Genomic DNA, 60,948 nt, shown 5'->3' on the forward strand with positions numbered 1-60,948 from the left:
TTTCTACCGCTTGCGCTGCGCTATTAGATGGATTCAGCTTCAACTGTCTCACACAAATTAATAGCATAGAAAACCGTTATGGTCGTATCCTGGACTTTGTCTTTTTGAATGAGACTGCACTTGCCGACTGTCAGATCCGCGAACCTGCCGAATCCATCTCTGTGATTGATGCAAATCATCCACCAGTAGAAGTTATTATCAGTCTGCCGAAACCTGTTATTTTTGAGGATATCCCGAATGATCTTAGATTTGACTTTCACCGAGCTGATTTCTTGGGACTTGCATCAGCACTCCTTCATACTGATTGGCATTCACTTGAGCATACGGAAGATATTGACTCCGCCGTTGAATATTTCACTGCCGTGATTAATACTCTCATGGCTGATTATGTTCCTTTGCATAGGCCAGCTCGTAAGCCACCGTGGGGTAATGCACATCTACGATATCTTAAACGGCTTAGATCTAAGGTACTTCGATTGTATTGCCGTACACGCTGCCGTTTCGCCAAATATCATTTTGCGCAAGCGTGTAATGATTTTTTTTTTCGAGAGTTGTCCTACTGGAGCTGTAGAGCTAGGTTCTCGGAAGGGCTCCCCGTCAGAATCACATACTACAATTTGCAGACGAGACAGGCAATGTCGCCCACTAAAACACTGCATTAGACCAATTGTAGCGGGCCGTGATTCTGAATGTGATATTCATTGTACGGTTCAGGTATGTGCGGACGTAGGGACTCGCGATCGCATGTATCATCGCGAAGGGTTCGAGCATTTGTACGTTAACGTGTTCGATCGCGTATGCTAACGTGTACGTAACTTCGCGTGTATAAATTCAATTTTATAACCGTGTGCCTTTCGCATATTCGCATGTGTTCTTGGATAATCGCACGCGGACCGTGAGTCTAATACTTTATTTTTTGTTGATAAGATGCTAAAAGAGTGTGAGATCTTCCATAGCACTAGAGTGCCCGGTGATGTCGCCATGGAACGTGTTGTCTAGTGGATATGAGCTTTATTTTTTTGATTGGTCCTACTGAATGTATGGACCTAAAATATTAAGACAGAGTGTAACGGTTTCCGGACGTGACCGATTCATGACCACTCGAAAACGGACGTTTGTGTTTGAGACAGCGTTTGAAACTTCGTGAGTGCTAAAACGTTCTCCTTACTACCGGGGTGTTATTAAGTTTGCGCGATCGCGAACGTAGGTGTGCGTTGTTAATCGCGAAGGGCTTAAGCGTTCGTACGTTGACGTGTTTGTCACGTATGCTCGCATTCATGTGACTTCGCGTGTACAAGACTGGATTTTGTAACCGTGGCATTTCCTATATACGCGTGCGTTCTTCGATGGTCACGCGGACCTTCATTCTGATAGTTAGTTTTTGGTGTACAATTCACATTCTGACAGAAAGTAAGTTACCCCATATCACTAGAGTCCTCGGTCATGTCGCCATGTAACGTGGTGTCCAGTGGATATGAGAGCTTTCTTTTTTAATTGATCAAATTGAAGGCAAGGACCTAGTCTGCTGATATCAAGGATAGAAACATCCGGAAGTGACCGGTTCATGATCGTGCGAGTGCGGGAGTTTTTAGGTTCACGCTTGAGACTGCGTTTGAAAATTTATAGGAGCTGAAACATTCACTTTATCACCGGGATGTTATCATGTTTATGAGATCGCGGGTGTAGGTGCCGGGGATGGTCGCGAAGGGCTCAAGCATTTGTACATTAACGTGTTTGTCACGTGTATGTGACTTCGCGTGTATAATTTTGATTTTATAATGATTTAGCATGGACCGTGAATCTGATGCTTAATTTTTAGTGTATGGTACAGATGGTAGTCCGTTTCCCTATGGAGAAACTTGAGTTCCAGGTCATGTCACCATGGAACGTGTTTAGTGAATATGAGCGTCACTTTTTTGATTGGTTCAACTGAAGGCATTAGTCCAGACTGGTAAAACTTTCGGACGTGACCGTTACATGATCGCGCGAGTGGTGGGTTAATGTTTGAGACCGCATTTGAAAGTTTAAAGATGCCACGTTTACTCGACTACCGGGGAGTCTTCATGTAGGCGAAATCGCGGGCGCAAGTATACGTGGATTATTGCAATTGCATGGTCGCGCCCGTTGTATATTATAATCGCGAAGGCCACGAGCGTCCGTACCTATATGAGTATAGATAGCGTATAGTAGAGATATACGTATAAAAGGATCATAACATGCCGAACAAAGAAAAAAGATACAAAGAGCTTGATTAGAAGTGTATAAATTGAACAATACTATTCTGGTATACATAAGTAATGGAAAAGCAAACTAATAGATGTATAACAGAAACAGACTAATGAAGTAGAATAGAAAAACACATGTAACATGCAATCAAACTCGTCTAAATGCAGCAAATGTTGTATATTTATCATTAACGACAATTGCATGCTGTTAGACTTTCATCATGCTATGCTGGCCGGGAATGGATGACTCACGTGCGTCGGTAAATTTATTTTATCCTAATTTATCGAACCCGACTTTCCCGAATGAATAGAACCAAATGCTCAGATTGATCACCAGAAGTATCAGCCACTATTCTATCATACACGTCAGTTCTGCATCCATTCCCACATACATAGATAGACATACGACTAGCGCATAACATTTGTACACTAGTACGAAAATCTACGATTATCACAAAGCTACAACTAATAGGTTGCTACCTTTTCTACATTATTAAATTAATTTAATTATTAAATAAATTTAATTAGTATATGCATGAAGACGAAGTCGACCGATAAATGGACACACGATGACTCCCTCCGTGAGCTTCGTCCACGAATACAACCAATAGAACAATATTTGCAAACATGGCACACAGCAAAAGTCAATCTACATCGATCCGCCAGGCCACGACTCCGCGCATAGACCAGTGGTTTAATGTTGGTATGCGCAGGTGCAGAGTATGAAAAAACATAACACAAAAAAAGGCGCATAAGCCCTCTCGGTCTCCTCGATGCACCACTATCGAGGCGTAATGCAATACCCATCTTAAAGCAATTAATGCTTGATGATGTTTGCAATACCGTCAAACCCCTAAACCTTGGGGAGGGAGATTTGATTTCACACATATTGCTCCAAAAATTCTTGCTATTGAATTTCAGTTCCAGAGTTACAGATTGATTAGCGCGGTCACTATATAAGAATTTCTCATATACCTATATTATCATAAGATTGATTTCTGGCCTCATCTAGAAAGGTTTTGCGATTACTCTGAAAATCGTCAACCTAGTCCAGGACAATGTTTTTTTATTTAAATAGGTATTCTGGATTTTAAGAGGGTGCGTGACCTTTACATATCGCACCACCATCCCCTAATCCCCCCGCCCATCTAACTTCCTACAGATCCATAACTCTGTCATTCCCATCGCCTTCACCCAATAGGCATACCAAAATAAGTTAGCAAGAATACTATCGAATTAACGCTGATTAAGCTAATTAAGTATGATATATTTTATTGCTTCAAATTTTTCAGCGTGGACACGTAGCTCATCAAGCTCGTGGATGGCGAGACATTTTATGTAGGTGTTCTATTAATGTAATAGACATTTCCATAATTATATTGAACATAACAAGCCATGGAATCATAGTTTAGAGAAATAAGAAAGACACAATTGCGCCACTAGGTGGATTACTACAGGTTTTTATATTTCAATTTATTAAAACTAGGAAACTGCACATTGCAATTGTTTTTTTAATGCAACTAAAATAATTTTACAGCTATCTTAAAGCTAGGGCTACATATTGATATACAAGAGGGGATAATACAGTAAAGACCGTTTTTATCGGCTTCCTGGTGAATTTTAGGCTGACCAAACGGGGACATTGACAAAAACGGGCCATATATTTTTCATTCTTTTTAATAAACCGAAGCTAATGAAATATTATTTCCCAGTCCCTTTTGGCATTTCTAAGATACGAAAAATATGCTCAAGAAAGGATTTACTCGAATTTGACTAGGTTCGTCTGCTAGAGCCCATCAATCGGATTTTTTATGCGACTAACAAAATAGGGTCAAAAAGCTGGTACAATCGGAGGCAGCCAAAATGGGAGGCTGATACTATCATGTTTTCATTGTATAATTTTATTAGAATTACTAGGAGCTATTCGTTCGCTAGTTTGGCATTTTTTAACAAGGAAGATTATTGGAGCAATTATGTTACTAAAAGGAACAGTTTTACAACATTCTTAAAACCAGCAATACCGTTCGATATATTAGAGAGGATGATTAAATTTGGTTAATATTAAGGAGATCAAGTAGATATTAGAGTTTTGTTAACTCTTTCGTCAGAGATGTTATGTGTTACCTTGAAGTCAAATCAAACCGTCGATAGTGTACGATACAAGCGGAAAAGGGAAACTTCTGAGAATGAAAAGAAAAATAATAGAGACAATTAAATCTGTATATTGTTAGTTTTTAAGAAGGTGTATGCGTGGGACATATAGAGGGAGTCGCGACTTGCCAGTACATTTCTAATCGGGACATTGGGTGATCTTCCTCGAGCCCAAAGGGAATCCATTAGTTGAGACATGGTCAAAAGTACTCGGCGCATGGCCAGATATGTTCAATATCGTGATAGTCGTCGCCACAAGCGCAAATACCGCTATTTGCGAGCCAAAACACGTCGGAGATGAGTCTTCAGTAATTAACTATCTCTTAGGTGGCAGGTTCTTAAACAGCCATGAAGACACCCGAACCAATGAGAATGAACCATACCAGTCAAAGGCCACAAGCCCAGCGCCATCCCAGTAGTGAAATTGTATGTACAGTAATGTTTCGATTATACCACGGTCGGTCTGTATTTTAGCGTGATATATTTGAAGCGTGATATATTCAAAACAAACCAAAAAATTACATTCAAGTATTAACCGATGTATTTCTATAAACAAAAAGTAGTAAAAAGGTCAAGTTAGTCAAAAGCATAGATAATAGTAGGGTAATGAGCCTATTTTTGCCATGCTTATATAATCACACTACCCATTTGAAGCCGTTGCACAGTGGCGTAACTGTATCAAATCCATGGCCAAAATTATTTCACATGTTTTTAAGCTTTTTTATACGATAGCAAGTGAAGAAAAATAGTTTTTCATGGTTCTAGATAATTAATGACCAAAATATAATATGAAACCTCCTTGCAGTGTGATGCAGTGCCGAATATAAACGAATTACACAAGCCTTACTATTTTTCAAAGTAAACGTGTTTTCAGAGTATTCTATCAGTTTGAGGAAACCTCGCATTGAGATTTAGTCTGTTTCAACTTTTGTTTCAAGTTCGTATGTTTATTTATTCAGGTTTTTGTAAATTCGGTAATAGAACTCTATCCAAGTGATTATCGTATTCAATCTGGATTATTCAGTATTCACGTTAGCAACTGCAATCCGAAGAAAATGAACTGGAAATGAGAGGATTGCAAAATTTGTTTGATGCTTTGTTTACTTTCCCAAAGCAAGTTGTGTACGCTACGTTTTATGTACCAAGGTTAGTGTAAGTTATATTTCACACTCTTCTATTTCGCTAACGTGGTCTCAAGCTCAAGTTGGTTAATGGACGAACAATCTTAATTTTTAATTTACTAAATTCACATCGCAATCTAACAAAAAATAAAATGGGGGACTCAATCAAATTATTCTTGTCATATAAGCTCTTTTAAGGACATTATACATGCGAGCCACACAATAGCTCCTACGCCACACACACCCCTCTCCCCTGCCTAGCCATGTATCTGACATGAGCAAATATAAAAATACGTTTTTCAACACACTAACCTTGCTGGTGTGCCACGAAACTACTACTTAAGGAAGCTAGAATATTTTCCTATGCAATCCATCCGAGTTTTTGACGAAATGCCATCTGTAGCTCCTGTTTTGTGCGAAAATATAACCCCTCTTCACTTGGGGTTCCTTTCGAAACACTCTTTTTCTCGTTTTCATTGCACTTTTTCAAATGCACTTTTTTCACACACCACTGCAAAACCACTCGCGAAAATTTAATCGTTTACTAACAAAACTTCAAATTTTCTGCCAATGTACAGATGACCAAAGGAAAATGTTCGGAAACTTTCATTTGTGCGTTTGAATTTTCACTTCAGATTTCAGTTTTTCCTAATGTAAACAAGTGAGTCGGTGCCTAGCAACGTGGCTTCCACATATCTTCACCTTAAATAGTCACAATATAGACTTTTTAAAATTTTATTTTTTTATATTTAAGAAAAAAACACGACATTTTCAAACAGCTGTAAAAAACCGAATGGGAATAATTTAGAATGTTTTCTTAGTGGAACTATGAGAGGGCACTCCAAATAATCTTCTCCTTTTAACGGATTTACCCGTCATTACCCGACAAGGTACATTTTTTACTAACGAATATGTTGAAAATTGGAAAAAGTGAGCACATTTATAAAGCCTACCCAAAAATGAAAAAGAAAAGCAAAAAAATGGATCCCAATTGATTGTAGTTACTGGAGTTTGCTATGAAAAGTACGATTTCGTATTAAATATTGACTTTGGGTAATTAGATTTTGAGCAATCTGAAAAATCGTGGGATAATGGCTTTCAAGCTAATAAAATGTGTAAAAAAGTGACTGATTTCAAATTATTGCATACAAAAATTATCAAAAGAAAACGCTTTTATTTGTAAGCACAACGTTAGAGTATTTTTCGAAGAACAATTTAAGCTGAAAACATAAACAAATAAACAAAAACAGTATTTTTTCTATTTTGGTCAGGATTTGATGCCTCTGTGCGTTGGTTAGAGTAGCGTCTGCCATCTTTGTTCAACGCATTGGGTAAAACGGTATGGCATCAGTGGATAATTTTTCCCCACACAGCTTCATCTTACGTAGCGCATACCGTTTCTTAAAATAGTTGAACCAGCCAAAACTAAACTTGAAGGAATATGCCACATTAAGGTTCTGGACAAATATCTTGACTATTGAAATCAGTGTATTCGAAGAGACTACGATTCAGTTCTCGTTGTTTCAACATCCATAAAAATAATCCCATCACCAATTGTTGACAACCTTTTCAAAAGCAAAGTATTCACATCGATTCAAGAGAAAATGCATATCTTGGCATATTTACCATATCTTGCGTATTTTGTTTTTCTCATTATTTTGTTAGATTTTCTTGAGGATAACTAACAATTTAAAAAAGAAGTCAATACACTTTTACACTAAACGGTCCCTCCAGACGGTCCCTTAAGGACACGGCAAATAAGTTACGAAGAATTTAAAACTAAAATTAAAATCGGTCGAAAGATATTTCGGCAATCCTAGTCATTGCAAAAACGTCTTGGTAAAACATGATTTCGAGATTATTCACGTTTAAAGTTTCGCGCCACGCCCTCTCTTCACTTAACAGAACAAGATGAACAGCGCCATAACTTTGCTTCTACTTATACCTCTATAAAAATTTCAGATACTTTCTTAAGAATCTATACTTTAAGATAAAAGAATAAAAAAGTTCGACTTTTTGACCGACCTCATCATATATAAACCCTTAACGAAATAGTCCGAAACCTAATAATAAAATCCTAAAAGTGCCAGGACACAACATGTGGCTTAATTGGATCAAAACTTAGTGTGCCTTGTCTGTTTTTCAAAAAGCGTGATATAATCGAAATAAAACCGTGATATAATCGAAGGTGATATAAACGAGTATTGATATAAACGCATAGTGATATAATCGAAACATTACTGTATAAGTTGTATGTATTAGTGCTACTTACAGATTTCATTTCTGTCTCATTCCCGCTCTTAAAACTCACGTTGATACCTACGAAATCGCAGCTTACCGTTGCTTATCACTTACAGCATTTCGACACCGTCAATCGATCGTCTCACAAAATCAAAATCTCTGTCGTCGAATCAGCCATTTCCTAAACTCGTATACGTTTATGTTCTACTGGCGCCAACTATCGGAAGTGAAAAAGACATGAATAACATTATACATGTTCCCTAATTTTACAATCAACAAAGGCTGTCACTAATGCAGAAACACCCTTCGACACCAATTTGGCCTTACCAAACCTTAACGCGGGCGGCGGCGTTAACACTGCCGAATAGGGCTAGAGAACATTTTGAGGCATATTTATGTTGCCTTGTGACGATGATTTTGGCGGATTGACTTTATCATGTTTGACTGGTGATTATCTAAGAGAGTTGCTTAGGAATGGAAAGTAAGAATTCATACCAATCCGACCCATAATAAAACCTCAACAGCATGATAGCCACCATTGCCGGCCGCTCCCAACTCCGTCGTTCACGGGGAAGGAGGAAGAATACGGTAGACGGGAAGTGTTGAATCAACACTTCCCGTCTACCGTATTCTTTATCCTTCCCCAACAACACTGTTGATGCTCCATCTACTTGACAGAAGGACGATGATTCATCAGACTCTTCCATAGATGTCGCAGAATTGGATGTTTAGTAGACGATCACGCGAAACAGAAAAGATCTTATTCAGCTTTTATTGTTATTAATTCTGGGTAGCCGGCTACCGAGAGAACCCTGTTTTCTAAACAAAAGCAATTTGAACTCCACATAGCCGGTCGTGAGAATATTTCCTAGAAAAGCTAATCATATCTGTGTAATGAACCGAATTACTATTTATTGCAACAGTATCTAGACAGATTTCGCTATTTCTTCTCTACGATATATTTATTGCTTTGAAAACTACCGAATGATAACACGTTATACAGCCAAAGAGTTACGATAGCGCGAGATATTATAAATCAAGGAAGCATATCCTATTTACCATATCGGATTGTAAAATTTGCGTATACGAGCGATAATAACGACCATTGTAGGGAAATACAAGATTGTTAACCTGATGCAGGACCTGCTAAAAATAACGGAACATAAAATTAGATTAAAAAACAGACGCGTCGAATTTTCAAATTTGTACTGAAATTCCAGTGCGTATTAACTCGTAATCATCAGTTTGCATCATATTTATGTTGCTCAAAATGTATGCGATCCAAAACTGACATGGATAGTCCATCGTGCAGTTTCCACACCTTACATAACTAGACTCACTGTTGTCCATTCACCAACAGCAAAAGCAGCAATAATGGTGCTATTTTAAGGACCCTAGTAGAACATTCCACAATAGGACCGTAATCTAATGACAGTAAATTATATTTTGTATTATATTAAAAGTCCTATAAAGGAATAAGTTCCTTGAAGATTAAAGCCCCAAATAAACAAACAACAAGGAATTAGTTCCGTCATGTTCAATACCATCTTATTTCAAGTGAAATGCAATGAAGACACGTTTTTATCTGCTCATTGGTGAACTTTAGGCTGAAAAAATGGGAACATTTTGTATTCTTTTTGATAAACTGAAGCTGTTGAAATATTCCCCTTTTTGTCCCTAGCTAGACATAACCTCATCACCCTTTCTAATTATTAAGCATAATTTTTTTTGGAGCAAAATAAAGTAAAATACGCTCAAGAAACGATTTACTCAAATTTGACGTGGTTTCTCTGGTAGAGCCCATGAAACGGATTCGCTTAAGATGCTCACAAAGCACCCCTGAAGTAACCCTTTTATAAAATTGGTTTAGAATAGAAGAGTTCAATCTTAGACACGAATATTTCGGTAACGTCTCCAATAAACCTGAACCAGTCATTATATGCACTCACTTCTGACACTCAAGACCTAGATCAAAACACAAGAAACAGGAAAACTGTCCATGCACCAAAAAAATCTATTTCGATCATTTCGATCAGAGGTGAAATACCTCCCCATCACAGCAATACCGTGCGATACAAATGACTTCCAGTACATAATCCGCGAGCTTGCAACAACTCGCTACAGAGAATCACGTATACAGCGTCAGACTACTTATGCTGATTTCGGTTTTAGATCAGAGTCGCCCTAGGTTCGCTCTAATATTTACAAAATCCATACAAAAGTGACAGCTCAGAGCGAACCTAGAGCGACTCGATTCTAAAAACGAAATCAGCATTAGATAACTATGAATAGGCCTCTCTCCTGTCAAATTTGGTTTTCCCAAGGCAAAGCAATAACATGAGTATGTTGACGTTTCAAATGTGTACTACAATCACAATATTTTCCGCACATATTGCATGTCGCTCCTAAGTGCCCGAAGTGAATTGGAGAATGCGACAAATAGCCACTATACTGTCCTGACTTGTTTACTTATACTGCATCGTTCTACTGGTCTCATTTGACTTCTGTTATTAGCGGATAAATTTCTGAAGACTGTCATTATGATTTTCGTCTAGATCTCGTGACGTGATCGACAAATCTCAGCTTTGATTTCGATACAAGTACCAATACTTACCTTCGTATTACGTTAGATTTAAATGTGAATACAAGAATACATGTCGACCGTTAATATTAAAAATTGAAAAATGCTTCATTTCACAGGAATATCCTCTTTTCAGTTTTATTGTGGTTTGTTTTAAATGTACACAGTAAGTTGAATTTAAGCTTAAATCCTGGATGGGTACAGCATCTGAAAGAGGGAAAACATTTAGAACACTCAACTCTAGCTGTAATAGTAACAATCAATTACGATCCGGATGCGATGTCCCATAGCGTGTCCAGGCAGGTTGGTCTTGAATCGTGCCCTCACGCTACCGCTGTTACCGTGCGAACGGGTAATCTTGCCCCAGATAGCCCGAATGTTACTCTTCTTCTCCGCAGCACCAGGTGCATTGCGTTTCGCCTTTCCACGGTACACATACACGCAGCGTTTGCCGATGTAGAAGAGGACATTCTTACGGTTGCGACAACCCTCTACCTTCAGTATAGCATGGTTTTCATGTTGATTGCGCAGACCTCGCTTATACCCGGTAAACACAGCCTTTGCCCACAGACGTCCATAGCTCTTCTTCTGGTACGGCAGAGCGGCCTTGGCAGTACGTTGTCCCTTTGGCTTATGGGTACGAGCAAGGATAGCTTCCTTGGTCTGGGACTTCTTCACACCTTTGACGGCAACGGGAGCCGGGGCAGCAGCAGCTCCTTTCTTGGCAGCCTTATCACCGCCCTTTTTTGCGACAGGTTTCTTAGCTGTATCGGCCATTGCAGTCTAGCTGTAATGAAATTTAAAACAAAAATTAATTTTGGTTGATAAAAACTGTTGACATTTTTCGTTTGTAGGTTATGCTACTATTCAAGTAACTTGAGCTGATTCGAAGCTGTACTAACAGATTGTTCAATAAAATCACCAATTACAGAAAAATAATTAAAAGGTCAACAAAGCATTAAAACACAATTTTAACAACAATGTTCTTTTTTACTAGTAGGTAATAACCGTAACATGTCTAAAAATCACTAGGATATTTTGGAATAAAACCAGCCTTGACAGTTCACAAGCATTTCTGTGCTTCTTGTATTTATGTCAACATTAGATTACTCGAGATTTTTGTCGTAAAACTCGGTACATCCCGGATAAATCACAATAATAATGCAGGAAAGGCACTAACGTTCACCAACAAACTAATTACTAGCCTTACATTTAAAAATAACACTAATTTTTCACTAAAATTATCGCTGTACCTTCAATGAAATGTGTCGACTAGCATACACGATGCCGGAAAAAGAGAGAGGAAATCTGAGAACTGTCAAATGTTGTTTCTGTTTCTACCATTTCCGCTCAATTCAGTTGTCAAAGAATTAATCTAGATAAGACCATTGCAGCAAAAATAAAGCAGCCTACACACAGAGAAAAAAATCAGTAGGAATAAACGAATCTTAAGATCTTTGTTTTAATTAGCAATTTTCCTGTTTTGTATAGTGATGAACAAGATTCAGGTTTGATTCAATCAATACTGTTGTTTGAAATTACTAACAAATTCATTCGTTGGTTTTTCAATAGTTTCAACAAATATTTCGTTTGAAACAACAAAATCATGATAAGTTTGTCACAACAAATTGTTCGTATAAACAAAAAATCTTTAGTATTCGAGGTGTCAAAAAATGGGTATTTTTTTTGTTTCTATCAATGAGTACTTTTTATCCATTTCACAACTACTCGATGAGGTAATGCCATTGGGTATATTGATCTTAATAATGGGTGAAAAATCCTTAAGAATTATTTCAAGCGAGTTAACCTGCAAATTAAGGATCGTAGCGAAACCTGCAACTTATCGGCCTGAATCGGAGTCCGTGGCGGAAACGGAACATTGCGGCAATGCTCTGAAAACAACGGCTGTTTAGACTACTGAGGATGTTGCAAATATGCACTAGTTCGGGATTTTTAGAGCAGCCAAAAGATCCAGCCATCAAAAATATATCCAGTTGGCGGTTTTATTTTGTTAAGGAGTTTTAGAATAGGATTTCTATCTAGATTCCTATACTTTAATAAGGAGACAATAATGTGAAATGAATGTTATTTTATGTTTTTTTAGATTCATATATAATTCTATTGACAGTATTTTTTCATTCTGGCGCGATTTTCATGAATGGGTATTTTTACGCATTTTGCTGTAACAGTTCTGCGAAAAATAATGGGTAAAACATACCCAGGTTGACGTACAAGGTCTGTACTCATTTATGGGTACAAACTCCTCACCCATTTAATGGGTTATTCCACTTTTATTGGAAATGCGTAGTTTTCTACGCATTAATGGGTACTTTATTTTATCAGTGTATTGGTATCTTTACGCAGAAAATATAAGTAGGGGGCGCTACATGCTTGGGGTGATGTTTTGCGAATAAACTGTCAGATCAGTAACAAATCTTTAAAAGTTTACGTCATTTTTGCATTTTCAAGGAAATTGGTCTTAGTTGTACAATCGTGATTCGCTTATTGTACACTTTTTAACTGGACCGCTTTTTAGTTGGACCTTCGCTAGTTGGACCATTGTACAACTAAAAAGCATCTGAACGTCAATATCTCGGGTCAAATTTACTCTGACAATCAATCTGACAATATTTAGAGATGTGAACAGATGAATTTACACTGCCAACATCTCCTTTGGAGAGTTTTTGACATTTGTCAGTCGGTCCAACTAGCGAATCAAATACGTTAGTTGGACAAGGCTGTGCACCAACCAGCGAATTACGACTGTATAAAAAAATGAAAGTGAAGTGGAAGAAAACTAATTTCCTTCAAGATGGTAATATATTTATTATGCAAAACAGGGACAATATCGGATAATATAGCATAATTTTAACTTTTTCTTTATGAACCGGTATAAAACCACTTCGTACAAAGTTGTGTATGTTCGAAATGAGAGCTAATTCTTACCAAAAGTGAATTTATACTGGTTATGCTTTGATTGGTTGTTGAAATATTCTTAAATCGGGCGGTTGTGAACCCTAACCTAGAAGCACAATATACACATGTTTGAAGATTTCTTTGTTTAACTTGAGTGTATCTACTAAAAACTGTTATCATTAACTTCCAAATTGTTTGTCTTCTCCTCTAAGTCCATTATTTACTATAATTGATGCGTATTTACGGAAAAACATTAAAAAATCACATCAAATTACTTATCGTAGATATGAAAAACGCACAATCATAACTGCCCGAACAGAAAGTAATATCGAAATTGATCGTAGAAACGTTGAATTTACAACAGTTTTATTTGCTAACAACTTTTGTTGTAACATCAATATACTTATGATGCAGAACTTCATGCCTCCAAAATCTACAACGGAAAAATTTCAGAATTTTGATTTCAGAATGTATGGGAAAAGACAAATTTTTTCATTGTTACATCCCTTAACGACCCCCCTTTTTCCATGTAAAAATCGGGTTTACAATGAAATTGGATGTAGAAACAACAAATGTGATTATATTTCCATTGTAAATTTTCCAGAATAACATTGTTTTTCGTTGTAATGTAACAATAAAAAATGCTGTAATACTGTTGTGCATTTCTATTCGGGTGGACCGCTTTTTAGTTGGACCATTGTACAACTAAAAAGCATCTGAACGTCAATATCTCGTGTCAAATTTACTGTGACAATCAATCTGACAATATTTAGAGATGTGAACAGATGAATTTACACTGCCAACATCTCCTTTGGAGAGTTTTTGACATTTGTCAGTCGGTCCAACTAGCGAATCAAATTCGTTAGTTGGACAAGGCTGTGGCCCAACCAGCGAATCACGACTGTATGCGGTTTTGGTACAACAATATGAAAATTTAAAAAAATTGCATTAAAAATATGAAAATTGCTCAACATTTTTATTAGAAAGCATCTTCGTTTTAATGAAAATTTAAGGAGAATATTTAATTCCTTATGATCAAAATCCGTTGAAAAATGGCAGTTATTAATTTTTTTTCCAAATTAAAAACTTGCTCGCATGAACTTTTAAGGATCGGTCTAATAAATTTTTTTCCAAGAAACAATTTTTTTGCTCGAATACATATATACATTCAAAAGTATGTGTGCAAACATTGAACATGAAATTATATAAAATAACGGAAGATATAATAGGGATCTTTAATTTGGAAAAATTGTGCCAGTTTTTCATATGTATTGGTAGCGGGTGTCCTTACGAGTACACTCATATCATTCTTAAACCTTAATTATTCTTTTATGATTTTTAAATTTAAAAAAACCAAATTAAACTCAACCAGCAAACTGACAGTTGTCCTACTAAATGACGTATCTGCAAATATCTCGTTCGCCTCATTGTTAACCGGGACAGCACCCCACACAGCATGATCTGGTACTTTGTCAATCCGCTAGCAACCTGCCATCTCAAGTTTCATCTGCAAACTATGGTAGATCTGATAAGGCAACCTATAGGGTCGTGTAAGTCGCATGGGTTTGGATGTGTTATTGTCCTAAAAGGAAACAAACTAAAAAATGTTTTTTTCAATAGTTTCGGGCCAAAAAATTGAAAAAGGACTGAGATATTAACTCACGGTACTAATCTGCATCAGAATATGCCTTAACCCGCACACCCCTAAAGATCCCTATTATAGCATCTTATAGTGCGAGCAGCCGTATTCTGCATTACGACGGATCGCTTTTTCGAACGAATGTGATTTGCATTCCAAATATTGTATCCCGAGATAAACTAGCATTTCGTCGATTTGTTGCTATATTGCGAATCTTTTCTTAAATCCACATCGTGACATATCAGCCACGCCGCCAAGCCGTGCGCCGATTCACTTTGCATTAGTGCAAGCGAAAAAACGATTTGACGTTTATTTTTGTTTCGTTCGCACTCATTTGTGAAACATATAGTAACAAATCGACGAAATGCTAGTTTATCTCGGGATAGACAATATGTTTCACACATGAGTGCGAACGAAACAAAAATAAACGTCAAATCGTTTTTTCGCTTGCACTAATGCAAAGTGAATAGGCGCGTGAATCAGCGCATGACGGCTTGGCGGCGCATGGCTGACATGTCACGATGTGGATTTAAGAAAAGATTCGCAATAACGACAGCAAAACCAAACGGGAGCTTGCTGCGAACGAACCACATTCGTTTGAAAATGTGATCCGTCGTAATGCAGAATAAGGCTGATTCAGCCTCGCTAACTCCCTAAAAGTTCATGCGAGCACGTTTCTAAAAATTTAACTCAGCCATTTTTCAACCGATTTTGATCAAGAATAGGTCATTGGATGCGCAATTAAACGCTCTTCATAAATTTGTATTAAAACAAGGACATTTCCTAATAAAAACGTTGAGAAACTTTTATTTTTTAAATGAAAAATAGTAAAACAGTGGTAACTTTCATATCGTTGTCCCAAAACGGCATAGTACTTTTAACAAAAAAACGACATAGCATACTGTTGGAAAGGAAATTTCTTATTCTTTCCAAAACACTTAAAAAATCAAAAATCGTTTGAAAAATAATCGCGCAAAAAAATTTTTAATGCCGAAAGTTTCAGAAAATCGTTTTTTTTTTTGCTATAAATCAAGATTTTGAGGGTATACAACATTTTTCATACATTGTTTTGTGTTGCCTTTGATGAGATCTACAATCTATACTAGGTCTCTTGAAAAGTACAAAATCACTGTAGCACTGTGTAATTTATATTTCCTTTTGGGTCGTTTTCTACTCCATCTTCCTCTAAAAGGTAGAATTACAATTTATCGAACGCAAATACTGTAAATTTGCAATTTACACTATAAGCAGAATTTCGGATTTTAAACAATACAATGGATATATTCTTGTCTTATATTTAAATGTGATAAAGCAACCATTTACACTAAGGTTTCGATCTTTTTCAGTTCTTTGGAAAAACGAGAAATAAAAGGAAACACAAAATTTTACTTCTTATTCTCATTCCGAATCATCATAATCTATGTTTCCTGCAAATTTCATCATTTTTCCATTTTAATCGTAACTTACATCTTCTTCTGACTGGTATCCAGTTTTTTTTCAAGAAAGATAATTGCTTCTTAAATTCGATCATGCTCGGTAGTTCACTTAGTATTTCGCTGGTGATAGAGAACGCATTGATATTCGCCTCAAATCTAAGTAACTCCAACCATACTAAACGACGAAATAAATTAAAGCTGGCACTGTACGGCATTAACAGGTGGACAGTATGAAAGAGAATAGTAAGGAAAGCGAACTATGTACTCTACGTAAAGTGGAATTTGAACTGGAACGGGGATCCATGTTGGAAGTGATGGAAGGGGTTTCCTCCGCCGCCGAATCTGTTAGCTTCAGGATCTAGAGGATCCATACCAGAATCAAATTGTTGCCTCTTTTCCGGATCCGTGAGGACCTCCTTCGCTGCAGCTACATCGATGAATTTTTTTTCAGCTATCTTTTTTTCATCGCCATGGAAATTGTCCGGATGCCACTTTTGAGCGGCCTTTCGGTAGGCTTTCACAATTTCCTGTTTGGAAGCAGTTCGCTTTACTCCTAAAATCTTATAATAATCGCGCCGTTCTGCCTGTTTCTGAAGTCGCTGGGCACGTTCGACGCCTTCTTTGGCTCGTTGATGATTGTCGTTGATATCCAACGCTTCACGATACTGATGAATAGCATCGTCGTACATTTCAACTCCGATAAGAGCTTCGGCACGATCGCACATCACTTCCGGGTCCTGGTAGATGTCCAAAGCCTCCCGGCATCGACCCACAGCGACTGAGTACTGTTCATCTTTAACTAGACATGCGCAGAGCAGTTGTTTGCCATTGTATCTCATCATCGGAACATCTGGTTCCAAATTGATTAACTTTTCTGCGAGCGCAATGCATTCGGAGTACTGTTGCTCCTTCATAGCTGACTGAGCGTCCACATGAACTTTATCGACCTTTTTAATTTTTTTGTAAAATGGGAAGCAATCTTTATGCTCTGGATCCAACTTTAAACACTCTCGGATTTCTTTTAAAGCCGCAGCCGAGTCGCCCAGGTCGTACAACAACTGCGACAATGTATAGTACCCGTCGGTACCGTCATGAGACAGCCTGTTAACAGACCGATATTCACTAACAGCGGCCAACCGATCTCCTATCCGGATATAGGCCTGGGCCCTCGCCTCTCGGATTTCCACTGACCATGGGCACATCTCCAAAAGCTGTGTTAGCAGAGCAATTGCCGTCGTGAAGTCTTCACGCTCGATCACGTCCAAGCAGAGCACCCACTGATCTCTGGCTGGATCGATTCGGGCATATTGGAAGTTTACTTCATGATTGTGCGGATCCATTCGGAGCACTTCCATCAGATCAATTTCAGCGTTGTCGAAGTCACCCATTTTTAAATACACTTGACCACGCTGGGCTCGTGCTGCCAGAAAGTCCGGCTTCAGCTCCAACACTCGGGAAAAATCGTTAATAGCGAATTTGGCTTTACCCAGCGCTAGATAGACCGTACCGCGTTTGAAGTACGTTAGATAGTTGTTCGGATCACCCTCTGTGGAACAAACGAAGAAAATATATTGCATTTAGTTTATAACCATTCTGATTAATAAATTAGGGATGCCTCTATTACCTACGGCAGCATGATAATGTGTCAATGCATCCGAAAACTGTCGTTTTGCTAAAAGATCTCTTCCCATTTCCAAATGTCGATCTATTTCCGCCTGTGAAGTTGACGATTGTGCACCTGCAATATAAGGTTTTTAAGCATAATGTAACATATAAAACAAAGAGAAATCTCGAATAAACATTGATGTTTGCAATGTTAAAATCAGAGCTGCATAGGGACACGTCAGTTTTATTGTCTGTGATGTGACCGACGAATGAAGGCATTATTTATTTACGTGAGATTACTTCTGTTTCGCGGATTGAGCACGTAATGCAGAAATCTTCGAGCATTTTTTGGTTCATGCAGTGCTCTACTCCTTTTGCTACAAAATTGAACGTATTTGCAGTAAATTACATTAACAGGACTTACGATCAATGAACATTTCTATTAATAGAAAAAATAGCACCGTGCTGAGCCTTTGCCCGTCGCTGAGCTGCGACAGTTCGTAAATATTTAGCAACATCCTTTTGCGGTTAATTTCTTCGCTTTACACAATCGAAACTTAAATATCACTTAGATCACAGTAATTCTCCTGAAAACACCTTCATAATTTTGCACACCCGACGAGTTTTCTAGCTGAGCAAAATATGCGACGATTCTGATCTTCTTGTGTTGCTTTTCTGTCTGCGCGATTTTACATCTGACGTGTTATGCCTGTTATGCAGTCAGAGATAGCGGATGAATCGAGTTGATTTGACAGCCGCTGGATGTGGTCAACGGTGATTGGTTGAAAATGTTGAGACAGAACTGTCAAAAGTTTTGATGCATGGGCGGTCCTAGTATTGAAAAAGTTTGAAAACATGATTGAGTAGTGTTAGTAATACCAAATTCAAAATTTGATTTGATCGCACTACCACATACTGGAATTCTAATTTTATAACTTTCTTCTTTACCGATAACGGGAAAGCTTTCGTTCAATGTTTTTTGCGCCTAGATATAGGCTACTTTTACAATGATATATACTGTATTTAGCACAGCGAAAAAAGCCCGCAGTTATGCTATATAGGATCGTTGGTATGTTCTTCGCGATGCGCCTAGTTTTCAGCACTACATAGTATTGCTGACCTACAAACACAAGGATAACGACATGTTTACGTTCTAAGCGAGCAGTGTTTTTTGACATATCGACAAACGAGCAATGTAAAGATGTAAACACGCAAGAAATAAAATTTAAATCTTTAAAAATCGTACTTTGTCCACAGGACTAGTGATTAATCAGTTCAAAAATATGTGATATAACATTGAAAGCGACCGGCGCAAAAGTTAATTTGAATGGCAATCGAATATGATAGCTGATGAGTGCAACAATTATGATTGTCAGCGGAACTTGGATCATGAAGACAATAATAAATCCGGACAGGAGAAACAGGATGGTGCACTTATTGATGATCGTGAGATCATTTCCACCAACATTGGAACGGCTCGTGTATTAAGTGGCTCTGTGATCCAAGAATATAACTCACTGCTTTCCTGGCTTCGACAGATTTTTGAAACGAATCTTCAAACAAAACTTAATAAAGGTTTCGTATTCATAACGTGTCCACAATGCAGAAAACCAATAAACGATGTATTCGACATGGTCTTTGTTGAACACTATCATCTAATATGTTTGCTGAAACTACGTTACGAACATTACTTGAACGATGAAACTTCCGCAAAAATACAGATCTTAAAAATCAACCTATTTCAAGCGTTTAAGCATGCTAGGACTCGACAGACGCTTATAGGAACCTGTCCCGAATTTGGACGCTTCTTAGAGTATCTGAAGGCGGAAATCATTAATCAAACACGTGCACTAAATGTGCAGGACGCACTGGATCGCATACAGCATGTGGGCAAAAACGAAAATCGCGAACGAAGCTCTTTCCTGTGCCGATTTTGTCGCGAAACGTTCGAATACGAATATCTTCTACTACGCCATGAAACGTGTCATCACCCGGAAGTTATTACTGGGAAACATTCGTATAGGTCGATGCGTAAAGATTTAGAACTGTGTCCTTACTGTCGGTTGCGGTTCGGAAAAGGAGAACGCATGCAAGAACATCAACGAGCTCACGAAAAGGCATTGAAATTTTATTTCAAAGTAGGGCTGAAAACATATCAGCGATCAACTGTTCGTAGCAGACGACGCGAAAAGCTGAAAGTCGAATGTGATTCAGAAGTGCCATATGCAACGAAATGCTACACAAATAAGAGAAAACGTTTTTAAAAAAATGTTAATTATGTGTCTTATGTTTGAATAAAATAGTTGTTTTACAGTATATTGGACAGAAATTTCCTGTGGGATTGAGAGGTAAAGTTTGATTCGAATACTAAAACTAACGAATGACTTTCGTTCGATATAGTTGCCACCATGTAGCAAAATGTATGAGTACATTCCACAGTTGTACTGCTAACAACCATGAGGTTTTTTCCCGGAAGATTTCTTCCCTGCAATTTCCGAGAGCTAACAGATGAAGAACTTATAGCCATCGAAGACTACCTATTAATGTACATGTGACTAGGATGTTCAAATTTTTCAAGCTTTTGCATGAATTCGTTGTTTTATCGTTGTTTTATGACATATGGTCAGAAGTTCCGAGAGAGTTGCCCAAAATCATAAAAGAACTAATTTAGTAGTAGTAATTTAAAACTATTGAATCTTTTTTATTTTGCTCAAACATGTCGAGCACTCGATATGCCTCTGTAACTTGTAATGTTCATGGTCATACAGGGCAACATGAAGTATCAGTAAGCCTCTTGCGCTGCTCTGTGATAAACGCCATTAACATTTTATGATGGCGTTCTCCATGATGATGGTTTCATTTTCTTGCACCAAGCGCTATGTTTAGGAACTGGGGCAGCAATGTTTTTACTTGATTTTGTTACATCCATCTTCAGTTTAGTAAAAAGATATGTTGTAGCATTATCTGGGGTAATGACTTCGAAAAAAAGAACTATTTTGCGAAGTTTTCCTTCGGGGACTACTACACGTCAATTTTTAGTTATTATATGCCGTGGTGAAGCTTGATTTTACAAAAACTCTTCACTATACTTGAATGCACTTATCTATGACCTCGTGTTCAAAATAGATTTGAAAGATTAATGTGGTATTAAGATCTTAATAGCATATTACTTCCGTAGAACGTAGTCAAAAGCAAACTCCTAAACTAGATTTCTCTTGCGAAAAAGTTGCGTTGGTTTATGTTTTGGAGCTACAAACTATTGTTAGCAAACATTTTTTGTGCAATTGTTTCATGATTAACTGTGTAATTGTTTCCTCGCAAAACTTCGCTGTCAGCGTCCAATGAAGCGCTGCGCTCGGTAGCGTCGCCGCTGCGAGAGGTCTCATCAAGTACCACAGTCCATGATACTTGGTTAGGGTCAGTAACTCCTGGAAGTCCGAGACAGTATTGTCACCTCAACTCGACATCCAAAACAAGTAGATTCACGGTTAGTCTTCTAAGTAGGCATGTTATGGTTCGCATTAGTACCTGCCATACTTTTCCGTCGTGTCCAGCAAACATTTCTTCGATCCGTTCCCGAGTCCACTTGTTCCTCGTAACCTCGCCAATTACCAAGACCAGAACGCCGACCCCCAGATCGTTGATACCGTGGAACTACCTTCATCTGCGCATAACCACGACAAGGTCAGCCATCTGTACCAGAATCCGTTGGAAATCAACCGTGCCAACTTCCCACTTCTCGTATTGTTGAATGTCTCTCCGAGCCCGTAGGCAAGAATTCTGGCTTGGTATTAATGGTTTACGATCTGCAGACTCCAGCGAGAAGTAGGTAAGTGGCGTTGAATATATCAGACTCTCTGCTTCGAACAGGAGAGATTCTAGTAATTCGTCGTTGTGGCCGAATGAACGAAGTCAGCCGAATTTCCAGAAGAAGGGCTATACCACATGTTCTTTGGACAGCCTTTGCAACGTTGCACCAGGAACAGCTTCGTGCAACTTGTCTAACAGTCGTTGCAGTTGCGCAATGTCGACTCGTTGGCGAACCTAGTTGGAACTCGTTCTCGGTTGGCGTAGTTGAAGTGGCGATGTAATCAACAAGTAAGAAAGTGATTAGATATTGTTTGGGGAGGATCGCGAAACAGCTTCGGTTGGCGTGTAGGGTGCAACACCGTTTCAACCAAGAATCTGCAGAACTTTATTTTCATGCACTAAAGACCACAACGCGACGTTGTTACGTCTATCCGGGAGGCTTTGAGTTTGGGCGAGTACGACGATTTAATTGAAATAAACTTCACTTTGCGCCGTCTTCCATAGCTCTTCGTCAGCTTGTCGTGATCGCTGGTGAAATTTAGCAACCATGCTTGTCGTTGCTTCCGATGAAGTTTGTTGAAAAAGCGCAACACATATGCCACTGCTGATCGGAGCATTTTGGTTCAAATATTGAACTGGGTGAACCCCACGAGCGCCGAATGTGCAAAATGGCAGAGGACAGTGCTTATTGCAGTAGGCTCAATAGGCAACTTCTTTCGGTGGTTTAACCCTTAAATGCATGGAAATCATTTTCCTTGGTACTCATTTTTTCTGGTTGGATACAATCTATACCTCTTGTAAGGGTTTCATATCACGGTATCCGGTATGTTGCCAAATGGCAACAGTATGCATTTAACCCTTGTGAAGGCAAGCTAAAATCCTAACGTTAAACCTGCCAGGCCCAGCTTGCCTTTTTGTGCATGTAAAAAATTCAAACATAGCTGCGCATCACTCCATAGATGAAAATTTCACAATTCTTTATTTTTGTTATAGATTTCAAAGCTACTTATCAAAATTTCCATGCCCAAGCTTGTACTGCATACACATTTTTTTTGCAACTAAAAAATTGTAACGCTTTTTTGAGGGTTAAGGGTTAAAAGCAGCCCAGAGATTAGAGCAAATAGTTGTCCATTGTCAACTGTGGACCAGATCCTCGTACATACGATGCTTTGGCTCAGCGGTCGTCAGAATCTCTCCGAAGCGGACGGCAAAAAAAACGGAAAAGGGAAGTCAATTTTGGACAATTTTACGCGTAACGTAAGTTAAAAATAGTCCCATAATGCAATGCACAGTGGTCCAGATCGCTAATTTAGGAGGAATTTTTACTTTCTGACAAACCTGTATAATTTAGCCGTATCATGTCTTAGGATGAATTTGTGTACTTTAGAAGATGCTTCTTTTTATTGGAATAGTTATTAGGGTGGTTCTAATTTATCTAAAATACGAAAATAAACTTTTTACTGATGAAAGATAGAGCTCCACAGTCTTCCACAAAGTTGTAAAGTAACTTATTTTGAATAAATTTGTTGAACATATTAAAGCTCTATCTCTTTTAGTTTTTGTTATACAAGAAATTTAAAAAAAAAGATTAGGGTGTTCCTGAAAAAAACGTTTTTTTAGTATAACTTTCGTATCTTTTACTTTTTGTTAACACAACCTTTGAACAGCTTATTGAAAACTTCAAGCCGAGTATTTTTCTCCAAGACACCGAAGGTCTAACTTTTTTCTTTAAAAAGTTATGGACACTTTTCGTTAAAAAAATAGCCTATTTCAAGGCTCAATATCGCTGATGCGGGCACCTAAAATTGAATTCTGTTTCCACCACATGAAAGACCATACTTATTAGTATATTTGAGCAAAAATTGGCGAATACGATATTTTTTTAAAATTTGCAATTTAGATTTAAAGTTTGTAGTTTTGCAGGTTCAACGCATTAAAGCATTTACACACATATCGTTGTATTATGAAAAAATCCACTTTCAAATATCATTCTCTCATCGCAGCAAGCTTTGCATAAGTGAAACGACTGTCAAAAAAGGTTTCTGATTTTATTCGTTTTAAATAAAACTAGTAAATATGGATATTAGTCGAAGAGAGTTGGCGAATTTGCTTATTGCTGGTAAAAAGACAGATGAACTGCTTAAGTTCATTACAAGTAGTAATCCAAATGTAAAATTGAGACTTGTTAGTGCTCGGAAGAAAATAAAAATCTTCATGTTGGAATTTAGAAGGTTGTGGATTCGGAGTAAGCGCACGCAAATTCGGTTTGAGCTGGAAAATTTTGTGTGGCTTGAAGGAAAGCTAAGATTCGAAGTCGAAGGTAAAGGTAAAGGCCGAAAGAGGAAACCATTTTCCGAAATATGTCGCAGAGCCAAAATAAAAAGATTAGGAAAGTTGCGCGATAAGTATTCCACGGAAGAACTTGGTTTAGCGTCAGCCGTCAACGCTAATTCTACTGGTTTCCGTTTAGTTGGCAGACAAATCGAACGATTGTCGAAAAGTCCCGTCAGATCTACCGTAGAGAATTTAGGATCTATGGCTGTCCCGATTGCAGAAGCGTTTACTGCGGAGGAGGCACTTAGATTTATTTGTGAAAATGATTTTTCTAAGGCGCAGTACCAAAACATACGCAGCTCAGTTATGCAGAAGGGTTTGGACATTTATCCCGCGTATAATAAAATAGTAGAAGAAAAGAAACTATGCTATCCGATCGGTATGTACTATTCTCAAAGATTCGTCCCTGAATCAACAATTTTTTTCAGGAATTTCTGTTCAGCCTTCTTGTGCGTATGTTCCCCTTCAAGCTCTTGTTAACCATACCGTGGAACGACTCATCTCGTTTCTGAATATTGGAGTTCTACCACTGCATCCTGAGGATAATACGTTTGTTATCTTTAAGTGGGGCTGCGATGGAAGCAGCAACCATTCCCGGTAGGCAACATTATTTTAATGTAGAATACATTTAAGGTTTCAATATAGGGGTCCCGTTTCAAAATATCGGCTGCGGCGCCGCGTCAGATTTTGAACGTTAATAACTTTTATCATACTTAACAGAATGATTTGATTTTTAGACCAATTTGTTGCAAATATGTTCCTCTATGCTGTATTAAAATTTGAAGTATGTATAACATGTACTAATAACAAAAAAAATGTGTTTTGAAAAATCTTTCGAAAACGACTCGGAAAAGTGAAAATTTTCAGCCCATCCCGCACAGAGCCGTCGTTATGGTAGACCAACCGAACAATAAAATAATGAAAAGTTTATATATAGGTCCATTACATGTTTGTTCGTATGGTTATTCGCATTGGGTTGCTTGACGAGAGCACTTGGTGGGGGAAAGACGGCATATTCCTTTGGTTAGGCCATTAGAAGCCGGACGGAAAGGAAAGGCTCATGCACGGCACGAGAACGAGCGAGAAAGCGATAGTAGTGCATATTAGCGCGATTATATAAATATCTGTCGGTCGGTTTTTCTCATCATTCGTATTCGTTCAAGCACTAGCAAGCAGCCAGTCCACCGAAGAAAAGCAGTCGGCGATGACGACGGCGGAAAAAGTGCCCCAGCTACTGGTGACTCATCGCAACCCGATCAGGAACTGTCGCCCTGCAAGAATTTCGCCCCAACTAAAGGGCAACAGAGTAGGCTATCGTTCCAGCGTCTGGGTCGTGAGATTGTGCAGGACTGCAAAGTCGAGCTACGCTTACAAAGCTCAGTCGTAATGATGCCCCGAGAAGCCAACGATGCCTACTTGGTCGGTTTGTTCGAGAATGCAAAATAGTGCTTTCTAGCTCACCGTGTCCGCGGGGAGTGCGTCTGAATTATGCTCCCGCAATAAAACAATAAACGGTTCTTTACAGGACCAATTAATTGTGTTCTAATAAGAGTTAAACTGAAATTTACATTTTATGGTGTATAACAAATAATTTTCAGAAAGCAATATAAGAAATACGATGTGTGGAAAGAAAGAAAGAGAATTTAAATTATCTTCTCTCGCTCGTTTTCGTGCACTGCTTTTCCATTCCTTTCTGCTGCTACTACCATCATAACTAAAACGAATGTGCGTGTTCCCCCACCATCTCATGGCCAGTGTTGCCACAATTGCATGTCGCTATAACAATTTGAATTATTTTATTGATCCTCTCTAGTATTGATAAAATATAGAACATGCAAAGTACACTAGTCGCATGCTTTTATTCGAACTTTTTGGCAGCCTCCGTTGATTAACTGCATAAATCGATTTGTTTGTGCAGCTCCTTGCTAGTAGCAAACTAAATAGCCTTTATCAGCGCTAACAAATAAAACAAAAGAATTTAAGTTTGTGAAAATCTTCTCCTTCCTTCTTTTCAAATCTGCAACATTCTTTGAAAATATTGTTGGAATGTTGTTATTGAAAAACTGAACATGCAAGTTTGCTAGCACTGGCCACTAGATTGAAGGCGATGGAAAGACAGAATATTCGTTTTGGTTATGCTAGTATTGGTAGCCGAACGGAAAGGAAAGGCACAGGAATGGCACGAAAACGAGCGGGAGAGCGATAGTAGTGCTTTCTTGTGTTTTCATATATGAATATTGGTCGGTCGGTTTTTCTCATCATTCGTATTCGTTCAAGCACTAGCAAGCAGCCAGTCCACCGGAGGAAAGCAGTTGGCGATGATGACGGTCCGCAAAAGTGCCCAGCTACTGGTGGCCCATCGCAACCAACTACCGATCAGGAACTGTCGCCATGCTAGTATTTCGCCCCAACTAAAGGGCAACGGAGCAACTAATCCGCTGGCTAACATTCCAGCGTCTGGTTCGTAAGGTTGTGTATTACTTCAAAGTCGAGCTACGCTTACAAAACTCAGCCGTAATGAAGCCACTGATGCCTACTTGGTCGGTTTGTGGGAGTGGGCGTAAATTACAATAAAAGCAACGGTTCTTTTCAGGACCAATCAATTGTGTTCTAGTGAGAGTTAAACTGAAACTTTTATTTTAAGGTGTGTAGCAAATTTTCAACAAGCAACATAATACGTTGGGTGGAAAGAAGTAGCTTGCACACGGAACAAAAATTTAAATTATCCTCTCGCTCGTTTCGTGCACTGCTTTTCCATTCCTTTCTACTGTTATTATCAGTATTACCAAAACGAATGTGTTGTTGCATGTGTTTAAGAGAAACGTTGAAGTCGCATGCTTCTATTCAAGCTTTTTGGCAGCCCCCGTGAACTAACTGCATTAAATGATTTTTTGTGCAGCTCCGTGCTAGTAGCAAACAAAATGGCCCTACCAGTGTCTGATTCGTGAGATTGTGCAGGATTTCAAAGTCGAGCTAAGCTTATAAAGTTCAGCCGTAATGGTACCCGAAGAAGCCAGTCTTGTCGTTTTGTTCGAGGCTACAAAACAGTTCGCCAGGCACGTAACTATCATGCCAAAAATATCCAACGATCCAGCGCATCACCATCAACACCAACGCCGATACCAAAGGTTCTTTTCAGAACCACCATTATTACCATAGAGAATTATTTGAAAATTTCCCATTCAAACGTGATTCTGTTGAATATTATTAGTTTTAAATTAACGTCTCGAATTGAAATCACGACGCTCCGGTTATGTGACAGACATTACCCACCCATCTTTTTTTATTGTGACCACGACACCCCATTTCAATATTTCTGAATGAACAGAAGGTCGAGTTTGGAAAGTTTGTAACTTTCATTGTACTTAACCAAATTACACAATGTTCGCACTAATGATTCAGAAATATGATCAGGAATCTTCTGTTAGATTTGTAAGTATGTATAATTTACATGAATAAAGAAAAATTGATTTTCAGGAATCAATTATTATCTGTTCTTCCATTGGCCAGTACTACGCGACTTCCTCATGCTAACAATTAATTTCATCGTTAGCCATCTCCCTCACCAAGGCCAACAACGCCAACAAAACCGGTCCTTTTCAGGACCACCATCATTTTTGTAAAGAATAATTTGAAATATTCCTCGCCCAAATCAGCTTTTGTCCGAAAATCCTAATGAGTATCAACATATTTGAAGAACGTGTTCCTTATGTATTCTACATCTCTCCGGTTATGTCGCAGACATTACCCACCCATCTTTTTCTTCTAAACTTTGACTGACAGTCTCTTTTCCACTTGAACATAGATACAAGCAAATGTGCGTTGACGAAGATGAAAATGGAGAACTATTCGAGTATAACGATTCGCATATATTTGCTCTATCTATAGTACCTTTACGTGTAGTTAGTCGCCGGAAAGATGAGTCAAGAGATTGCATTCTTTGGAATAATGATTTTCCATCTTCAGTATCCCTGTGCCGACCAGTAAAATTAATTTTCAAGAAGGAAAATCCTGAACTAACAAAGGATGAAGTTGCCGCGATGAACAAGCAAATCAATGAATTAGTCCCGACTATAGTAAATGTTAATATGCGCAAGATTCCGATTAGTTCAAGCTTCATATTTTCCATGGTTGATACGAAGGTAGTGAATGACGTAACAGGCACACCGTCTCAAGCGTGTTATATATGCAAACGCTCCGGAAAGCGATTGAATGATCCTTTACTGGAAGCCAGCGATCCACCGGATAGTTTATATGTTTTTTCACCTTTACATGCATTAATACGAGCAATGGAGTTACTATTGAATATTGCTTACCGTTTAGCTCTAGCAAAACCGCGTTGGCGCGTAGGCAAAAAAAATCCAATTTGCACGAACATTTAAAAAAAGGTCAGTTAGGAAGAGATGCCGCATGTCCGGGTGAGACGCCGCACCGTGACCACAAACTGAAAAATGGTGAACAAATGTTGATGTTTTCATAATTAAGTATCTTCAGGCTTCAGCTAAGTTTCATGAAGTTTTATTACGCCTATAAATCCTATAAATCGGCTAGCTCACTTTTCTTAAGGTAGTACAATCATTTTTAGAAACATTTTTTTTTCAACAATATAACAATATAAAGTTTGAGTAACTTTGTTAAGGGTACTATTTATTTATATGTTTGTACCAGCGATATATATCTGTGTGGTGTGGTACGGGTTTTTGACGGTTCCTTCGTATATCAAATTTATATCACTTAGGTTTATACTTGTAAGCTTCATTTTGTAAAAGGTAATAATTCGTCGAAATTTTTATTTTTATCCCAAAAATTGACATCAATATAAACAAAATGCGTTCATGAAAGTTAGTGCCTGAAACTTCATATATAAATATATAGATAAATAGACTAATAATTATATATGTAACAGTATTAGGTCCGTTAGTTTGTAGATATACCTTATTAAGAACCTATACCTGGCGCAAATGTTCATTTAATGACATTACGAGATGAAAAATATATATTTTCGCTACACATCCTCCGCCATCGAGTGCGGCATCTCACCCGGAATTTTGATGTGGCATGTATCCCAATTGTAGGGGAGAGATGCCGCAGAACGATATTTTCCTTTGAAATTATAGATGACCTTGTTCATGATCAAAATGCCTTCTCAAAGGTCCCAACTGTTCAACTGATACATGATTTACCAAAAAGAATCGCACAATTAAAAAAAAAAAACAAATTTTAATGCATTGCTGAAAATTTGCGGTACCCCGCGATGCAACTGTGCGCACATAATCATTAATAATATTTTTGTGGGTTAATAATTATTATTTTACATCTCCAGTGTTGTAATTCTTCGAATTACAAACTACAGTGACTCTATATACGAGATATAGAGAACGCGGCATCTCATCCGAAATTACCCTATCTTGATCGAAATAAGCTATTCGTGTTTCTTGACTCCAACCAAACAGACAGGAGGCAGCCAAAACACGGTCTGTACAACAAGATCGGTAGACTGGGAAGGCATTGTTGCGAGTTGCGCCCTGCATGTATTGTTTCCGTACTGACAGCAAACTACATCTGTAACTGTAGATCAAAATTATTATGTCAAATTTTCGGTCCATCCTCGGGCTAGCATGAGAATGTGATTTCTAATATGCAAAATAAGCAGTCTACTTTCTCATCTCGATCAGATCAGAACCACAAATCGCGACGCTTGTTAACAGTGCATTGTACCAAGCGAACAAATCGTTTCTACCTACAGTCTGCTATCTACATTTACCGCGTCAGTAATATTATAAGCAAGCAAGGCTACCGAAAAACAATAGTCTTCCTAAGCTAGTGTGAACAATAAAGAACCGTTACTGTCATCGTTGCGGGCTTGATCGTATATTTCACGATCAGTGAAGTTCGTCAGCAAAATGTGAACTGGCCAAATGGCCATCTATTTAAAATATTTCCCAATCCGCCATAGTGTTGGCGAAGTGTAACATTTATTGAAAGTGCAAATGCACTTTCAATAAATTTATATGGGCGATGATAAGATTGATGTGCGTCTGCGCGATCCATCCCCACAAACTAGCAATAAGTTCATTACAATCATTTTGTCAGAATACGGAGTGGTTGAATCCGTGAAGTTTGAAACCTGGAGGCATTTTTCCCTGGTATTTTCAACGGCGTTCGTGTCGTGAGAATACGAGTTATGAAATCTTACCTGGACATTAAATGCGAAATAATGACATTAAATGCCCCTATGAAGAATAGATCCCTACGCGCCCATTTCTGTAATAAGATGACACACTGCGGAAACGCATGTACAAAAATCTCTAACGAGAAAATATCAATTGCAAGAAAACCCAACACAGAGCCCTCATCGACATCAACTAAATCACAAGCAACCGGAGTAACTGCTCAGGTACCAACGAATGCCGGAACAACGGAACCTACACACAGCGTGTCCGACCATAGTGATGTACCTATCACCTCCAAAACAACAGCCAGTACCACCAACGATAAAGTAACAATACGGATAAACGTTTTATTTTTATTGAGACATTGTTAATATTAAGATCCACGGCACGTCAAGCCGTATCAAATGAACGAAATAAAAAGTATTACTATTTGAAAAGTCTGTAGATGCCTTAATCCGGTGGCATGAGACTAAAAGATCTGTAATATACAGAAATAACTGCAAGTCGAGCATCGCTAGCTCAAATACCAAATTTAACTTCATAAGGATATTTTTTGCCCCCACTTGGATTGAAGTTTTCACCATTGCACAGTGGTCCAGATCGCTAATTTAGGAGGAATTTTTACTTTCTGACAAACCTGTATAATTTAGCCGTATCATGTCTTAGGATGAATTTGTGTACTTTAGAAGATGCTTCTTTTTATTGGAATAGTTATTAGGGTGGTTCTAATTTATCTAAAATACGAAAATAAACTTTTTACTGATGAAAGATAGAGCTCCACAGTCTTCCACAAAGTTGTAAAGTAACTTATTTTGAATAAATTTGTTGAACATATTAAAGCTCTATCTCTTTTAGTTTTTGTTATACAAGAAATTTAAAAAAAAAGATTAGGGTGTTCCTGAAAAAACGTTTTTTTAGTATAACTTTCGTATCTTTTACTTTTTGTTAACACAACCTTTGAACAGCTTATTGAAAACTTCAAGCCGAGTATTTTTCTCCAAGACACCGAAGGTCTAACTTTTTTCTTTAAAAAGTTATGGACACTTTTCGTTAAAAAAATAGCCTATTTCAAGGCTCAATATCGCTGATGCGGGCACCTAAAATTGAATTCTGTTTCCACCACATGAAAGACCATACTTATTAGTATATTTGAGCAAAAATTGGCGAATACGATATTTTTTTAAAATTTGCAATTTAGATTTAAAGTTTGTAGTTTTGCAGGTTCAACGCATTAAAGCATTTACACACATATCGTTGTATTATGAAAAAAACCACTTTCAAATATCATTCTCTCATCGCAGCAAGCTTTGCATAAGTGAAACGACTGTCAAAAAGATGGGTGGGTAATGTCTGCGACATAACCGGAGAGATGTAGAATACATAAGGAACACGTTCTTCAAATATGTTGATACTCATTAGGATTTTCGGACAAAAGCTGATTTGGGCGAGGAATATTTCAAATTATTCTTTACAAAAATGATGGTGGTCCTGAAAAGGACCGGTTTTGTTGGCGTTGTTGGCCTTGGTGAGGGAGATGGCTAACGATGAAATTAATTGTTAGCATGAGGAAGTCGCGTAGTACTGGCCAATGGAAGAACAGATAATAATTGATTCCTGAAAATCAATTTTTCTTTATTCATGTAAATTATACATACTTACAAATCTAACAGAAGATTCCTGATCATATTTCTGAATCATTAGTGCGAACATTGTGTAATTTGGTTAAGTACAATGAAAGTTACAAACTTTCCAAACTCGACCTTCTGTTCATTCAGAAATATTGAAATGGGGTGTCGTGGTCACAATAAAAAAAGATGGGTGGGTAATGTCTGTCACATAACCGGAGCGTCGTGATTTCAATTCGAGACGTTAATTTAAAACTAATAATATTCAACAGAATCACGTTTGAATGGGAAATTTTCAAATAATTCTCTATGGTAATAATGGTGGTTCTGAAAAGAACCTTTGGTATCGGCGTTGGTGTTGATGGTGATGCGCTGGATCGTTGGATATTTTTGGCATGATAGTTACGTGCCTGGCGAACTGTTTTGTAGCCTCGAACAAAACGACAAGACTGGCTTCTTCGGGTACCATTACGGCTGAACTTTATAAGCTTAGCTCGACTTTGAAATCCTGCACAATCTCACGAATCAGACACTGGTAGGGCCATTTTGTTTGCTACTAGCACGGAGCTGCACAAAAAATCATTTAATGCAGTTAGTTCACGGGGGCTGCCAAAAAGCTTGAATAGAAGCATGCGACTTCAACGTTTCTCTTAAACACATGCAACAACACATTCGTTTTGGTAATACTGATAATAACAGTAGAAAGGAATGGAAAAGCAGTGCACGAAACGAGCGAGAGGATAATTTAAATTTTTGTTCCGTGTGCAAGCTACTTCTTTCCACCCAACGTATTATGTTGCTTGTTGAAAATTTGCTACACACCTTAAAATAAAAGTTTCAGTTTAACTCTCACTAGAACACAATTGATTGGTCCTGAAAAGAACCGTTGCTTTTATTGTAATTTACGCCCACTCCCACAAACCGACCAAGTAGGCATCAGTGGCTTCATTACGGCTGAGTTTTGTAAGCGTAGCTCGACTTTGAAGTAATACACAACCTTACGAACCAGACGCTGGAATGTTAGCCAGCGGATTAGTTGCTCCGTTGCCCTTTAGTTGGGGCGAAATACTAGCATGGCGACAGTTCCTGATCGGTAGTTGGTTGCGATGGGCCACCAGTAGCTGGGCACTTTTGCGGACCGTCATCATCGCCAACTGCTTTCCTCCGGTGGACTGGCTGCTTGCTAGTGCTTGAACGAATACGAATGATGAGAAAAACCGACCGACCAATATTCATATATGAAAACACAAGAAAGCACTACTATCGCTCTCCCGCTCGTTTTCGTGCCATTCCTGTGCCTTTCCTTTCCGTTCGGCTACCAATACTAGCATAACCAAAACGAATATTCTGTCTTTCCATCGCCTTCAATCTAGTGGCCAGTGCTAGCAAACTTGCATGTTCAGTTTTTCAATAACAACATTCCAACAATATTTTCAAAGAATGTTGCAGATTTGAAAAGAAGGAAGGAGAAGATTTTCACAAACTTAAATTCTTTTGTTTTATTTGTTAGCGCTGATAAAGGCTATTTAGTTTGCTACTAGCAAGGAGCTGCACAAACAAATCGATTTATGCAGTTAATCAACGGAGGCTGCCAAAAAGTTCGAATAAAAGCATGCGACTAGTGTACTTTGCATGTTCTATATTTTATCAATACTAGAGAGGATCAATAAAATAATTCAAATTGTTATAGCGACATGCAATTGTGGCAACACTGGCCATGAGATGGTGGGGGAACACGCACATTCGTTTTAGTTATGATGGTAGTAGCAGCAGAAAGGAATGGAAAAGCAGTGCACGAAAACGAGCGAGAGAAGATAATTTAAATTCTCTTTCTTTCTTTCCACACATCGTATTTCTTATATTGCTTTCTGAAAATTATTTGTTATACACCATAAAATGTAAATTTCAGTTTAACTCTTATTAGAACACAATTAATTGGTCCTGTAAAGAACCGTTTATTGTTTTATTGCGGGAGCATAATTCAGACGCACTCCCCGCGGACACGGTGAGCTAGAAAGCACTATTTTGCATTCTCGAACAAACCGACCAAGTAGGCATCGTTGGCTTCTCGGGGCATCATTACGACTGAGCTTTGTAAGCGTAGCTCGACTTTGCAGTCCTGCACAATCTCACGACCCAGACGCTGGAACGATAGCCTACTCTGTTGCCCTTTAGTTGGGGCGAAATTCTTGCAGGGCGACAGTTCCTGATCGGGTTGCGATGAGTCACCAGTAGCTGGGGCACTTTTTCCGCCGTCGTCATCGCCGACTGCTTTTCTTCGGTGGACTGGCTGCTTGCTAGTGCTTGAACGAATACGAATGATGAGAAAAACCGACCGACAGATATTTATATAATCGCGCTAATATGCACTACTATCGCTTTCTCGCTCGTTCTCGTGCCGTGCATGAGCCTTTCCTTTCCGTCCGGCTTCTAATGGCCTAACCAAAGGAATATGCCGTCTTTCCCCCACCAAGTGCTCTCGTCAAGCAACCCAATGCGAATAACCATACGAACAAACATGTAATGGACCTATATATAAACTTTTCATTATTTTATTGTTCGGTTGGTCTACCATAACGACGGCTCTGTGCGGGATGGGCTGAAAATTTTCACTTTTCCGAGTCGTTTTCGAAAGATTTTTCAAAACACATTTTTTTTGTTATTAGTACATGTTATACATACTTCAAATTTTAATACAGCATAGAGGAACATATTTGCAACAAATTGGTCTAAAAATCAAATCATTCTGTTAAGTATGATAAAAGTTATTAACGTTCAAAATCTGACGCGGCGCCGCAGCCGATATTTTGAAACGGGACCCCTATATTGAAACCTTAAATGTATTCTACATTAAAACTTTTATTTTAGCAACCCTTCAGTTAATTGAAAAAAGTGGAATAAAAATGTAATAAGAAATGAAGTTGCATATTTTTTCTTCTTTAAATTTTCATATTTTCAATGTTTTTGACATATGAAAATGAAATGGATAATTTTCGCATTTACGTAGTAAAAACACCTTTCATTCTTAAAGGAATTTCACCAAAAAAAATTAAAGTCGAAATACCAGTATTTCTATATAGTAGCGCATAAATTCCTATACAGTGAAATAAAAACATATTGTATTTCATCAATAAGAACGACGCCATACTTGACAAAAAAAATTGCTCTATACATTACATCTAATCCAGTCTCAACTGGTACAGCATTATTGAACATTAGAAAAACTGCAAAAAATGTATGATTTGTAGCATACAACAGAAATGAGTTTTAAAAATAGGGAGTTTTACGGACAAAATATCCCAAAACTCTAACTTCCGCATTCTTCAAGAAACAGATGTATTCTCATTCAAAAACTAGAATTGCTCCCTTTAGAAATGTATGAAGTCTAATTTTCTAAAGGCTAGTTCGAAAGTTCTAGCATTTAGTGTATTTTCCTCTAATATTTTCCCAAAGAGCCAATGGCAAAAACTTCAATTGCCAATGCATGTGGTATTTGGCAAAAAAGCTTCAAAAAAGCTACAAAATAGTCTTAACTGAAAAATATTAGGACTTAATTTGGTAGAAAATTATAGTAAATTTGAATGGAAGTACGCGAAAAAAAGTTATGTAGCTTACTTTTTGAGAAAGAGTCCAATAAAATTGACTGCAGAAAAATTCAAATTGAATTTACACAGCAATCAAAGAAGATAGAAATACGATGTTGATGAACGAAGGATAGAATAATCATCCTAATTTGGACCCCTCCTTATTTTGGACGCTTTCATACATCTATATCCTTTACTGCCAATTACTCCAAACTCGTTTGGTTTTATGAAGATAATTATATTCTTTGGGTTGTGTTTAAGTCCCAGAATAACTAGTTCATCTCTAAGTCCTTTAAATTAGTCAAAATTCACAGTTGAAAAATTGATATTGAAAACGATTCATAATTCCACGACTTCCAACAGAAATCGGGAGAAGTGATGCACTTTTAAATTGGATGTAAGAGTACAAATTTAGTGTTTTCAAAAGAACTAATAATTTTGTCTCTATTTGGGTCTTGCATTTTATGTATTTGAAATGGTTAGTTTGTAAAGTTTTACTTAGAAGTATAAAATAACTAGTCCAAAATATGTCGTAAAAATGATAGCGTCCAAATATTTCGGACACAGCTAGATTTTCTTTCGTAATAGCGGTCTGTTTATCAATTTAGAATAATCAAAATTATCACTTTATCAATTTTTTTTCGGCGCGGTTGCGATAAAATCGCGCGGTAAAAGCTCTTCCCCGCATCTACGGGAAAAAGTGTCTCACCGCACCGCAGATTTTGCTTGATGTACTGATGATCCATGCATTATCAGGTGTTTCATTTAATGATAATGATTAAGAATAATGTGAGGACGTTTCGGGATAAAAAATGTTAAAACCGCTTTCGTAGCATAATAAACTAATTTTCTAGCAATGCAATGTACAAAACGATACATTTTACAAATATGCTGCAAGTCGAAATGTGCTATCTTGGCTTTATCGCCCCGTTCTACTCTACTTGAGGAAACAGGTGTGAGTAGTCGGAAAAACAAACCTCTGTACTACTATAGGGAGATATTTAAACTGTTTTATATTCGATACAATGTCAATTTGGTTACCAAGAAAATTTTTCAATATTTTGTTATACTTGTTGTAGGGATCTGTTTAGATATAGCGACTTACCTAAAAAGTATCCAAGATCTGACTCTATTTATTTACAGCTTAGCCGGGATGAAAATGCAAATTGCCCTTCATAGAGAAAAAGATGGGTGGGTAATGTCTGCGACATAACCGGAGAGATGTAGAATACATAAGGAACACGTTCTTCAAATATGTTGATACTCATTAGGATTTTCGGACAAAAGCTGATTTGGGCGAGGAATATTTCAAATTATTCTTTACAAAAATGATGGTGGTCCTGAAAAGGACCGGTTTTGTTGGCGTTGTTGGCCTTGGTGAGGGAGATGGCTAACGATGAAATTAATTGTTAGCATGAGGAAGTCGCGTAGTACTGGCCAATGGAAGAACAGATAATAATTGATTCCTGAAAATCAATTTTTCTTTATTCATGTAAATTATACATACTTACAAATCTAACAGAAGATTCCTGATCATATTTCTGAATCATTAGTGCGAACATTGTGTAATTTGGTTAAGTACAATGAAAGTTACAAACTTTCCAAACTCGACCTTCTGTTCATTCAGAAATATTGAAATGGGGTGTCGTGGTCACAATAACAAAAAGATGGGTGGGTAATGTCTGCGACATAACCGGAGAGATGTAGAATACATAAGGAACACGTTCTTCAAATATGTTGATACTCATTAGGATTTTCGGACAAAAGCTGATTTGGGCGAGGAATATTTCAAATTATTCTTTACAAAAATGATGGTGGTCCTGAAAAGGACCGGTTTTGTTGGCGTTGTTGGCCTTGGTGAGGGAGATGGCTAACGATGAAATTAATTGTTAGCATGAGGAAGTCGCGTAGTACTGGCCAATGGAAGAACAGATAATAATTGATTCCTGAAAATCAATTTTTCTTTATTCATGTAAATTATACATACTTACAAATCTAACAGAAGATTCCTGATCATATTTCTGAATCATTAGTGCGAACATTGTGTAATTTGGTTAAGTACAATGAAAATTACAAACTTTCCAAACTCGACCTTCTGTTCATTCAGAAATATTGAAATGGGGTGTCGTGGTCACAATAAAAAAAGATGGGTGGGTAATGTCTGTCACATAACCGGAGCGTCGTGATTTCAATTCGAGACGTTAATTTAAAACTAATAATATTCAACAGAATCACGTTTGAATGGGAAATTTTCAAATAATTCTCTATGGTAATAATGGTGGTTCTGAAAAGAACCTTTGGTATCGGCGTTGGTGTTGATGGTGATGCGCTGGATCGTTGGATATTTTTGGCATGATAGTTACGTGCCTGGCGAACTGTTTTGTAGCCTCGAACAAAACGACAAGACTGGCTTCTTCGGGTACCATTACGGCTGAACTTTATAAGCTTAGCTCGACTTTGAAATCCTGCACAATCTCACGAATCAGACACTGGTAGGGCCATTTTGTTTGCTACTAGCACGGAGCTGCACAAAAAATCATTTAATGCAGTTAGTTCACGGGGGCTGCCAAAAAGCTTGAATAGAAGCATGCGACTTCAACGTTTCTCTTAAACACATGCAACAACACATTCGTTTTGGTAATACTGATAATAACAGTAGAAAGGAATGGAAAAGCAGTGCACGAAACGAGCGAGAGGATAATTTAAATTTTTGTTCCGTGTGCAAGCTACTTCTTTCCACCCAACGTATTATGTTGCTTGTTGAAAATTTGCTACACACCTTAAAATAAAAGTTTCAGTTTAACTCTCACTAGAACACAATTGATTGGTCCTGAAAAGAACCGTTGCTTTTATTGTAATTTACGCCCACTCCCACAAACCGACCAAGTAGGCATCAGTGGCTTCATTACGGCTGAGTTTTGTAAGCGTAGCTCGACTTTGAAGTAATACACAACCTTACGAACCAGACGCTGGAATGTTAGCCAGCGGATTAGTTGCTCCGTTGCCCTTTAGTTGGGGCGAAATACTAGCATGGCGACAGTTCCTGATCGGTAGTTGGTTGCGATGGGCCACCAGTAGCTGGGCACTTTTGCGGACCGTCATCATCGCCAACTGCTTTCCTCCGGTGGACTGGCTGCTTGCTAGTGCTTGAACGAATACGAATGATGAGAAAAAGATGGGTGGGTAATGTCTGCGACATAACCGGAGAGATGTAGAATACATAAGGAACACGTTCTTCAAATATGTTGATACTCATTAGGATTTTCGGACAAAAGCTGATTTGGGCGAGGAATATTTCAAATTATTCTTTACAAAAATGATGGTGGTCCTGAAAAGGACCGGTTTTGTTGGCGTTGTTGGCCTTGGTGAGGGAGATGGCTAACGATGAAATTAATTGTTAGCATGAGGAAGTCGCGTAGTACTGGCCAATGGAAGAACAGATAATAATTGATTCCTGAAAATCAATTTTTCTTTATTCATGTAAATTATACATACTTACAAATCTAACAGAAGATTCCTGATCATATTTCTGAATCATTAGTGCGAACATTGTGTAATTTGGTTAAGTACAATGAAAGTTACAAACTTTCCAAACTCGACCTTCTGTTCATTCAGAAATATTGAAATGGGGTGTCGTGGTCACAATAAAAAAAGATGGGTGGGTAATGTCTGTCACATAACCGGAGCGTCGTGATTTCAATTCGAGACGTTAATTTAAAACTAATAATATTCAACAGAATCACGTTTGAATGGGAAATTTTCAAATAATTCTCTATGGTAATAATGGTGGTTCTGAAAAGAACCTTTGGTATCGGCGTTGGTGTTGATGGTGATGCGCTGGATCGTTGGATATTTTTGGCATGATAGTTACGTGCCTGGCGAACTGTTTTGTAGCCTCGAACAAAACGACAAGACTGGCTTCTTCGGGTACCATTACGGCTGAACTTTATAAGCTTAGCTCGACTTTGAAATCCTGCACAATCTCACGAATCAGACACTGGTAGGGCCATTTTGTTTGCTACTAGCACGGAGCTGCACAAAAAATCATTTAATGCAGTTAGTTCACGGGGGCTGCCAAAAAGCTTGAATAGAAGCATGCGACTTCAACGTTTCTCTTAAACACATGCAACAACACATTCGTTTTGGTAATACTGATAATAACAGTAGAAAGGAATGGAAAAGCAGTGCACGAAACGAGCGAGAGGATAATTTAAATTTTTGTTCCGTGTGCAAGCTACTTCTTTCCACCCAACGTATTATGTTGCTTGTTGAAAATTTGCTACACACCTTAAAATAAAAGTTTCAGTTTAACTCTCACTAGAACACAATTGATTGGTCCTGAAAAGAACCGTTGCTTTTATTGTAATTTACGCCCACTCCCACAAACCGACCAAGTAGGCATCAGTGGCTTCATTACGGCTGAGTTTTGTAAGCGTAGCTCGACTTTGAAGTAATACACAACCTTACGAACCAGACGCTGGAATGTTAGCCAGCGGATTAGTTGCTCCGTTGCCCTTTAGTTGGGGCGAAATACTAGCATGGCGACAGTTCCTGATCGGTAGTTGGTTGCGATGGGCCACCAGTAGCTGGGCACTTTTGCGGACCGTCATCATCGCCAACTGCTTTCCTCCGGTGGACTGGCTGCTTGCTAGTGCTTGAACGAATACGAATGATGAGAAAAACCGACCGACCAATATTCATATATGAAAACACAAGAAAGCACTACTATCGCTCTCCCGCTCGTTTTCGTGCCATTCCTGTGCCTTTCCTTTCCGTTCGGCTACCAATACTAGCATAACCAAAACGAATATTCTGTCTTTCCATCGCCTTCAATCTAGTGGCCAGTGCTAGCAAACTTGCATGTTCAGTTTTTCAATAACAACATTCCAACAATATTTTCAAAGAATGTTGCAGATTTGAAAAGAAGGAAGGAGAAGATTTTCACAAACTTAAATTCTTTTGTTTTATTTGTTAGCGCTGATAAAGGCTATTTAGTTTGCTACTAGCAAGGAGCTGCACAAACAAATCGATTTATGCAGTTAATCAACGGAGGCTGCCAAAAAGTTCGAATAAAAGCATGCGACTAGTGTACTTTGCATGTTCTATATTTTATCAATACTAGAGAGGATCAATAAAATAATTCAAATTGTTATAGCGACATGCAATTGTGGCAACACTGGCCATGAGATGGTGGGGGAACACGCACATTCGTTTTAGTTATGATGGTAGTAGCAGCAGAAAGGAATGGAAAAGCAGTGCACGAAAACGAGCGAGAGAAGATAATTTAAATTCTCTTTCTTTCTTTCCACACATCGTATTTCTTATATTGCTTTCTGAAAATTATTTGTTATACACCATAAAATGTAAATTTCAGTTTAACTCTTATTAGAACACAATTAATTGGTCCTGTAAAGAACCGTTTATTGTTTTATTGCGGGAGCATAATTCAGACGCACTCCCCGCGGACACGGTGAGCTAGAAAGCACTATTTTGCATTCTCGAACAAACCGACCAAGTAGGCATCGTTGGCTTCTCGGGGCATCATTACGACTGAGCTTTGTAAGCGTAGCTCGACTTTGCAGTCCTGCACAATCTCACGACCCAGACGCTGGAACGATAGCCTACTCTGTTGCCCTTTAGTTGGGGCGAAATTCTTGCAGGGCGACAGTTCCTGATCGGGTTGCGATGAGTCACCAGTAGCTGGGGCACTTTTTCCGCCGTCGTCATCGCCGACTGCTTTTCTTCGGTGGACTGGCTGCTTGCTAGTGCTTGAACGAATACGAATGATGAGAAAAACCGACCGACAGATATTTATATAATCGCGCTAATATGCACTACTATCGCTTTCTCGCTCGTTCTCGTGCCGTGCATGAGCCTTTCCTTTCCGTCCGGCTTCTAATGGCCTAACCAAAGGAATATGCCGTCTTTCCCCCACCAAGTGCTCTCGTCAAGCAACCCAATGCGAATAACCATACGAACAAACATGTAATGGACCTATATATAAACTTTTCATTATTTTATTGTTCGGTTGGTCTACCATAACGACGGCTCTGTGCGGGATGGGCTGAAAATTTTCACTTTTCCGAGTCGTTTTCGAAAGATTTTTCAAAACACATTTTTTTTGTTATTAGTACATGTTATACATACTTCAAATTTTAATACAGCATAGAGGAACATATTTACAACAAATTGGTCTAAAAATCAAATCATTCTGTTAAGTATGATAAAAGTTATTAACGTTCAAAATCTGACGCGGCGCCGCAGCCGATATTTTGAAACGGGACCCCTATATTGAAACCTTAAATGTATTCTACATTAAAACCGACCGACCAATATTCATATATGAAAACACAAGAAAGCACTACTATCGCTCTCCCGCTCGTTTTCGTGCCATTCCTGTGCCTTTCCTTTCCGTTCGGCTACCAATACTAGCATAACCAAAACGAATATTCTGTCTTTCCATCGCCTTCAATCTAGTGGCCAGTGCTAGCAAACTTGCATGTTCAGTTTTTCAATAACAACATTCCAACAATATTTTCAAAGAATGTTGCAGATTTGAAAAGAAGGAAGGAGAAGATTTTCACAAACTTAAATTCTTTTGTTTTATTTGTTAGCGCTGATAAAGGCTATTTAGTTTGCTACTAGCAAGGAGCTGCACAAACAAATCGATTTATGCAGTTAATCAACGGAGGCTGCCAAAAAGTTCGAATAAAAGCATGCGACTAGTGTACTTTGCATGTTCTATATTTTATCAATACTAGAGAGGATCAATAAAATAATTCAAATTGTTATAGCGACATGCAATTGTGGCAACACTGGCCATGAGATGGTGGGGGAACACGCACATTCGTTTTAGTTATGATGGTAGTAGCAGCAGAAAGGAATGGAAAAGCAGTGCACGAAAACGAGCGAGAGAAGATAATTTAAATTCTCTTTCTTTCTTTCCACACATCGTATTTCTTATATTGCTTTCTGAAAATTATTTGTTATACACCATAAAATGTAAATTTCAGTTTAACTCTTATTAGAACACAATTAATTGGTCCTGTAAAGAACCGTTTATTGTTTTATTGCGGGAGCATAATTCAGACGCACTCCCCGCGGACACGGTGAGCTAGAAAGCACTATTTTGCATTCTCGAACAAACCGACCAAGTAGGCATCGTTGGCTTCTCGGGGCATCATTACGACTGAGCTTTGTAAGCGTAGCTCGACTTTGCAGTCCTGCACAATCTCACGACCCAGACGCTGGAACGATAGCCTACTCTGTTGCCCTTTAGTTGGGGCGAAATTCTTGCAGGGCGACAGTTCCTGATCGGGTTGCGATGAGTCACCAGTAGCTGGGGCACTTTTTCCGCCGTCGTCATCGCCGACTGCTTTTCTTCGGTGGACTGGCTGCTTGCTAGTGCTTGAACGAATACGAATGATGAGAAAAACCGACCGACAGATATTTATATAATCGCGCTAATATGCACTACTATCGCTTTCTCGCTCGTTCTCGTGCCGTGCATGAGCCTTTCCTTTCCGTCCGGCTTCTAATGGCCTAACCAAAGGAATATGCCGTCTTTCCCCCACCAAGTGCTCTCGTCAAGCAACCCAATGCGAATAACCATACGAACAAACATGTAATGGACCTATATATAAACTTTTCATTATTTTATTGTTCGGTTGGTCTACCATAACGACGGCTCTGTGCGGGATGGGCTGAAAATTTTCACTTTTCCGAGTCGTTTTCGAAAGATTTTTCAAAACACATTTTTTTGTTATTAGTACATGTTATACATACTTCAAATTTTAATACAGCATAGAGGAACATATTTGCAACAAATTGGTCTAAAAATCAAATCATTCTGTTAAGTATGATAAAAGTTATTAACGTTCAAAATCTGACGCGGCGCCGCAGCCGATATTTTGAAACGGGACCCCTATATTGAAACCTTAAATGTATTCTACATTAAAAGATGGGTGGGTAATGTCTGTCACATAACCGGAGCGTCGTGATTTCAATTCGAGACGTTAATTTAAAACTAATAATATTCAACAGAATCACGTTTGAATGGGAAATTTTCAAATAATTCTCTATGGTAATAATGGTGGTTCTGAAAAGAACCTTTGGTATCGGCGTTGGTGTTGATGGTGATGCGCTGGATCGTTGGATATTTTTGGCATGATAGTTACGTGCCTGGCGAACTGTTTTGTAGCCTCGAACAAAACGACAAGACTGGCTTCTTCGGGTACCATTACGGCTGAACTTTATAAGCTTAGCTCGACTTTGAAATCCTGCACAATCTCACGAATCAGACACTGGTAGGGCCATTTTGTTTGCTACTAGCACGGAGCTGCACAAAAAATCATTTAATGCAGTTAGTTCACGGGGGCTGCCAAAAAGCTTGAATAGAAGCATGCGACTTCAACGTTTCTCTTAAACACATGCAACAACACATTCGTTTTGGTAATACTGATAATAACAGTAGAAAGGAATGGAAAAGCAGTGCACGAAACGAGCGAAAGGATAATTTAAATTTTTGTTCCGTGTGCAAGCTACTTCTTTCCACCCAACGTATTATGTTGCTTGTTGAAAATTTGCTACACACCTTAAAATAAAAGTTTCAGTTTAACTCTCACTAGAACACAATTGATTGGTCCTGAAAAGAACCGTTGCTTTTATTGTAATTTACGCCCACTCCCACAAACCGACCAAGTAGGCATCAGTGGCTTCATTACGGCTGAGTTTTGTAAGCGTAGCTCGACTTTGAAGTAATACACAACCTTACGAACCAGACGCTGGAATGTTAGCCAGCGGATTAGTTGCTCCGTTGCCCTTTAGTTGGGGCGAAATACTAGCATGGCGACAGTTCCTGATCGGTAGTTGGTTGCGATGGGCCACCAGTAGCTGGGCACTTTTGCGGACCGTCATCATCGCCAACTGCTTTCCTCCGGTGGACTGGCTGCTTGCTAGTGCTTGAACGAATACGAATGATGAGAAAAACCGACCGACCAATATTCATATATGAAAACACAAGAAAGCACTACTATCGCTCTCCCGCTCGTTTTCGTGCCATTCCTGTGCCTTTCCTTTCCGTTCGGCTACCAATACTAGCATAACCAAAACGAATATTCTGTCTTTCCATCGCCTTCAATCTAGTGGCCAGTGCTAGCAAACTTGCATGTTCAGTTTTTCAATAACAACATTCCAACAATATTTTCAAAGAATGTTGCAGATTTGAAAAGAAGGAAGGAGAAGATTTTCACAAACTTAAATTCTTTTGTTTTATTTGTTAGCGCTGATAAAGGCTATTTAGTTTGCTACTAGCAAGGAGCTGCACAAACAAATCGATTTATGCAGTTAATCAACGGAGGCTGCCAAAAAGTTCGAATAAAAGCATGCGACTAGTGTACTTTGCATGTTCTATATTTTATCAATACTAGAGAGGATCAATAAAATAATTCAAATTGTTATAGCGACATGCAATTGTGGCAACACTGGCCATGAGATGGTGGGGGAACACGCACATTCGTTTTAGTTATGATGGTAGTAGCAGCAGAAAGGAATGGAAAAGCAGTGCACGAAAACGAGCGAGAGAAGATAATTTAAATTCTCTTTCTTTCTTTCCACACATCGTATTTCTTATATTGCTTTCTGAAAATTATTTGTTATACACCATAAAATGTAAATTTCAGTTTAACTCTTATTAGAACACAATTAATTGGTCCTGTAAAGAACCGTTTATTGTTTTATTGCGGGAGCATAATTCAGACGCACTCCCCGCGGACACGGTGAGCTAGAAAGCACTATTTTGCATTCTCGAACAAACCGACCAAGTAGGCATCGTTGGCTTCTCGGGGCATCATTACGACTGAGCTTTGTAAGCGTAGCTCGACTTTGCAGTCCTGCACAATCTCACGACCCAGACGCTGGAACGATAGCCTACTCTGTTGCCCTTTAGTTGGGGCGAAATTCTTGCAGGGCGACAGTTCCTGATCGGGTTGCGATGAGTCACCAGTAGCTGGGGCACTTTTTCCGCCGTCGTCATCGCCGACTGCTTTTCTTCGGTGGACTGGCTGCTTGCTAGTGCTTGAACGAATACGAATGATGAGAAAAACCGACCGACAGATATTTATATAATCGCGCTAATATGCACTACTATCGCTTTCTCGCTCGTTCTCGTGCCGTGCATGAGCCTTTCCTTTCCGTCCGGCTTCTAATGGCCTAACCAAAGGAATATGCCGTCTTTCCCCCACCAAGTGCTCTCGTCAAGCAACCCAATGCGAATAACCATACGAACAAACATGTAATGGACCTATATATAAACTTTTCATTATTTTATTGTTCGGTTGGTCTACCATAACGACGGCTCTGTGCGGGATGGGCTGAAAATTTTCACTTTTCCGAGTCGTTTTCGAAAGATTTTTCAAAACACATTTTTTTTGTTATTAGTACATGTTATACATACTTCAAATTTTAATACAGCATAGAGGAACATATTTGCAACAAATTGGTCTAAAAATCAAATCATTCTGTTAAGTATGATAAAAGTTATTAACGTTCAAAATCTGACGCGGCGCCGCAGCCGATATTTTGAAACGGGACCCCTATATTGAAACCTTAAATGTATTCTACATTAAAATATACATATATCATAAGACCAAAATCTCAAAATAATCTAAATATAGTAGCATCCGCGACAGTCAAGCAACGGGACGCTAAAGTTAACGCCACCAATAAATAAATTCGCATGTAAACAAAACACCGAGCGACTGGTTTTTAAAAATAAACAAACGCCACACTGTCTCTGGTTACCAATAGGGGAAAACTAAAAAAACGTCCAACTGTTCTCCGATATATCCCTATACTATAGAGAAAACCAAATTTCGCTGCGCGTTCCGCAAAATAAACCACGTTCCATCAAGCAAAAAAAATCGCATCACATCACTCCACACGCCGTTCTACCAACGAGGTATGGTAACCCATATGCCTTTCAGTTGGTTCTCAGCGACGGAATCGATCAAACGTGCTCATAATTTTAAGCGCCGGTAAACGAAGTGTTGAGCTGCAATTTCGTAAACGGGCAGGATCAGGATACAAGCAAAGATGAAATTCCCCAACACGTTGGATTATAATACATACCGGGCGTATTTTTGCTCCCGTCACTTGTCACGTGACAAGAACCGCCAATTGGATGCAATCAATCTCGACTGGGACAGATGCATTCCCGAATCGCTCAAGACGTTATGTTTGAACACTATCGCCAGTAATTGGTTGACGATTCCATTCTTCCGAGAGATACCGCTATGCGAAGATAGGAACTTTTTATTGGATCTGCTGGATTTGGAATTCCCCCTGGATAACCTATGTTCTCGAATAAGAAGTGATGCGTTTTGGAAGCGTGCTTTTGTCAATCGATGGAAAACTCGTTTTCCCATTCATATAGAGGGGAAACCCTGGATCAGAGTGTATCTGGAACAACATATCTCAGAGACATTGGAGAATATGAAACCCAGTGATTATGACGAGGAAAGTTTTCTAAAACTAATTGATCTTTGTTCGTTACATGTGAAAGAACTCAAACTCGATCAACTACAGCCATCAACGGGTGAAAGTGGAGACCATATACCACTAGATGTTGCACTGTCTAATTTGCGAGAGCTGCGAAAAGTTGATATTACTTACGACGTGAAAAATGTGGGACATAATTTTTATCTCGGTTGTGCAACTATTACAGAAAAGGATATAAAACTGATGACTCACGGTTTAGAGCGATGCTACGAACTAACTGAGTTTCGGTTGCACAGTACCAAACTGGAACCAACAATGATGAAGAGGATTGCGTTAGCAATGGACAAAGGATGCCCAAACTTGACTACTATAGCATTTCCCCATTGTCGCTGTGGTGATGTGGGGCTACGAGCATTTTTGGAAGCATTATCACCAGAATCGTTGCCGAATATTAAATATGTGAACCTTACAAATAATTTTCTGTGTCAGTTAGTGCCCTGTTGCATAAACCAGATCATGTTTTGATCACTTTTTTCCTGTTGCAGCTTCCGAAAGTATTTTTGACTTGGTTCACGTCATCCGCCGGCGGCCAATCGAACGACTGGATCTACGCTTAAATCCGATCCTCACCGAGGGTGCAGTTAGTGTGTTGACCACGATCTTTTACTTGCCACTGAAAGAGTAATAAACTAGTAATGGATGTATCCGAACAGCGAGCATCACTAACCAATGTCCGCTTGTTTTGTTTCCCACTTGCAGACTCAACCTCAGCTGCTGCTCGATCGATGAAGGAATCGAAGAATATCTGCTGATGACGCTGCGTTTCAATACAAGCGTGAAATTTTTGGACTGTTCCTCTAATCCACTGGGGCAGGCGACGGGCGAAAAGCTGGCGGCACGGGTCACCGAAAATAAAATTCTGCAGCGGTTTGATCTGCGGAATACCGATATTTCGTCGGAGGTGCGCGCGGTCATCGATGAGCTGGTCATGGAGAACCGAGATCAGCACAGCTTGAGCGATTGGTGAACGAATGGATACCTAAATCGTATTACGTGTACAATTGTGCGGGTGAGAATCTCATCGAACGATAAATTAAAAATACCAAATGAAATTAGTGTGATGTTGGTTTGTACAGAATATGTTATTAAAACGCTTATTTCATCTGAGGATTCAATTCGAACATTGGATAATTAAGAAAGCCCCGGAGAAATTATTTAAATGTAATAGATCCTTATGGTTAAAACCTTAATAAACAAGAAAATGTAGAGTTCTATAACGTCGTGAGCGGTATAACAAATAACAAGTATGCAGGGTTGTAGCGTAATCTTCAGGTGCCATTGGCGAAGTCCCAGTTTTGCGCCTTATTGATGTTTAATTTGGCTTTTCTTATTTTATAACTAATCCTCTGCACTCTCTCAGTCAGGCGCCGTTGGCGGAGGCCAGCCACACGATACGGGTCGGCATGTTTGTAGTCAACATAAAGGAAGTTGATCTCAGACATTTTATCGTGACTACGACTTACCTTTCAATTTGGGGGCAATTTTCCAAGGCTTAGAACGGTAGTAACTTTAATTGTACTGAACGAAATTACACCATGATTACACTAATCGGTTGGAAAAATGATAACCAACTGAATGGCTGGCGTCCAAAAGGGGCTAATGCATATTTTTCCGAAATCAATATTTTTGAATTTTTTTATAGTTCTAAGTAATTCACGTGTACAGCCATTTAAGAATTTTGAAAATAATTTTTGGACTTTTTTTGCTATTGGCAGTCAAAGTTGACCTTGGAGATAACCCCAGTACTAGCTGGCGTCCAAAAGGGGCTAACCCCACATTGAGTCATATGGAAATTCAAGTTTTCTCGTTCGTTTTCCGAGGTTTTAAGAAAAAGTAGCCTACCGATTCGCAATCAGTAAATTTTATGTTGTAGCTCACATATCGGTACACTCGATATAATACTGTTTTTAGTTGCATTGCATCGTCGGATTGGATTGGGGTTGGAAAGTTAAAATAGCGTGGAATCAATTATTGGCTTTCGTTATAGAGTTATAGTGTCTTCGGAAAAGTTACTACATAGCACTTAGCGCTTTATTTGGTTGAATCATACTAGTTCGGAATGCAGTCGCTAGGGCGGCGCTGTTATCAACTTTTTAATAAAGCTAGATAGAAATGTATGTCTTCGAGAAAGTTGTAGGTTCTATCATTTTGAACATTTCTTCTGAAGATGCACACTTTGCAGGACCTTTATGTTTCGAGATAGAGAAGGTTTTATTTAAAACATTTACTTACAGATTATGTTTTCAAAAATGCACCATATTTTAAAACCTGTAGGACCTACATAGTTGGTATCTTCAGAAGATATAATTATAATTATCTGACATACAACTGTGCCGTAGACAATACTTTTCTATCTTGTTCCATTAAAAAGTTGATAACAGCGCCGCCCTAGCGACTGAATTTCGAACTAATATGAAATGATCAAATAAAGCGCTAGATGTCACGCAACAACTTTGTCAAAGACACCATAACTCTAAAACGAAACATAAGGAAAGGATGTGTGAATTATGGGTTATCCCCTTTTGGACGCTAGGTACCTCCGGGGTTACCCCCTCGAACTACGAAAATGAATTGAATTGAATTGAAAAGTAGTACATGTAATAATCTTATTTTATTCAGACAACATGAGTCCTACTAATAAAAACGTGTATTTTTATAATAAAAACAATGCTAATTTGGAAATGCGGAATTTTTTCCCATTTCCTGTAAAAAATGCAAAATGGTGGTTAGCCCCTTTTGAACACCAGCCATGCAACTGTGTATTAAATCTCGAAGTTTATCTGATCTGAATCTGAAATTAATTTTTAGAAAATCTTTCGCAAAAGAAGCAAAATTTCCCAGTTTATTTCAGATAGAGCCGTCAATATGGAGCACCTAAGAGACCTAATTGAATATTGGTAATTTATAAAAATTCCACATGTATTTTTGTGCCTCATTCGTCGATCGGTAGTTGAACTAGAAGCATGTGGATGCGCGTTCCGAGAAAGCAGTGCCGTATGTAATATCTGTTTATCGACTGTCTTACGAGCGAAAAGCAATTGGATGCCCGTTCATGTGTTTAATGAGAAGGAAGAAGGTTTTCGTCGCCAAATACAAAGTAATGCAACGAATTGAGTCGAACGTGTGAGGTGAAGACTTAATCACCTAGTATATTACCCCTCGCTAATGCTGCTTATGGCATATTCGCTGTATGGGCACCATTACCATTGCACAGTGGATGTCAAATATGCTTGTGGCTTGTCACAGTCCATCTTCATCCCCGTTGTGCAGCAGCCGTCCGTAAGGGTATGTTTTGTGTCTCTCGTGTCGATTGAATTCTTCCGAAGTCATGGGATTTCACAGAACGGTATGGGTTTCGGCCTTTCGGGCCTCTTTCTACTTTTCAGTGTGATTGTATAACCTTTCTATATGAGAAAGGTAAAATGTTTGATAAATTATAAAGTAAAATTCACGTGTGATCGGATTCTTCTACTCAACTCCGGAATCATTACTTCGTTCAAATGAAGTTCGATAGAAATCAATGTGAATACTATACCCTTCATTTAGGACTAAGATTGTGAGAATCGAGTCAGCAATATATGAGAAACAGGTATGAATCTAATTTTAGAACTTTCCTCGAATTTCTGGGAACTTCAACAGTTATTATTGTGGTCAAAGAGATTTTGATTTGTAATTAGTGATCTGGACCAACAATTTTAGGCAATTTAAAACTCATTACAATCATTTTTGCATTATTTAGATATAATGATTATACCGGTTTGTATGGGAATTTCGCATGTGACCGCATATTTCAACCAGTAAAACGGGAACCAGAACTCGGATTCCAATGAAATTTAATAGCAGTGAATAGGGATGCTGTAGCTTTCATTCGAGAATAAATTTGAGAAATGAGAGGCATTTCTATGAAGTAGAAGCACTTAGCCACTTCCCGAAGCTTCCGGTACGCTGAAGGTGTCCAAAGTGGTCAATAGGGCGTTGCAAACAATTTTTTTTGAATTCTCGAAGGCCCCCCCCCTCTCATATTGTGATAAATGTCAAAGTAAGCTCAGATAGCAAATTTCACATCATTTGGACAATTCTAGCTTCCTGCCCACTGCGCTTGAAATTTTTGAAATTGGTGCTATGGGAAAATATGAAGGAAAAATATATTAAATGCTATAACTTTTGAAGTAGCAATCAGAAAATTACAATTTATACCTCTTTTTAAAGGAACGGAGATATTTCTGTTTCTAGAAAAATACGGGAAAGTGGGGTACTGGGTCATTTTACGTTGCGTTATGTTGCGTAAGCACGGTATATTTCGTAGATTGCAGACTTTTGACTCTCATTTCCAGCCAGTCTGCTTGAGGAGCATTGTTTGGGAATAACAATTGATCCAGTCCAAGCGAAAATTTCGCCTGAGAACCATCATTGCGGGCCACGACCATCTTTACCGTAACTTGGGATCTTTGATGTGGTACTTACTTAACGGAAGGCCCTGACTCAGTGACACTTCCATAAGTACCACGGATTAGGTAGTGGGTAGGTTTTTAGTCAGGATTCGCCTCAAGCAAGCGATGCGACTGAGAATATATTTGAGTGTATTGACTGTAGGATACGTAAATGTTTTAAATGTTGAGGCGGTTAAACTCTGGGTAACCGTTTATCGAGAGTTTGTTTCATTGAAAACAACTTGAACTCCGGACAGCCGGCTGTCGGGAGTGTTGTCGACAATATAAAATGGACCATAAACAATGAGTTTTACGGGATGCGTTAGTCTGTATAAATGTCAGCGAATTGGAAAATTGGTATTGTAGACCATTCATAAATTATGTCACGCAATAATTACCTAATACTAGCTAACTCTCTCTCTCTCTCTCTCTCTCTCTCTCTCTCTCTCATATTACCACGTTCTTTATCTCCTTGGTCTAATGCGAACCGAATGTTTTCAGTTTTTCCCTTTTTTTGTAGGAGCACATTACTGCCGCTACATGCAAAAGTGTCCATGTTCTTTGGAATTTCTTATACGGGTGCGCGACGTTTGGCATAAATACGTTAGGCATAAGTACATTAGGCATAATGGACGTTAGGCATAATGGACAATTGGCATAATATACGTTAGGTATAATGGACGGTTGGCATAATGTACGTTAGGCATAATGGACGTTAGGCATAATTCACAAAAATATAAAAGTAATTGTAAGGCTTTCGTTATTATAGAGATATCAATCCTACAATTGTTTTTTCGGGTTTAACAAGAGACTCCAAAATGAAAAATACCATGCGACATATTTATCCCTTGTAAGAGTAGGGTTTTTTCTCCGTGGACGAGATGAAGAAAGTATCCCTTGATTTAACCCTAGAACGTTGCACTAGGGTGCAAAAGTACCCCACGCCTTCTTTGGAGCCGTGTGAAAACGAGAATTCGGTATTTACCGACCTGAGACCCTAACCATAATTCAGTTTAGAGTTCCTAGTAAAAGTAGGAAAATATAGTATAGTCAGTTTGCTTATAGCCTTCGTGGAACCAGGTATCAAAGTTGGCGTGGGGTACATTTGTACCCCACTGTAAGGTTGCCGTTAGTGTTTCGTCAGATTTCGTGCTGTCAGTGAAAATGTGATTCGTGACAATACCAGTTTAAATACTGGTTGTTTTACTACGTAAGTACCAATTAGTATTATATAATCGTTTTAATTATTTATTTAATTTAATTTAATTTTGAAGGGGAACAAAAAATCGTTTTAATTTTTGCTGATTTTTATTGTTTTATTGTTTATTTTTTATAGTTTTTCAAAGCAATGGCTCGCAAGTATAATTTGCGCACAATAACTGCTGTAACAGTAGCATTGCGTGTTACCAATGTATTACTGGTCAAAAATATTTTTTTCATTTCAATTTCCAACGCATTTGCTGGTATTTTTCAACGCCCGATTTTTAAGCTTTCACTGTTCAAAATAATTGCACTTTTCAAAAATATGGAAATTCCATTTTATACCATTCTTTCAACTTTTAGAATCATTTGATTTTTTTTTCAAATCGGTTGAAAATTCACAAAGTTATAGTAATTTTTGTGAAAAAAGTCAAAACAGCGATTTTTTCACTATTTATTTTATTCAAACCAATTTATGTATCATTAATTCAATAAATTCCGTACTTTCACTTACACAGCTGTTTTTGCAATTAAAAAACGAAGCAAATGATGTATTATACATTTCTTTTGTTTGCATTTTTACCTGCAAAAATTACGATCTAACGCGTGGGGTACATGTGTACCTCAGTGCAACGTTCTAGGAAAACGCAAGTGCAACGTTCTAGGGTTAAGTCAACAGTTTGGTACAAGCCTATTATATGTATAGCCAATACAGTAGGATCCAAATATTTAAAAAAGCCAAATAACGAAAAAACATAATGTTTATCAATGTTATACACAGCGTGACGATACCTTTTTTCGTTTCGGTACCTCGTCACAGTACACAAATAAACTCTCCATCGTATCAGACAGTTTCCGTAGTTCTATTTTGTTGGCTTCTAGACTATAATAGTTGAACTTAATAATATAGGAGACAATCGATATTGAAGCAGCAATATTCTTATATTCGTTGAATAAATAATGAAATGGATCATTCTTTCTTTCATGAGCTGTTCTTCAAGCGCACATATTTTCTTATTGAACAATTGCACCATACATGTATGTAAGAGCTAATCCAGGTTGATGAGCGTTATTCGTACATTAAGGGGTTATATACAAAGTTGTGGCGATAAAATAAAGTATAAAGTTCGTGATTTTTGGAGGGTTTTCTGCAAATTTTATTTGAAAATGCAAAAGACAGTTCGTTAGGAGCACTATCAAAGATAGAAAAAACAAGATAAATTACAATTTTTTTTACAAAATTCAAAACTTTTTGAGCGACTTGGCGGAATGTCACAATTAATCTTCTTAAGGCAGATGTCTTCCGTTTAATTCCTCTATATTAATAATAATGAAAATCAATTGCTTTTCAACATCAATCAGATACTAGTATTTCAGCTATTACTTGTAGTCTTCTTCAGTGTTCGTATCAGTCTAAAGAAAATTTCTATTTTAGTCATTTGCAAATTATAGGTTTTACGTAGAGAAATTAAAGCAAGCTGAATTCCCCCATACCACGCAATCGGTTTGCTTTTTTATTTGAGTTCAGATTTATTCGAGTATATACAGTAGAATAAAATGTTGATCGAGTTTGACAAGCTTCCAGAGTAATTCTACCACATCTAAAAAGTTCAAAAATTTACGCTCTTTTCATTCTAGGCCGTAATCGCCATAGATTTATTTTCTGGAAGTGATAATTTATGCCTAACGTCCATTATGCCAATCGTCCATTATGCCTAACGTCCATTATGCCTAACGTATATTATGCCTAACGTCCATTATGACTAACGTATTTATGCCTAATGTCCATTATGCCTATCGTGCGTATGCCAAACGTCCGTATGCCTAACGTATTTATGCCTAATGGGGTACACCCTTCTTATATATACATGGCACAATTGTGCGTAAAACGGCTGAATGCGTCAAAGCACATGACGTGCTCCCCATCCCATTTATGTCACAATTTGTCATAGCTCTTTCCCCCAATAGCGCGGAAGAATTTATAAATGGTCCTTTATAGATATGATCACACGCTTATTGAGATCCCGTAACTTCAAATTTTCCACCTCGTTCGAGTAAACGTTGCGATATTACAATGAAGACGCGTAGCGTAGCATGCACGAATCAAACTCCCGCCATCTCCGAATAGTAAGTACTTATTCTTAGCTCAATATAATTCATTGATGATTTAGTAGACTAAAAGTAAACCATTAAATATGACAATAAAACATTTGTTCATCGTGCTGAAAAGATTGCTGCAAATTAGTAATTGGTTTTAAATTGTTCTTGCGAATTTCAATTCACAACCCTCATACATAATTCAAAAGTCATCTTTCACACAGACAAGACAATGCGTATTCCCCACGCGCATTAAATACCCAATGGATTAGTTTCCTAGTTGGCCAAATAAACACAAAACAAACAAAGAAAAAAAATCAGTCTACTTTCTACTTCTGCCCAAATGAGACGTACAATCGAACCAAGTGAACAACAACTAGCAACCTCTCGATCTAGTGTGCATTGTCTCGAGAACAAAGGAAACATTCAATTTATTCGTGCCGTCATGAGTAAAGTTGACGAAAAAAGTCAGCTCCGACCCAACACAGCGGTCGTTGACTTTAAATTCTGCTCAATACGATTGGGTTTTAGTGAAGTGGAATACCTGCTGAAGGTGAAGATGCAGCTTAGGCTCAAGGAGGTTATGTACCTTCAGTATCATCATCTTCGCAATGTAGTACTCATATCATTCAACACGTTAGCTAAAGCTGAACGTTTCGTTCTGCAGAACAACTTGAAGCACGTGGCTGAAAGTGATAAAGTTGGAATTAAGATTCCCGTGTATATAGAAAAAGACTATGTAGATGTAAAGTTACATGACCTATCACCACGTACCCCTCCTGATCTAGTTGCAGAATACATGTCGCGATACGGAGAAGTAGAATCCGTTACACCTGATACGTGGAGAAATTTCGTCCCGGGTACACCTAACGGTGTTCTTGTGGTGAGGATGCGGATCGAAAAACCTATCCCCTTTCACTTGACTATAAAACTTAAAACCCACGAAGCTACTATTAATCAAACTACGTTATGCACCCACGAGGGGCAAACGCCTACGTGCAAGTATTGTAATCAGACAGCACACCACGGACAACCTTGCGCGGAAGATACAGAGGAGAATGCATCACTACCGATTTCCAACGAATCCACGGAAAACCAACCTAAAAAAGAATTTTCAATACTAATACCTGAACCACAAACGGTTGCAAAATTTGTGGCAGCTGTTCAGTCCATATTGACAACTGCAAAAGCAGCATCCAGCACCCCAAAAACCACTGTAAGCAATATCGGTGAAGAAGATAAAAACAATGACGACGTATTACACAGGAAAGAACATCTGAGCACCAAGACACCTTTAACCCTTAAAGGCGCAAACCGATTTTTTTCAAATTTTCTGAAAATTGTCTCACAGCTTTAGTACGTTTGTATGATAATTTGGTTTTCGAAATGTTGTTTTAAAACAACATTGCGCATTTAAGGGTTAACGATAGAAGAGAATTAAATGATCCCCATGACGCAGTAGGCGAGCCGCGAAAGAAGGTCTCCGCTCGCAATAAAAAGTTGCGCGCACGAGATCCAACGGGTAATCAATAATATTTGCTTTTATTTTTAATTTTCACATATTGTTAACACATGAAAGATCCACGGCTCCGTTAAGCTACCGCTATGAGCCGTGTCAAATAAACGAAATTAAAAAAAAACACAGAAATTAGTTTGCTCAGTCTAAAGAAATGTCAGCTCGATTGGCATCAACCGGCGGATACGTGTTCCCTTACAATGCCATCAAATCAAAGAACATTTAAAATTACATACGACAAAATATGTACAATTCAGAATATAACGAAATGAATACTGCTTAATTATTTACATTAAAGAAGATGGGAAAAAATTACTTCCATAATCGAGGTGGATTATTTTCAAAAATAGCACTGCTGATGAATCACTTTATAAAAATAAGTGATAAGGGACGCGAACGAAAATAGCTGACCACTGCCGGAAAGTGGGGTACTGGGTCATTTTGTCCCAGAAATCCTCTATTTTTAATAATTTTTCTGCTCAGTGATGCAAATTTGCACGTGTTTGCAGTTTTTCTAATGTGAAAAAATCTCAGAAATCGAACGGAACCTTTTTAACTTTTGTCCGAATACGAGAAGTTGGGGTTATAGGGCCTTTTGTCATTCATATTAAATATTATCATTTTCTCGAGCATGTATCTCTATTATTCTTCAATCAATTTTCATAAAATGGAATTTGTTGAACATGGAAAATTCTTAGAAATAAAACAAACAAAGATTCGTTACCGGTAAAATTCAAAAACTTTTCTCATGCGATCCCTAAGCGCATTTTACACTAAAAGTAGTAAATTAAATAAGAATTTATTGATTTAATGGTAAAATGTGAAATCGAGACTGCATGTCTGATAATTTGATGTATCTGAATTTTACCGGTAATGAATTTATTTTTGTTTTATTCCTAGGAATTTTCCACGTTCAACAAGGTCAAAAAAGCCAATATGTCAAAAATGAGTTTAAATTTGAGTAGAATTAATTCAACTAGTGAGTAACAATTGAATTTTGAAAGTTTCGGGTGAACAAATAGTTATTCTTAAGTAAAAGAACGTGGAGTTTGACGTCGATTAAAACCATGATAAATGATCATGCCTCGGACTTAGTAGCTGTAGAGTCGACGCGGAACATTCAAAAATTAAAAGTAGGTTTCTCTGAGTTTTGTTTCTATTCAAATCTAACTTTCTTTTTTGTTTTTATAGTTTCCGCCATTACTACGAAGTGCCGATTGGAATGAAAGAGATGTCCTAAAACGTCGTCGGATTATATTTCCGGACATCGCCAGCGCCTGGAGGTACAGGTAAATGGTAATTGAAGTACCGATAACCTTATTTATAATATGTAATATTAAAAATACTAAATGATTATTTTTCATCGACCTCTGCGCCACCTACAAACCTACAAACGTTGGCCAAACGAGTTTCAGACATCTGATTTATTCAGAATTTACAGTATTTAGAAACATTTCGAATCGAGCATAGACGTCTGTTATCTGTGCTTTTCCCTAAATGCAGCGACAACAGATTTGCAGACATGACTTTTGACAGTCTCTTCTTACACACATGCCACACGGATACCCAAAGCTGAGCTCTTTTGACTCAATTTTTGGGTATCGTTGAATCACAACTAATTGATAGGTTTTTTTACTCAACCTTGTGTTAAATATATTTAAATTTAAGTTGAATTTATCTAATTTTGAGTATACCTCAAACAACTCAAAAGTACCATATTCCACGGAAGACCTCGACTGAGTCAAATCCCTCGCTTTGTTTTTGACAACACTAATAAGTGCGAAAGCGATGCAAAACTCAAAAGTACCTAAATTTAAGTTAAAAGAACTTATTCTGTGGGTTGTTTTATTTTTCCGTGTAGACATCTACAGACTGTTTATCAAAATTATTGATACATAATATTGCTTGAATTTTGTGTGTCAAAAAGCCCACCAATATTCTCAGCGAATGAATAAATGTAATATTGCAAATTGTATTCTATTTTCAATCTGTTTTTATAACAAAGTTCTAATGTAAATAAGACTTAATAACCATAACCTTTTCCTCGCATTTTAAACAGTAATTTAAGGTCAAGATAGCGTCATTTTGAAACCGTGTAAAGACAAAACATGTAGAATTCCTGCCTAAAGTGTAATCAGTTATGAAAAACGTTTTAGACTTTTCCAATGTCTATATTCAATTTTCCAAGTAAATAAATTCAATAGTAGAGCGGACGATTCCTAATTCATCTTATTAGGTTGCTACATTATATTATTGATTAGTAATCAAGGATTCATTTAATACGGTATCACTACATGTGCTTCGTTCTTAAGAAGCAGTATAGTTACAAAACTAGCTGAAAATACCATTGACATTTCATCTACGTCTTCATTGCTACATTAAAAACAAAAAAGTGTTCCAAAACATGTGTTATGTAGTTTATTTCATATTGTATGATTTCAATTATATATTAATTATATTATATATATTATATTATATATTCCTTCGTAATGCACCAAAATAATAATCGATAGACATACCCAGAATAACAAAGAATCTATTTAAGACGGTATAATTTTCTAGTCGACATAAGCAAAATCCTTTTAACTTTAGAATGTTTAGCACGGGTACGATTTTTAAAGGCATTTTCGAGAGCAATGCACACCCAACTGACGAGGTGGCCGAGAGGTTAAGGCGTTGGACTGCTAATCCAATGTGCTCTGCACGCGTGGGTTCGAATCCCATCCTCGTCGGAATTCTTTTTGTTGCACGCCAGAAGCAAAGCATTTATTTTCACGCGTTATCCGACAAATAAGTGGAAAATTGCTGATGAATGTGATGAAACGGGACTGTGGGGTAAATCGAACGAATGATTATTATTGTGACTGTAGCAGCGTCCTTGTTCAACTTTGACTATACTATACTGAATAGCGTTGAATCTGGTATGTACTACGTAATTTGAGCCAGTACTACACATTAATAAGGTTGACATGAAAAAGTGAAGAAGATTAATCCGACTAGTTCCCTTCGTATATCGAACTAGTTACCGTGATTTATAGGATGGCAATCAATCACCTTTAATTTGATCGCAAGTGCACAAAATATGATGATATTTTTTTACATTTCATGGGCGTACTGCTATTATGAAGGTTGAAATACGAGTTTTTAGACTTCTATTTTCCGTCAATGCTTTATTTTTGCACAGGCACACTTTGTATTTTGGTGGTGTCATGCCAGTTTGCGCAGTGTAGTTCGATTTACACGATCCTTTAGTTCGTAAAGTATGAAACACACTATCGTCGGAACAGAACGTCAATGTTACTCGTGTGCACTGTCCCACGGTCCGTTCGTCAAAACGTTCCGTTTCGCTGATGTTGTGTCTGAACGTAGGACCTGCATGCAATTATTTCGACGTCCCGTTGACGTGCTGTATCGGCCACGGAAGACTGATGGATCGTGTAAATGGCGTCAACATTATAGTATATAAGCCCGTTCCAAGGGAGACGCTTGCTAACATTTCCGGTCCGTTTGAATGCGCGGTCAAGAAAAATGGTTGCATGTGAATCAATTCTGTGTGTTTTGGCTGTTTGTCCCGTACAGTCAATGCGGAAAATATCTTCCAGTGTTTCGATATCGGCGTCGATAAAGAAGGGCGATAAGCGCAAAGCTTTATTCGACTAAGTGAGCTTTTACGATAGGACATATTATTACATATCCCGCATAAACAAAACAATATTTTCAAGTGAATCTATTCTCGATAGCGAACCCAACACATAACAAGAATATTGATAATACTGCTTCGATACATCAATACCACTTGAATTCTTTAACATCAATAAAGATGACTTACACCACCAATATATTAATCAATATTTGATTTATTGGCAATATTTTTGCTCGTATAGGTTCCGCTAATAACGACAGCTATAATCCAACGAATGTTCAGAGACAGGACAACACAGCTGCTCATAAGTCAGTCCCATATTCCATAGGGTTCTCCTATATACATAAGAATGACCTGCGATTACAGGCAGTATAGTGAAAAAATCCATAGTCTAACAGGTTTTACTCAGACCGCGTGCATTGGTGCTTCGTTAGTAACGCATTCTGTTTAGGCTTTTAAGACTGAGAAACCTAAAAAGTTACGAGCCGTAATATTATGCCACCCTTGAAATTTGTATCACCGGGGGTGAATTTCACCGCAGCATCATTCTGGATTTAGAAGCTTTTTCGTTGACATGTTGTACTGTCCAGAGGGAAAATACGCGAACATATCTGGATAGCCTTTGAGCACGCCAGCCACCATGTCGACGAGGTGGCCGAGAGGTTAAGGCGTTGGACTGCTAATCCAATGTGCTCTGCACGCGTGGGTTCGAATCCCATCCTCGTCGGAACTTTTTTTTATTACAGGAATATACGTTTTTCGTAGAGCGATCCCTCCCAGAGCAAGAACTTGAACCAGATATTTAGTTTAAAAGTATTATATATGTTGTGCATCAAGAAAATTTTGAAATGTTCATCAGTTTTTGGCAAAATAGCAAAGTTTTATTGTGCATATTATAAAGCACTTATAAAAAATGTTTTATCGATATTTTTTATATCAACGGAGCAATGACATTTGCTCAAAACCGTTTTTATCGTTCTGTGTGACTAGGATTAGGATATTCTGCGAACTCAAATCAATCGTGGGATTTGGAAAATCATTACTCTAATAAAAAAATTATACACG

General features: G+C 38.1%; 4 protein-coding genes and 2 non-coding genes across 7 annotated transcripts; 4 read left to right on the forward strand and 2 right to left on the reverse strand.

Annotated features, from left to right (window-relative positions):
- Positions 1-10,430: 10,430 nt before the first annotated feature.
- LOC131684409 (large ribosomal subunit protein eL33-like) lies at positions 10,431-11,656 on the reverse strand. Of its 2 annotated transcripts, none has more exons than XM_058967260.1 (3): positions 11,573-11,656; positions 10,587-11,106; positions 10,431-10,526 (listed from the first exon to the last, which is right to left on the reverse strand). In XM_058967260.1, exons 2-3 carry the CDS (start codon positions 11,094-11,096, stop codon positions 10,503-10,505), a joined length of 534 nt encoding a protein of 177 aa, XP_058823243.1. In that variant the 5' UTR covers positions 11,097-11,106; positions 11,573-11,656; the 3' UTR covers positions 10,431-10,502. The 2 variants fall into 2 exon arrangements, with proteins under 2 accessions (XP_058823243.1, XP_058823244.1); XM_058967261.1 differs by having other exon boundaries at positions 11,530-11,594.
- A 4,497-nt stretch (positions 11,657-16,153) lies between these two features.
- Positions 16,154-18,642, reverse strand: LOC131684411 (dnaJ homolog subfamily C member 3-like). Its single transcript, XM_058967262.1, has 3 exons — positions 18,340-18,642; positions 17,935-18,048; positions 16,154-17,856 (listed from the first exon to the last, which is right to left on the reverse strand). The coding sequence occupies exons 1-3, from the start codon at positions 18,431-18,433 to the stop codon at positions 16,577-16,579; spliced, it is 1,488 nt and encodes a 495-aa protein (XP_058823245.1). The 5' UTR covers positions 18,434-18,642; the 3' UTR covers positions 16,154-16,576.
- Positions 18,643-19,024: 382 nt separating this feature from the next.
- On the forward strand, positions 19,025-20,231 carry LOC131681522 (uncharacterized). The gene is made up of 2 exons (XM_058962338.1): positions 19,025-19,110; positions 19,173-20,231. Exon 2 carries the CDS (start codon positions 19,256-19,258, stop codon positions 20,177-20,179), a length of 924 nt encoding a protein of 307 aa, XP_058818321.1. The 5' UTR covers positions 19,025-19,110; positions 19,173-19,255; the 3' UTR covers positions 20,180-20,231.
- A 26,206-nt stretch (positions 20,232-46,437) lies between these two features.
- Positions 46,438-48,161, forward strand: LOC131681524 (uncharacterized). The gene is made up of 3 exons (XM_058962341.1): positions 46,438-47,421; positions 47,483-47,618; positions 47,697-48,161. The coding sequence occupies exons 1-3, from the start codon at positions 46,533-46,535 to the stop codon at positions 47,962-47,964; spliced, it is 1,293 nt and encodes a 430-aa protein (XP_058818324.1). The 5' UTR covers positions 46,438-46,532; the 3' UTR covers positions 47,965-48,161.
- A 10,729-nt stretch (positions 48,162-58,890) lies between these two features.
- Positions 58,891-58,972, forward strand: Trnas-gcu (transfer RNA serine (anticodon GCU)). The gene has a single exon. It is a non-coding gene; the product is annotated as a tRNA-Ser (tRNA).
- A 1,556-nt stretch (positions 58,973-60,528) lies between these two features.
- Trnas-gcu (transfer RNA serine (anticodon GCU)) lies at positions 60,529-60,610 on the forward strand. The gene has a single exon. It is a non-coding gene; the product is annotated as a tRNA-Ser (tRNA).
- Positions 60,611-60,948: the final 338 nt, after the last annotated feature.

The sequence above is a fragment of the Topomyia yanbarensis genome, chromosome 2 (genome assembly GCF_030247195.1).
Source record: "Topomyia yanbarensis strain Yona2022 chromosome 2, ASM3024719v1, whole genome shotgun sequence".
NCBI classification, from domain to species: domain Eukaryota; kingdom Metazoa; phylum Arthropoda; class Insecta; order Diptera; family Culicidae; genus Topomyia; species Topomyia yanbarensis.

Coding starts and splice junctions, on each gene's coding strand:
- LOC131684409 (XM_058967260.1), bottom strand. CDS start 11,096: ATGGCCGATACAGCTAAGAAACCTGTCGCAAAAAAGGGCGGTGATAAG. Junction 10,527..10,586: donor TGGGACATCGCATCCGGATC/GTAATTGATTGT, acceptor TCCCTCTTTCAG/ATGCTGTACCCATCCAGGAT.
- LOC131684411 (XM_058967262.1), bottom strand. CDS start 18,433: ATGTTGCTAAATATTTACGAACTGTCGCAGCTCAGCGACGGGCAAAGG. Junction 18,049..18,339: donor AATAGAAATGTTCATTGATC/GTAAGTCCTGTT, acceptor CTTATATTGCAG/GTGCACAATCGTCAACTTCA. Junction 17,857..17,934: donor ACATTATCATGCTGCCGTAG/GTAATAGAGGCA, acceptor TTTGTTCCACAG/AGGGTGATCCGAACAACTAT.
- LOC131681522 (XM_058962338.1), top strand. CDS start 19,256: ATGATAGCTGATGAGTGCAACAATTATGATTGTCAGCGGAACTTGGAT.
- LOC131681524 (XM_058962341.1), top strand. CDS start 46,533: ATGAAATTCCCCAACACGTTGGATTATAATACATACCGGGCGTATTTT. Junction 47,422..47,482: donor CCTTACAAATAATTTTCTGT/GTCAGTTAGTGC, acceptor TTCCTGTTGCAG/CTTCCGAAAGTATTTTTGAC. Junction 47,619..47,696: donor TTTTACTTGCCACTGAAAGA/GTAATAAACTAG, acceptor TCCCACTTGCAG/ACTCAACCTCAGCTGCTGCT.